The sequence below is a fragment of the Amborella trichopoda genome, chromosome 6 (genome assembly GCF_054954075.1).
Source record: "Amborella trichopoda isolate Santa Cruz 75 chromosome 6, AtrichopodaSantaCruz75HAP2 v2.0, whole genome shotgun sequence".
In the NCBI taxonomy this organism is placed as follows: Eukaryota; Viridiplantae; Streptophyta; class Magnoliopsida; order Amborellales; family Amborellaceae; genus Amborella; species Amborella trichopoda.
The window spans coordinates 41,988,843-42,056,094 of record NC_142341.1 but is presented as its reverse complement, the minus strand read 5'-3'; the positions used below and the strand labels follow the sequence as shown (position 1 = coordinate 42,056,094).

At 36.0% G+C, this 67,252-nt stretch overlaps 1 protein-coding gene across 7 annotated transcripts; it reads left to right on the top strand.

Moving 5' to 3' along the window:
• Positions 1-7,359: 7,359 nt before the first annotated feature.
• On the top strand, positions 7,360-49,098 carry LOC18429911 (NADH dehydrogenase ubiquinone complex I, assembly factor-like protein (DUF185)). 7 transcript variants are annotated; one of them, XR_016057810.1, is made up of 15 exons: positions 7,361-7,581; positions 7,677-7,741; positions 7,909-8,020; positions 11,667-11,749; positions 12,733-12,798; positions 16,591-16,691; positions 18,637-18,755; positions 28,454-28,494; positions 33,396-33,484; positions 35,974-36,154; positions 36,265-36,381; positions 40,947-41,106; positions 48,111-48,155; positions 48,324-48,449; positions 48,607-49,098. XR_016057810.1 is itself a non-coding variant. In XM_020664721.2 (14 exons), exons 1-14 carry the CDS (start codon positions 7,497-7,499, stop codon positions 48,745-48,747), a joined length of 1,371 nt encoding a protein of 456 aa, XP_020520380.1. In that variant the 5' UTR covers positions 7,360-7,496; the 3' UTR covers positions 48,748-49,098. The 7 variants fall into 7 exon arrangements, 3 of the variants coding, with proteins under 3 accessions (XP_020520380.1, XP_088725959.1, XP_088725958.1); XR_016057813.1 differs by having other exon boundaries at positions 32,422-33,484; XM_020664721.2 differs by lacking the exon at positions 40,947-41,106 and having other exon boundaries at positions 7,360-7,581.
• The last annotated feature ends 18,154 nt before the right edge of the window (positions 49,099-67,252 follow it).

The window sequence follows — 67,252 nt, the reverse complement described above, 5'->3', positions numbered from 1 at the left end:
CATTATTCCAAAACTTGGATCGTTGGGGTGGATCGCTTGCCCCATAGATCCATGTTGAAGTGCTGGATCAGCAATTAGGATTAGTAATATAATGGGTATTTGGGGGGACCTATAAAACATTAGATAATGTTAGGAAAAATTAACTTAAAAAATAATAATAAAATATAAAAGGGGTTTTTAGTGGGGAGCCGAATTAGGACCTATACCATCTTAAAACCAATTCAGTTTTTTACCGATTCCCCATCTAGATCAAGAATTGCCGCATTTTAAAACATTGGGTTTTTGTGTTTTCTCTCTCAAACTCCTCCTTCTAATGGAGTCCTATCTCTCCAAGTGTGCACTTTCTCTTTCATGGGAAAACCTTTTTCTCTCTAACTCTTTTCCCAATTTGTGCTATGTCTCTCTAACTATCTTTAATCATGTCATTTCTCTCTCTAGTCGTACCATTTCTCTTTCTGTAAACCCGCTCTCACTATAAATTTTTCTCTAACTTTTTCTGACTGCTTTCTCAATTTATCTTTTTAATAGTCTTTTCTCTCTATAGATGTGTCATTCTCCCCCTTTTTAAATCCTCTTTCTCTTTTAATGTGAACCTTTCTTCTTTCCAACTGCATTATTCTTTAAATGTGTCATTTATCTCTCTAAATGTCGCCTTTCTACGACTAAGCGCTCTCTCTAATCGTGCCCTTTGTCCCTCCAACTTCTTTTACTTTTTAACCTCATCTTTTCTCTCCCTAAGTCATCTATATCCATATGTGTCACTTCCCCTTCCTCTGTCTTTGCAATCTCTCCCCTAGTACAGGCTACTCTATGTAAAACTTTGTAAAATCTTTTTGAAACTTGTTTTCTATGTGTAACAACTTTCAAATAAATCATTAAACAAGTATTTTAAAACATTCACATATTAAGAATTTCAACTTTTATGGAACCATAGCTTAAGCACATACCTCTTTTGTCTTAGTTATAGAAGTCTTAATAAGGTACAATAGCGCATGTTGTTCCTATATGATATAATTTTGATTAATGAGACTCGAAACGACATCAACACAAAGTTAAAACTTTCGAAGGATGCTCTGGAACTTAATACTTTTAAAATTAACATGACTAAGACAAAGTATATAAAATGCAGGATTAATAATAATGGGAGTAGATATCAAGAAGTAGTTAAGATTGACAATAAGAAAATATCAAAATGAGCGCAATTTCGACATCTTGGGTTGATAATCCAGTAAAATGGAGAGATTGGGGTATGTCACATATAAAATTAACGTTGGGAGGGTGAAGTTGAGACATGCAACCGAAATTTATGTGATCATCGCATACCAATGAAGCTGAATAACAAATTGTATAGAACAACTGTGAGACCAGCTTTGCTCAATGGGGCAGAATGCTAGGCAGTCAATAAACAATATATCCATAAAATTAGTGTAGCGAAGAAGAAGATGTTGAGACGGATGAGTGGCAAGACAAAATGGGACAGAAAATGAGTGCATTTGAAAAAAAAATAGGTGTGGCACCACTAGACGATAAGATAAGAGAGAGTAGACTTAGGTGGGTTAAGCATGTGTAATACAGACCAGTACAATACATGTTAGGAGGTGCGAGTTAGTTCAAGTGAAAGGCTAAAAAAAGGCAAGGGGTAGACCCAACATGACGTGGTTAGAACTAGTGAGAAAAGACATGGGGACTTACAACCTCAATAAGAGTATAGTCCTTAATAGAGTAGATGGCAGATTATGATTTCTATAGCCAACTCCAATTAGTTGGGAAAAGGCTTTGACGATAATGATGGAACCATAACTTCTAAGTTATAGGGAAATCAAGATTCCTATTACTAAACGTGCCTTTAATCTTGGTGGAACATTCTCGGGGTTGGGATTCGGCTTGGCATTCATATGATATTATAACTAGATGAGAAAGAACTATTTGCCATTATCGAAAAAATTGGAGTAAATATTGGGGTATCTAATAAGAAAAATAGTATGCAATGGGTCAAAACCTTTTTACAAATTTGTTAAGGAGGTCAAAAGATCCTATGTAATATTAAATTGATTATATTTCAATTTTTATTTCACTCAAGTACTTTCGTGAAAAATTAAAAAATATCCACGTTATCCTTGTTTGGGGTTGAGAATCTTGAATAACCAGTGCCTAATTGAAAAAAAGCTTTGATGATGATGATGATGACGGGACCATAACTTTTAAGTTATAGAGAATCTGAGATTGTTATTACTAAATGTGCCTTTAATCTTGGTGGATATATTATAAGCTAATGGGAAAGTATTATTTGCCATGACATTTGGTTGGAAAAAATGGTGTAGACTGAGGTAAATAATGAGAAAAATATTATGCGATGGGTCCAAACCCTTTACAAATTCATCAAAGAGATCAAAATATCTTGATTAATATTAAATTGATTAATTTTCAATTTTCATTCCACTCAGGTACTTTCGTGAAAAATATCTTAAAAAATATCCAAATTATCCTTCGTTGGCCTTTTTAGTAATTTGACGCAAGCAAAGGTACTCCAGCCATTTGGTTCGGGTTCTTGGGTGAGCCCAATAACTAAAATATTCCTATTGTTGTAAGGTAATTTGGGTTTTTTCTTTTTTTTTAAATGGTTTTTGAGGGGGTATTTGAATGAAGTGAAAATAAACAAAATGAAGTATTTGATGTTAATTGTAACCCCTTGATTATGACCCCTCAAATGCTATTCTTGCATATATAATGTATATTTTCAACTACAAAAGATAGATAGTAAGGACTGCCTACCATCATTAACTACAATGCATCTCTACCGTCCATCATTGGTGACTTAGTAGTGTATCATCTACCGTTCTATTTTGATAGCTTGGTTGAAATCCTAGGGAGTGTTGAATCTCTTATTTCAGTGAACATGAGATTCTGGAGCCTTGGAAATCTTTAAATTAGTTAATTTTAACAGTTCATTGAAGTTTTTATTAAAAATGATATTTGCTTAATGAAGGAGAATTTAAATTCATTGGTCCTCTACAATATGTCTAACAAATTGAATAGTTAAAATTGCATAAACAAAAAAAATATAATTGTTACAGTTTTGCATTATAATGTACTGATATTATTGTTTAATTTCTCATACCTATCCATAAGTGGATATTGAGACATGCTTAAGCAATTCCTTTTGTACCTCACTAAATGCTATATATAAATCAAATGTAAACATTAATAAAGATGAAAAGAAAAATTAATCACCAATCTTTCATAGGATAATTAAACTACGATTATAGTTATAAAATACAATGATACAAACAAGTAGTCTGCTTCTTATAATTGGGACTAAAAGTTTGTTTTGATTCACATTCTTCTTGAACAATTATGAAGATGTTCCTCTGATTTTTAATGAGAATGAAAACAACATAGGATGCCCCCTTGAAGATCAAGAGAATGGTAAGATGTTCCATCATTCTCATGTGCTCATTGGCATTTTTCTCATGATATATATAACAAGCCAATTTTTCCAATAGCCCTTGTGTATCCTGAATATTTAGTAGTACATAAGGAAAGTTTATTACCATTAGTAATAATGTTTTAAAAATCAAGTAATGGTAATATTAATGCAAATTAATATAAAAGAATAGTAGAAAAATAAAGTTATTGTTGGTATTTTTGCTATTAGATAAATACTAGCTGTTATTTCAAAATAATATCTATTCATGACCATAATTTTTTGAAAGTTTGTTGTTGTGAAGATATAGGCTATTGTCCTGCGTTGAGGAACGTAGCTTATATTGTGTTGGTGGAAACAAGGGGAGAGAAAGCTTGTGGGGAGCATGTGAAACTTGCGATGTGAACACACACCAGGGGGTTTGAGATGCAATTTATATTTCATGCTCTTATAGGTGCCTTTAAATAGTTCCCTTGTTGCGAATCATGCACGTTGACCGACGTGAGTATCGCAACTTAGTATGTCGTGTCTCACGTCACTTATGTTTCAAGTGACGAGAGACCAACATCAAGAATCGATAATTCTTGATGGGCTATGTAGTCACACGTTGGGTGACACATTTGTGCGACGACCGACACACATGTGATGTTTGGTGTGCCATGAATCATTTTGAACCACTGCAACTATTAATTAAATATTTTACAAAGCAGATAGAATTAACAAAAGTTTAATGACTATTAAAGAATCAAGAAACATAACGTCTTAATGCACTTGAAATGAACAGCTACAAGGCATCGAATGATCAGACATGAAAAGTCACATTATCTATTATCCAAACTATAGCATTGTACATACTATCTTTTATTTTCTAACTCATTTTTCCTCTTTAAAAGAAAGGCAACTCTGCTCCTGTGAAGTCATGTTGTTTCCTTCCTACACTAAACCGTCAAGATAAATGTTTGATCTTCTGTTTCAAGTTTTTAAACACAAATTTACTTAGGCAACCTTATGCACAATGATTGTCATCAGTCGCGACTAAATATCATCTCCAAGTAACACGTTGATGTGCCTAATCGCGTAAAGATTTATCTTCAATTTGTTTTTATATACCACTTACAAAGGGATTTACTTGTAGCCCCCACTTCACCATCCAATATTTCCAACCTTACATCATGACACACAATATCTTAGTAGAATCACCTATAAAATTAGAGCCCTTTATCCTATATCTTCATTCATTTCATTAGATCTTACATCATGACACAATATCTCATTAGAATCACCTATATAATTAGAGCCCTTTATCCTATATCTTCATTCATTTCATTAGATCGCCTTATACATTAGTTAAAATGGCACACACCAAATTTTTTGATGAAAAGTAGTATGCAATAAAAAACAAAGTATAAGACAACTAGACAATTATAAGACATATATATACCAAATACACCACTTTAACCAAGGGCATAATCTATTAACTCCCTAATCTATTAAAAAAACGGGTAGGGGCCTGTCTTCCACACTGAACTACCCAAAAAATAATAATAAATATTTATATAATATATTAACTCCCTAATCTATTAAAAAAAGGGGCAAGGTCTGTCTTTCCCACTGAATTACCCAAAAAAAACGTAAAAAAAAGAAAGAAGAAGCCATTCACATAATCATGCCACATCTGGGTTACAATGTACTCTCCCAATTATACACTATTGTTAACCTAATTTAAGAACCCACAATATCAATATTATCATCTTTACTTATTTAATTCCATGTAAAGTCCAAACATCGATTTTTTTTCCTTGATTTAAGAGTGCTGCTTTGATCACCATTATAAAGTCATGCCAGATAATTGTGGTAGCACATTAATAAAATATAAAAAAAATAATTCGAATGATAAAAATTACGTAAAATACTTTTATAAAGTTTCAGGGGTAAGTTCATCATTTTATTTTATGACTATTATTTTTTTAATATTTTATTTTGATGCGACTTGGTCATACATATACACTCGTCACAAATTTTAGATAAATCCGAATAGTACAAAATTATAAAAATTAAAATACTATAAAAAACTGTGACCGTATGATGAACTTTGGATGGTGATGATGTATAGGTGAAGTACTGTAGAACTTCACCTATAGGCGTTTTGTAGATGCTTCTATAAATTATTATTTTGTGATGTGATGGTGGGTGGTGATGTGATGCAGTGACGGTAGCCATAGTGAAAATGTTAGTGGGGAGAGAGCCAAACTATTTCTTTTTTGCAAAATATGTTTTTTGAAATGAAATTTTTTGCAAAACAAATTGTACTTTTGCAAAAATTCAATTTGGAAGCCCAATTGTAATTAAGAATTAATTCACATATGCAGATCAAACTATATTTTTTGGGAAAATTTTGTATGGGCTCCTAATTCATATTTCACGGTAGACCCTCCTATTTTCTTTCAAGCGGTATAAAAAAACCCTTAAGCATTTCACCATACCCCCTCATCTTTTTTCTCCCACGTTTATTCACTTTTGGCCATAAAAACTAACCCCAACAAATTGTTTTATTTCATCTCAATTCAAATTTTTTTTAAAAAAGTACAAAATAGGATTAAAAAAGTTTTTGGATTGAGATAGAATAAAACAATTTGTTGGAGGTAGTTTTTCTGACTAAAAGTGAATAAACATGGGAGAAAGAGATGAGGGGTACCGTAAAATACTTGAGGGTTTTTTTATGCCGCTTGAAAGAAAAATAGAATGAGGGTCTAACGTGAAATAAGATGGGGAATTAAAGGTCTATACGATATTTTCCTTCTTTTCTTTTTTTGTCAAATTGCTGGCGAAAAATTTTTAAATAGGCTGAAATTACAATTTGGCTAGAAAATAAAATGGTGTTCAAGTCTTTAGAATTGGAAGTGTATTTTTTACATTATAAAGTACGTTTAATCATATTTCACAATGATGAATACCAACGGTTAAATAATTAATAGCGAGTTCATAAAAGGGAAAAGAAGTCCTCTCTCCCTTCTTCTAAAATTGTAAAATTATCTCTTTTTATAAAACACCTTATGGGCCTGTACAAAGATTAATGTCTAATTATTTCAAACTCTCTCATATAGAGTCAAATAAAAATGTCTCTATTGTTTAACACTCGAACCAAATTTCCTTCCGATATTCAGTGCATCATTCATCTCATTATAGAAACATGTATTATAAAACTTAGATCCGTAGATTGGATCATTCACCGACTAATTCAAATCGTTGGATATGTTGATGATATGGATTAATTTGCATCGGTCTAAATTGGTGATCCATAAACTATTAAGAAATAAAATAAAAATCAGAGGGTATGTTAAGGTGTTTTATAACTGTATTCAATAAATTTAGGCCTTAGCTTTGCGTATGAAACATTTCACAAGTGATGTCACGTTGTGAATGATGTCAGATCCCTCCTAATGACAAAAAATATCCTTATTAAAAAAATGTTATATTATCAAATAAGAGTATATAAGTATAAAAAATTTGTTGAGTATAATTATAAAATGTACTATAATGTGAGCAACCTAACATAACCCAAAATTAAAATAGACGTTTGTATGTTGGAGTTTATTAGATATCTAAAAAAATATTAAATAAGCATAAAAAAAGAAAAAAATTATGTAAAGAGGGATTTTAGAGGGAAATCAGGCTCAAGATTCATATTAGGAAAATTGTTTCATGTGGGTTGGACCTTATTTTTATAATACGCGGTCCAGAGGTATAAAGCATCCATCTTATAGATGGATGCACATAGGTGGTCCATCTAAAAACAATTGTAACTAGTAGTCTAAATGTCTTTTTAATATAAATATTATTTTTTCATATTCATCATTTCCATTTTAAAGATTATGCATTCTCTAAAAATTAGAATCAAATTACATTTTAAAATGTATTTATTGCCAAGCCCGTATTGCTACAACAAACCATATCTGAACCAGTTTGGTTCTGAACGATTCCCATCCAGATCGAAAATCCAGATTGAAAATCGCGGGGTTTCAGATGGAAATCGTCTTCCAGAATTAGTAGTCATAGTTCCATACTCCCTCCCATGGCCTGGCTAACTGGCGAGAGCTCCTCAATGGCCAACGCTCGCTCTCTAAATCATCTGATTTATTTATATCGCAAAGCCAAAGGCACAAGTTCTCGTCCCTTAACACACTTCACCCTTCATTATTTTCTCTCTCTTACTTGATCCCGCTCGCTCACTTACTTCTACTGGTTTTTGCAGTCCTTCCCTTCAAACATCAATGCCCTGCCCCCTTCTCTACTGAAACAGGAGAGAAACCCGTTTTAGTGAGCTTTTCTTCTCAACCCCATCTTTTAATATGATTTCTTCTTCTCATTCTCTCTCTCTCTCTCTCTCTCTGTCTCTCTCTCTCTCTCTCTCTTTTCTTTCACCGTCTTCTTATTCTTGCCCTTTCATAGACTGAGAATTGATGATTTTGAGGACGTTGGTTCAGGTCAGGGACTTCATTCGCTCTGCTTTATACGACCCAAACTATGGATATTTCTCTACAAGGTCTGGTTCTGTGGGGTTTCTCCCCAAAAGCATCAAGTTCAACCAGCTTGAAGGTATACACGAGATTGAATTTAAAATTTTCCTGCAAATTTGGGATTTTTTTGTTTCTGAAAGAACTACAAATTATTTCATAATGTTATTATTATTTTGTTTATTTCTCTGAGAATATATAACTTCCATTAGGATGGTTGCTTTGGAAATTACTGGTTTGCATTATTTTATAAAAGGCCAATGAATTAGCTTTGAAACTCTCTCTCTCTCTCTCTCGTTTGCTCTCCTTTGAACCGACATTCAGAAGAAACATGTCCTCCAAATAATGTTTCTTCGTGGTAGGTGGTGAAATTATGTATCAATGAATGGGCATGAGAATAGCCTCCATTTTGCGCACCCAGAGCTTGCCAGCTTCGAAGTCACTTTATTTACTTCTTTAGTGAGATGGGAGATTTGAACTAGCATGGGAAATGCATATTATCATCGTTATGATCGAGGGGGTTATAGGTTTACCGTTATCTGAAGAGGGGGTTATAGGTTTCTTCGTGGTAGGTGGTGAAATTATGTATCAATGAATGGGCATGAGAATAGCCTCCATTTTGCGCACCCAGAGCTTGCCAGCTTCGAAGTCACTTTATTTGCTTCTTTAGTGAGATGGGAGATTTGAACTAGCATGGGAAATGCATATTATCATCGTTATGATCGAGGGGGTTATAGGTTTACCGTTATCTGAAGTTGCTCTAATTAAGTGAATGACCTTCATGTATTGCCCTCAACATAAGTAAGGCTCTGATGAGATGGAACCTGTTTATTCCTTGGAGGCTCGACAATACATCAAATGAGATAAAACAAGGCATGACTAGAAGTCTAAGGGGCACTGATAGGTTCTCAGTCCATCAACTTTCCTTCCTTTTGGTCGACCCACTAGTAATGAAACATATTGGTGCCTGTGTACCATAGATAACTTCATTTTGGACATATATCGGGACGCCTCTCGTTCAATGCCTCATTAGATTAACTTTAAATGTTTGTTTTAACTGCATTCCTCATTTGCCTAAAAGTTTTTAATGGAGTGAGGCTTCAGACAACTAGGAAGATGTCAAAGTGAAGTGTTCTAAAGTCTTATTTGACTAAGGGGTCATTATGACCTTAAACCAATCAATGGCCAGGTCTTTGGGAAGAATACGGCACAAACCAAATATGAGCATGGTTGCACAAAAGCTTTGATTACAAAAGAAATGAAATAGAATACTAGGAAGATCTCTCATCCTACAGTATCCGGATGGTCCTTTATTGTTATTTTCATTGTTATGCTTGTCATTTCAGCATTTTGTTTTGATAAATAACTTTTTTCGTCTCACTGTTGAGACCTATTTATTCCATTCAAACCAAATCCTTTCATAAGGATAGAGTTTCTTATCATAGCTTCCTTTTTTCCTATTTTTGAGGATGAATATTAGCATGGAGCCTTTGAGCTTTGCCATGAGCTTATTAGAAGCATTTGTGTGCATCCACCTGTTTATAGAGACCTTTAAGTCACGAGGGTCCCAAAGGTGGAGCCTTCTCTCTGAGAAAGCTCGACTTAGTTCATTATGTGATTAGTTGATTTGTGCTTTCTCATAAAGATACTTGATTTTGCTTTCTCGTAAAAAGGAAGTGCATCCTCGGGAACTTGATTTCTCAATTTCTAGATGGCCGTAAGTCAAGAACACACATTTAAGCATAAAAAATGAATAAGTTGCTGCATTTTACAGGGTTTGCCTCCGTAATCTACTCATCTGAAAAGTGAGGAACTAGCGTGCTTGCATATGAAAGTACCTGATGTGTTAATTGATAAAATCTGTCAGTCCTTTCTGATTGTTTCGCTAAATGAAATGCAGCCACAAATACTCTTAGATATTTTACTGAAAAGGGCATGCACCAACACTGCTGAGTATATAGAGGGAAAATGAACAAGGAGGAAAGAAAAGATGGGATGGGACAATGCTATCAATTTTCATAGTTACAAGGAAACATAATCTTCATTCAATTAAACAATTGTGATCTTGGCTTGTGTACACGTCTAGAGGTTACAAAATTGAAATGCTTGCTTTTACAGGTGTTAAGTAATCCTGCCCTCCTATGTATAGAACTGCATAATATGTAGAATAAGACCATGCAATCACTCTTTAGTCATAATCTAACACATCCAAAATTGAAAGGTTAACCAATGTAAAAATGTTTCCCCTCTAGGAGAAGATCAGACATTTAAGTTTTGTAGTGACGCTTAAAAGAAAATGCTAGCGGATGGAAGGAAGGGATATCACTCCTCGATAAAATGTGTGCACGTGTGTGTTGGAGTGATATGCGTGTTGGGCACATTTTGGTGCGTCTTATGTGGTCATGTGTCTCAACACATCAGATATGCCATGAGACACAACTCATACATGTATATGGCGTGTCTTTAAAAGAATTGTTGTCAGACATGTCATTGTTCATCATCGACACATGTTTCAGACGCGTGCCTCTTGGTGTGTCTTCAGTAGACATACATGTCCATAACTCTAGATAGACCTGCTTGTCACTTAAACACGTATGTCGCTAACTCTAGATGCCATGTCTGCAATACTGGGGACACACGTCCTTTTTTAGTTAATTTTATTATTAGAAGTTAAAAAGTAATTGTGTGTGTGTGTGTGTGCGTGTGTTGTATACAAAGCTATATATGCACATGAAGGCATTTATACAAACTTGTGCGGCGCATCATGTCCTGCACTCTACTTTATGAGGACCAATGTCAGACACAAGATGCGCATGTTTGAAGCAGATAGGCACATTCGTGACCTAGCAACATATAGGGGTGTGTGTGCTGTGTGTACGTGCATGTGTGCGTGCATACTTCCCCACATGTGTGTGGTCCTGCATGCCTATGTGCGTGCACTTGTGTGTGCGTGTGTGTATGCATGTGTGTGTGCATGTTTGTGTGTGCTGCATTCATGCATGTGTGTGTGTGCATGCGCGTGCATGTGCATGTGTGTGTGCGTGTGCGTGTGCGTGTGCGTGTGCGTGTGCGTGTGCGTGTGCGTGCATGTGTGTGCGTGCATGCATGTGTGTTGTCTTACCCATAGTTAGCAAGACTCCATGTAAAATGCTACTTTTATAAAATGTACTCCAATTTTTTGGAAATTTTTTTAAGAGACATGATTTTTATAATAGTTTCAAAATCTCAATTCTTGAAAACAATGAAACTGTACCTTATTATATCATTTTATAAAAGAAATTCTGAAGAAAAATCTTAAATATTGTTTTAAATTTATTCTTTGTTGTTATATTTGTCAATTTGCAATTGGATATATCTCCCTTCAAGCACCAAGTAGGTGTTAAAGTGGTTTATTGCTAAACTGTTTACATTTCCAACTGAGGTTCTTTCTTTTTCCTGAAAGTTAGTACAATAATTGACCCTCCTATTACGTACTCACATACACTCCCATGTACACCCTTTTTTCACTCCCTTTTTTAGTCAAATTCTAACCAGTAACATTTTTCGCTCAATGATTATATGACATGCTGTTTTTCCTTTTAACCCATTTTTTTACTTTGGTTTTCTGGACAAAAACAGAGTTAATACTGACTTTTTGGTTCAATGATATATTGCCATGCACGTATTGCTAACCATGGTCCTGCTCAAGTTTCTGTTGATGTTCCTGTTCTGCTCTTTTGATATTTCAGGCAGGAGTGCTTACATGCAGTACCTGAGTGACATTTACAAGGAAAACGACATAGCATGGTTTACCCCAGTTGAGCTTTTTAAGGTATAGATATTACAGTATATCTGCTTGATTATGGCATCAACTTGATTAATCTATGTAACTCTTGGTTCAAACTTTTAAAAAAATAAAATAGAATTCTTGATTCAGATGGCATCTTGTGGCACAAACTCAAAAGGTACTTTTCAATTTTCAAGTTAGAACCAAGCATAGTTCTGTAAAATGTTTTTAGAGATGTTCTTAGTTCTAATGGGCAAACACATAGAAGTTCTATTGAATATAACAGATGACTTATGGACCTACTCTTGAGCTTAGAATGGTGGACTCTATACTACAGATCTGTCACATTACTTATGGAATGTGGAGTTCCTTCAGACTGACTTTTCACTACTCTGCTTAAACTATAAATGATGTTTTGAATTCTGAATACAACTGGATTGAAAGAAAGATACCACCAGGAAAATATGAAAAATTACAAAAGGAGAAAAAATGTCTGGTCTACTTCCATTGCACATGACCTTCTTTGACTTTGGTGAGAAGTCTTCATGCACTGGAGCAGCCCCACCATCCACTAGCACCATCTGTTTTCTGGATACACAAGGGTTACAAGCCTTCTAGAACTCTATTCCCATTTGGACCAACGGTTGATGGTAGTTATGCATCCTACATATTGCGTGAGTTATATTGCTTTCATGTAATTTATGTTCTAAAGAAGTATTGCGATCCTTTAGATCATTCTTTAAAGTTACTCTATTGGTTCTATATTTTGCTGCTTGACTTGGGATCAACAATAACTTTATATTATCCATGTACTAGAATAGTCCCCGTCTTTCAAGAGTTTCTTTGCTAGGGTTTATTTCTGTCAATCAATTTGAAGGCCTTACTCTAATCCCTGATGACCTTTTCTTCTTTAAGGTTTCCAGAAGTTGTGTGTTACCTTATCATCATGTTTGATGCCTATTTGCTGTGATGTTTTCTATTGTCCTAATTTTTTATTCAGGTCTGAGTAGATTTTACCTTACTTGCAGCCTTGGTATGCCCATGCTATTGCGGAAGCCATACTGCGTACTGCCAATCTTTCAGTTCCTCTAAAAGTGAGCAACCTTTCATTAACCTAGTTGTGCATTGGCATATTTAAGAATGTCTCTGTAATTATGCATTGACATATTTGAGAATATCTCTGTAATTATGCATTGTAGTCATTGGCATCCAATGTTTTGAAATTCCTTTTGAGAAAAGGTGAACTTTTATTTTTATTTTTTATTTTTTTGGTATTATAAAGATTGCAAGGTTATCCCAGGATATGCTCGTGGTTATGGATGACTGCCCAAAGAAATGCAAGAGAAAGAGTGAAACTAATAGGTGTCCAAGAACTGGGTGGGAGTTTGGAACAAGATAACATAGACTTATTTAGGGATAAATTGGTAAAAAAAAGAAAATGGAATTTAGAGCACGAAGTTAATTTTATGTGGAATGAGATGGTCAACTGTATTAAGAAAGTGGCCAGTGAATTTTTAGGAGAAATTAAAGGGAAAAAGAATTTCAGCAAAGAAACGTGGTGGTAGAGTGAGAAGGTTCAGAAGGCTATTAGTGAAATAGGATCATGTTATAAAGCTTGGCAATGTAATAAAAATGATCAAAACTTAGAAGAATATAAAGATGTTAAGAAAAATGCTAAGAATAGTAAGGCTAAACTTATAGCATATGATAACCTTTACAATAAACTGCGGACAAGAGAAGGTGAAAAGATGGCTTCAAGCTAGCAGAAATGAGAGCTAGGAAGTGTAGGGATCTAGATCACATTAGATGTATTAAAACCGAGGATTAGATGATTATTGTAAAAGATGACAAGTTCAATGAAAGGTGAAGAATTTATTTTAAAAATTAAATAACGAACACTATAGTGGTACACTATTAGAAGGACCATTTGACATATATAAGGGCAGAGGTGATAGTTACATTTGTAGGATTAAGACACTTGAATTGAAAGAAGCTTTGAGAAAGATGAATATAGGAAAGGCTTTAGGACCAAATGGTATCCTGATAGAGATTTGAAAGTGCTTGGGGGAGATTGGCATATGCTGGTTTACCAAGCTATTCAACAAAGTGTTGAGAGTAAAAAAAATGCAGACAAACGAAGAGAAAATACTCAGATAGTTATTTACAAGAACAAAAGATACATGCAAAAATTATATGAACTATCGAGAGATTAAACTTATGAGCCACACTATGAACTGTGGGAGAGGGTGGTTCAGCAACGACTAAGGCGTGAAATGAGTGTTTTAGAGAATCAGTTCAGTTTTATGCCAGGGAGGTCAACTATCAAAGTCATTTTTCTACTTAGGTACCTGATTGAGAAGTTTAGGGCGAAGGGAAAAGACGTCCACATGGTCTTTATTGATTTAGAGAAAGCATATGATAGAGTACATAGAGACTTAGTTTGATGAGTGTTGGCAAATAAAGGAGTTACCAGAGGCTATATTAACATAGTGATGGGTGTTGGAAAAGAAGGAAGTAACCAGAGGCTATATTGACATAGTGAGGGATATATATGAGGGAGCGTTAACTAGCGTGCAGGCAACTGGTAGACAGACAAGTGAGTTTTCAGTGACAATGGATCTACTTCAGGGATCAGCGCTGAGCCCATATCTCTTTGTTTTGGTTATGGATGAGTTAACCATGCACCTATAAGATGAGGCCTTGTGGTGCATGTTGTTTACGTATGATATAGTTTTGATTGATGAGACTAGAGGTAGCGTCAACACATAGATAGAATGTTGGAGGGATACTCTAGAATCTAAAGGTTTTTAGCCGGACTAAGACATAATACATGGATTGCAAGGTTAATAATAACAGGAGTAGAAATGAGGAAGTAGTTGAGATTGATAGTCAAGACATACCTTAAAAAGATTATTTTCGATATCTAAGGATGATAATCCAGGAGAATGGAGAGATTGATGAAGATGTCTTACATAGAATTAGAGCTGGATGGGCGAAGTGGATGTGTTTATTCGGAGCTTTATGTGATCATTGCATACCATTGAGATTGAAGGGGAAGTTTTATAGGATGGTTGTAAGACGAACTATACTTTATAAGACGGAATGTTGGGCTGTCAAGAAACAACATATAAATAAGATGAGCGTATGAGATCAGGATGTTGAGATGGATGAGTGGCAAGATAAGAAAGGGTAGAATTTGGAATGAATACATACGAGATAATTTAGGTGTGGCTCCAACAGGCAATAAGATGAAGGAAAATAGCCTTAGCTGGGCTGGCCATATGCAGTGTAGGCCTAATACAACACTTGCTAGGAGGTGCGATTTGGTTCAAATAGAAGTCTCTAAACGATCAAGGGAAAGGTACAAAAGGACATGGATAGAAGTAGTGAGAAAAGATCTGACGACTTTTGGTCTTACTGAGGGTATGACCCTTGATAGAGAAGAATGGAGGAATAGGATTCATGTAGCTGACCCCAAATAATTGGGATAAGGCTTGGATGATTATGATGATTTTTTTCGTATTGTATGTAGTGATTCAAAAAGCGGACTGCCCAGCACCTAGGCGGTATAGAAGGCCTGGGCGCATCGCCCTGGCTTAGGCGGCCAATTTGGGCGGCAGTCCCTGGGCAGCCACCTAGGCGGTAAGGAACCCGCCTAGGCGGGCACCAAGCGCCCAGCCCAAGGCGGCACCTAGGGCCTGTGCCCCGCCTAGGCGGGCGCCCTCGCCTAGAGGCGGAATTATTTTTTTTTGTAATGATTTTTTTTTTTAAATATAGAGGGTTAGAATGATGGTTTTAAGTTCATTTGAAACCTAAAACTTATTGGAGCCCATTTTAGAGAGAGAAAGCCTCCAAAAAACTAGTTTTTGGTGATTTCTTTAGGATCGAAGGGTTTCTCAAATTTGACAAAAATTGATCAAAACATCACCCATTGATATTACATTTAATTTTTGATGTTTTATAAATCTATTGGGGTTTTTTTTAGAAGATTTTGAGTCCTTCGAAGCATCTTTGAGGTGGAAGTTTGAAGATTGAGCAATCAAACTCAAAGTAAGTGCCCTAAATACCTAATTTTTATTTTTTATACTATATACCCTTTTTTTATTCAAATGGGCATCCTTTTTGGATTCGACGGGGCCGCCTAGGTTCTGGGCGCTCGTCTGGGCGCCCGCCTAGGCGTTGGGCAGCCTGGACCCCTCAGGCCGCCTAGGACCTGCCTCGCACTTTTTGAAACACTAATTGTATGCTGTTTCATTTTTCCTGTCATGTTTTGGCATGTGGGACTGAAAACATCTCTGTTGATTGGAAGTATGAATCTGAAAATGCTTGTAAATTTTTTTACATTAGCCTATAGGTTAAATAACTTCCTCGATATCAGTTACTGTGATCTTAGAATAGTGTTGGCATGTTCCTCTGGAACCATATACTATAGCAAATTTTATCATTTAGCAGATTTCCTTAGAGTGTCTGTCTTCTTAGCATATGGATGGATTTTGCATGAAGTCCCATTTCCTTACTAGCTCATCTGATATATTTATATTATTGCTATTTCAATTATCATAAAAAAAGTTAAGCTGCTGATCTGATATATTCTTTGTGTTGTTGCTTTTATTGAGTTACTGATCGTGAGTCGTGGCATATTCAACTCATCTGGAATCTGGATCTTCAAGAGTTTCCTGTTTGATGTTTGTTGTGATCTTAGATCCTTGCAAGGACTAGAATCTAAAATATTTCTTGCTTCCTTATCTGAATGCGGCAATCTTTTATCTTATTATTACTGTGAAGTCTACTGGCTGATTTGTTGACTATTTATTCTTTATTAAACTTCATCCTGTAACGGGTAAAGTTTAAGACTAATTGACAAGATGCTACAATTTGTGGGTCAGATATATGAAATTGGTGGCGGGTCAGGAACATGTGCCAAGTGTATAATGGATTACATGATGTTGAATGCCCCAGCAAAAGTTTACAGTAATATGTCTTACATGTACGTATACCATTTATTCTTTTGTATGTTTTTAGTAACTTTTTATGCCCTATGCTATTGTCATATGATTGCTATACTCTGGTTGAAAATGGAAAAGGCGATGGTAAATGGCATTGGGCAATAAATATTTGATGGGGTTACATAAAATGAATACAATTAGACAATACTCGTCGAGGTCAGAATACATACTTAATGGAAAGAAAAGGAAATAATTGCTCTTTTGAAACTTGACCAGAATTTGCTGGAAGACTGCGATAGAGGTTGGTATGACCTAACATGAAATATATCTAGTTTGTGGATGCTCCAATCCAGAGCTTCTATATTAGAACTCATATCAGAAAATTTTTCATACCAAACTGATCCTATTGCATTTTTAAATTTTGCTTGAAATATTGCTGTAACCTTCTGGTACCAGTAATGTTGATCAAATTTCAACTGTTTTAAAACACCAGTAGGTCTTTAAAAATGGTACCCACTGGAATGTGAATCATTCTTCTTTATGTGATATTTTCATTAACATATCTTCTCACTTCTGGTATTAGTTTAGTGTTTTTGGTGATATTTTACTTTCTGATAGGGTTTTTACCTGATTTAATACTTAATTGTCACCTGGAGGGCATTGGTGAGTAGAGGAGCATCTAGCCTCCGCACTAAAAAGATTCCATGTTTGGGTTGGATGTGAGGGACTGGATTCTGGAGAGTTATGGATGAAAGGGAGAGATAGATGGGGCAGTCCTTGTATGTGAGCTGGTCGAAATGAGGTTGACTTAGTTGACAAAGGAAGGTGGGGAGGGATCGAAGGGGTGAGGAGAGTGCTCCTAGACTGATATGTGTTTAGACTATTAGTACATTCATGTGGTTGAATTACTCATGGCAATATCTGTTCTTATATTTATGGGGAGAAGAAACTCCACCATGGCCGGTCCCGAATTCGGATGAGAACGGAGTAGGGTTGTGTTAGGTTGGCAGCCAGTATAAAACTTTTGCCACATCTCTATATGAATTATATGACGCCAACTAGTTGGGATAAGGTTTAGATGATGAAGATGATTATTTGTGGGGAGAAGACTCTAGTAACATGATAAAGTGGTTGGAGCTATCTTGGGTTTTGTTTCGAGCCCCTCACTTTATTGAGGAGGAAAGGAGAGATAAACTGGATAGATTACAAGGGATTGAAGTGGTGAGGCAGTGTTCCTTGTTTGAAATGTTTTGAGAGCATTGGTGTACTATGTATTTATTCTAGCGTTTGTAGTGGGAGGAGCTTAAATGACTTGATGATGGTTTGGAGTGCTTATCCAGGAAAATTTAGATGGTCCATGACTGTGTCAATGCATCACATATAGAAGGTAGGGATGGGTTCACTGACATTTTTGTCTTGGACTAGGAGGATTCTGGTGGTTGATGGGAGAGTTACGTTTTCTGTGGTGGATCTGTTGATCATGGAGTGTGTCTGATTTTCAAGACAGATAGGATTGAATCTCTTAATTTCTTTTTGTTCGAGTTTCTGGTGAGATGTTTGAGGCTGCTTCCAATCTAGAGCTTTACCATCATGTATTTCTGAAGTTCTTAGTGTCGATTTGGAAGATAGCTGAGGGGCATGTTTCTAGAATTTTGCAAGAAATGGGGGATGTACTATTGTTAGATTTTTGAAGTGCCTTCTTAGTGGTTATTGCTCTCTGTAGACGTCAATGTGTTTAGGCCCCATCAAGTGCATGCATATGCTTTGAAGAATTCTGTATACATGGATAGAGTGCATCTTTGCAGCATTGTAAGTCGTAGTCAACCTGTGTACATGATTTCTTAGATGAAATCTGTGGGTGTTCTTGCTTGGGTCATGGTTAATTTTTTCATGCTTGTAATTATAGTCTTCTTGCTTCTCTTCCACCCCCCAAGGTCTCTGTAAGTTTAAATATCTTGTTGAATTGTACCTGTCCGTGTTTTGTAGATCAGTGGAAATCAGTCCAGCACTCGCAAGAAAACAGCTTGAAACCATTAGTGAAGTTAGTAGTCAATCACAACGTTTCGGAGTTGAATGCCGTGATGCAGCTGATAAGATTGGATGGGGTAAGCCAATCTTTTAACTTCTTTATGCTTTGGTGTTATGTTTGGCCTTGAGTTTTTTTTTTTTTCTGATCAGTTTTACTTTGTACAATCTTTGATATACTAAACAGAATTACTTGTGTGCACTTTATTACATAAAATGTCTAGATTTTTTAATTTGCATGGATAGTATGCAAAGATCCATTAAGGAATAGTTCAGATAAAATTGTGACTGATATGTTGCCATTAACTTTTGTTTTCCTTTTTGTATTTTTATTGGATGACAATGAACGAGTTCAATCTTTTTACAGGACCCTAAAACCTGTGAAAAATGAAATTTGAAGGGAAAGAGAGGGGAGAGATGGACTGCAAGTCCTTCCACACCTTTTCAGATTGGTGGGACGATATATTCATTTCATTTGATATATTACAACTTTAGGTTGCTGTATTGCATTAATAATCCTTACAAATATAATATATAACATCTGGTACTCCCTTGCAGTTATAAAATTATAGCAATGCCCCTACACTGCTCCTGTACTTCAAAATTTCAATTCTGCTCCTACACTCCCCTACGTATCACTTCCTAAAAGCCCTCCCCATGCTGTACATAGGTTTGAACCGTGAAGAGCTCGACCTTAAGAAACTGATGCCTGATCTTTGTCAAAGCCTAAGTAAAGATATTAATAATCTGATTTTCGTTCTTAACAACCCTAAAACTCTCTCTCTCTCTCTCACGCCCTATTTTCCTCCTTTATTCAATCTTTATCCCTTATCCAGTTATCCTTTGCCATATCTAGATCTCCTTAAATCTCTCATTCTTCCCACGTGATGCCTCCTAAATTTCTAACTAAATCTAATTAAATCTCCTAAGTCCATGAAAAATAGGACTTTCCAAGATCACCCCTACCTATCCCATGACTTTATGTGGTTTAAAGATAAGGCTTCCTAAAACAACTCGCACACCAAAAACTCACGCCCTACCTATCTTATCTTTTTGCATTTTTCTTCTGCGCCATTCTCCTCGGGTTTGGAGAAGCTTGACTTCGAGCTTATCGAACTCAAATGCCTTCTAAAAAAGTTGGTGATGTAATCCCGTCATTTGTCGCGGTTCTTTTTCTTCTTCAATAAACTCATAAATCAAATACTTGATGTGCTGCTTATAAGGGAACTCAAAGAAACCAATCATAGTCTTGATTTCTTTTATAAGCTCCTCATATAACCCTGGAAGATCGATCTTGATGCTAAGATTTTTTGGATGTTCACAATCTGCTGGTTACATATAAGATCGGCATTTGGAATCGATTATGGAGGTATTATTGTCTCTAAGGTAGAAGTTGACACTAGATCTATGTGATTGCGAGCACCATATTCTCGAAGAATAGTATTCTCTACAGTGTTTTAAAATGCGGGATGCGGCCCTGATGTGGTGGGGGGCCGATGCGGCCCGGATGCGGGTGCATCGCGATGATGCGGTCAATAAATGTAAAAAAATTCTAATTTTTTTTTAAAAAATAAGTTAATGCATAGAAAAAAATATGAAGGTGATATATGTGATAGTAGGTATTTTAGTTTAATGATTAACTTCAAAACTATTAGCTGTCGGGGATTCTGTATCCAGTTATTCACCCATACAAGTATTTTCACAGAGCAAGCATATCACACAATTTCTATCTTTGGGATTTTTTAGTTTAGCATATTTCCAAGCCGGATCGTTATTACTAAAAGATTGGGATGAAGACATTGCCCCAAAAATATGTATAATAGTAATATTGTACAAGAAGGAAAAAAAAATTACCGACTCTGTGAAGTACTGCTCGATTTCTTTATGACATCTGAAACCCTCGATTTCTTATTACAAATTCACCCTAACATCTCCAAATCAACAATCAAAGGCATCCAATGAACATCCAAGTATCAAACAACCACCAAATCGAAGATTTCGATGAAAAACAAATTCTGCCTAAATTTTTTTTTACCTTGATTTGATGCAAAAAAAGCCACAAAAATGGCTGAAAATCTTCGTTTAGGGCCCCTAATACCCCTCCAAACAGTTTCCCTAATATTTGGATGGTCAAAAAGACCATTTTGCCCTTAAAATAGAAAAAAAATTTGGCAGATACTGTAGCAGTGGGATGCGGCCTATGCGGGATGCGGCCTGATGCGGCACATATGCGACCGCATCTGTCAAAAGCGCATATGTGCCTGTTTCTGATGCGGATGCGAGAGCATTCCGCATGATGCGGCCGCATATGCGGCGATGCAGCCGCATTTTAAAACACTGATTCTCTAATCGTCGCATTCTCTGATTCATTTCACGAACTGCGCTTCGAACATCCTCTATTACTTTGGTCAAATTTTCTAAACTTTGTCCCAAGCTATCATCCATAGTTGGATCTTACTTGATGGATCTTACTTGCTCTGATACCAACGGATGTAGGGAGAAATAATAAACTAGAAAAATAAAAACATATAATAAAAAGGGTTGAGAGAATATACCCTCTCAAGGTCTGCAAGGGAATCCACCCCAAAAAGATCTGTTCACAAGATCAACTTTACTCAATTCCAATGTCTGCTCTCTTTACAATGAGGGACTTCTTCCCTTTAAATAAACTTTAGAAAAAAATAAACAAAAAAAAAGGAAACAAAAAAATAAAACTCTCTTTCTCTCTTTAAAACCCTCTCTCTCTTTCTCACGACCTATTTTCCTCCTCCTTTCCTCAAGCTTTATCTCTTATCTTTTCCTATATCTAGATCTTCTTAAATCTTTCATTCTTCCCACATGATGCCCTTTAAATCTTTAACTAAATCTCCTAAGTCCATGAAAATAGGACTTTTCAAGATTACCCCTACCTATCCCATTATTTTCTATGGTTTAAAGATAAGGCTTCCCAAAACAACTCATACACCAAAAACTCACGCCCCACCAAACTTATCTCTTCCTATCCTTAAGAAAAAAAAAAAAAACCTTTTTTTTTTTTGAATTTTTCTTCTGCATCAAAAAGCTTCAATGGCCTCCCTTTCATTGTGCTCCAACTGTCGATGGTGCTCTTGCAACTTTTGATTATACTGAACAAAGACTAGGTCGTTCAGTCGTTTTTGCTCTAGTCTGTTCCTTTACTTTGTATGCACCTAATACAAATAAACTCACTTAGTTACTGACTTACTAAGTACTAACTACTAAATATGTATGAAATTAACTATTAAGTAAGTATTACTATTAACTATTAATCTTATGAAGTGAATAACTAAATAAATAATATTACCATTTCAAAGGTGCTGAAGTTGCGCTCACATCCAAAAGAGCTGCAAGTCAGATTTAGTATGTTCATGGCCATTTGCCGCAAATTAGGGGTGCTTCGACCATAGCCCATCCACCATGCACCTATTTCATGTAAATGTAAAATTGTAAATGTAGTAAATTAGGTAGTTGGGTAATTGAAATTAAATACTCAAATTATAAAATCAAATTTAGGAACTTCTAAACTTACTCGGAGGCATCTTGGACCTCTGCTTGACTACCACCTCCTTACCTAGAGATCCAGTGGCGAGCCTCTACCAATCTAACTTCATCATTGCCTTATCCTGCACTTCAGGATCAGGGTTGAGCTTTACATTGCATTGGTTGAAAGCATCCATGAACTCAGGTCCGCTATGTACCTCATCAGTGTAAAAGTGACCAGGGTTAAGGTAGTATCTTGCTAATGTTGGGGTCTCTCAAGCTGTTAGTTCCATTTGTCTTCAATAATCTTCAAAAACTCCTCATACGTCTTTTTATCCCCCAATGATCTCTTGATTTCTTCCTTTGCGTCCTCCATGGCTTTGTAGATATGCCCCATAGCAACTTTCTTCTTGGTGTCAACCACCTTGAGAACCTTTGCCTAAGGACAAAAGACTAACAAGGCATACTGGACCTTGTTCTAAAATCTCGAGTCCATGATAATGTCCTTAACAACTTTTCCATCAACTTTTTTGGATCACTTTGACTTGGTCCTATCCTCAGACACAAACATGGACCTCAATTTTTCCTTCTGCTCAAATAAAGATTGCAAGGACAAGTACGAGGTGGCAAATCTAGTCATGCCAGGCCTCACCAAGTCTCTATTCTCAGTAAACTTCCTCATCATGGCTAGGACCTGACCAACATAGAATTCCCTAAGTTAAGTATATTACCCTCAATAAATCAATGGATTCAATGCAATAAAAATACTCAAAATAAGTAGCAAAATAACTAGAGAAGCATAATAACAATATATTATAATACTAAAATATATACCTGAATGTGATTGTACAAATAAATTGTGACTTTCTTTGCCTTTTGGATGGTTGTCATGAACGTCTTTCTCTTACCAATGGCCTCAAGCATGAGGTCTATACAGTGTTCTACACAAGGGGATTATAAAATATGTCGCCTCTTATCCGTCAATAACCTAGCGGCCGCATATTAGCTGGATACATGTCGGTCACAACTTGGACCACTTTATCCTCCCCTATCTCCTCTATACACTGATCAACCAAATTAAAAATGAACTCTGCATCATGGGACTTGTTTGAAGCATCGATAAAGTGCTTGAACATTGTCCTTAATGGACAATTCACCATGAAATTCATGATGCTTTTGTGCCTCTTATCAGTCCAGCCATCAGCCATCACTGTGCAACCATATACACCCCAAGCATAAATGTGGGTCTTCAAATAGTTATTCGTTAGTTCCACTTCTTTTCTGAGTATTGGCCCTTTAAGCTCATAAGCAGTTGGAACCCCTAGCCCAAACTGGCCCATTGCTTCCAACATAGTCTAGAAGCTACTCAAGTTAGCGGCATTAAAAGAAATGCCTGCTTGGAACAACCACCTCCTCACATATTGGATGACCTTATCTCTATCTTCCTTCTTGAAATGGGTCTCTAAGCTTGTTTGACCCCTTTCTCGTGATAGTACCTCAGGATCAGGGCGGGGGAAGAAAGCATCCATAGGCCCTCGTGTTCTTGGCCTATTAGAAGAACCGACCTCAGTATAGAAATCTTCTTCCTCTCTTTCAAAAACATCTACAGTCTTTACAAGTTCATCTTGTGTTATTCTCACCTCCTGTTTCTTGGTTTTCACCGCCTTCAAGTTCTCTAGCATCTCTCTCCTGACCTTAGCAGGCACTAGAGTACATGCAGCCAAATCCGCTTTCATGCCAGCTAAATGCTGCTTCAATTTGCTGATGCCGGCATTATAACTTTTGCAAAACTTGTACTCTACCCTATTCTTTTCAAGGGGATTTGGACAAGTTCCATAGTTCCAACCTAGATCAGTTGGCTTACTTCATGCACTAGAAGTCATTATCCTCAATGAGTAATAATTGACCGAGTATCAATCAATGTGAATCAAAATCACCTAATCAACAAACCTGTAAAACATATGAGATTAAAGAATTAAAGCTATTAAGAAAAACATAAGAAACTCGATTTAAGTTTTAAATGAAAATATAAAAAGCATAAGAAACTTGATATAAGTTTTAAATGAATGTATAAGATTAAGATGTTACTATGTTAGTTTTACAATAAGACTTTACTCATTAAGATATCATATAATTAAGACTTTAAGAATTAACTAATTAAGATATATCATATATGATAGGATATTAGTAAGATGTTAGTTTCAAAACAGTATGAGGTATGACTTAATATTACTTTACAATAGGACTTAAAATATATAATATCTTAGTTTCACTTTCACATAAGACGTAACTCATTAAGATATCACATAAATATATAATCAATTATTTATCAAATAAAGTAAAAAATAACAGATTATTAAAATATGACACATTATACCAAAAATGAATCAACTATTCATAAAAGAGTACGATATGTGCTCAATTCATCGACCAAATAAGGAAAAATTCAATTAATCACAAAAAAATCGATCTTTTACCTACAAACATGTAAATATATTGTTAAAGAAAAAAAAAGTAAAAGAAAAAACACATAATTCACAACATAATATATTGTAGCAAAATAAAATCAAAACCCTCTTTCAAATATGATAATATTTTAAAAATATCCAAATCAAATCGTTGTTGGAGCAAACCTCATCTATTCGGTCGCCAAAAGTCCTCAAAATCAACTGCTACAAACTCCAAATCCACCCACAAACTATTGCCTTTGTTTTGAGAAGAAATCGATAAAATAAAAATTTATTTATATTTCGATAAATCTCAAAATAGTGGTTTTAGGGGAGTTTTTCTCACCCTAAACGCCACGGTTTTTGTTTTGGAGCTTTAGAATACCCCCTAAAATCCCTTTTCACAATTTTTAATGGTGGAAACTCGCTGAGACCCATTTTCCTCCCTTTCGCAACTTGTCCCAAGGCGACGCCTAGATGCAGAATGCCTTATGACCACACCTTGATATAGGCAGTCGGGCGGGCGAATTTTCAAACATTGCCATGAGCCTATGTTGCGTGGTCACACTCTCTCTTTGGATAATCTTACAGTCTTTACATGATGGTCGATCTACCTTCTTAACTAGGATGAAGTCTATTTGGCTTCTATATGATCCACTTTTATAAGTTATTAAATGTTCATTTCACTTTTTAGAGTAGGTATTTGCTATTGCTAGGTTGTAGGCCATAGTACAGTCTAGAATAGCCTCACCCATCTCATTTATTTCCCTAAAAGCATGTCCTCCATGTACCCCTTTATATCCTCTGCTACCTTCTCTACATGACCATTTAAGTCCCCTCCTAAAAAGGACTTCTCTCCATTCGGTATGTCTTAGACTAGTCCATCTATGTCCATTCAGAATAGTCTCTTATTTTTGTCCTTTAGTCTTATATGTGGCGCATAAGTACTAATTACATTAATTAACTCCTCTCCTGTTACAAGCTTAATTAATAGGAACCTATCACCAACTTTCTTGACATTAACTACTTTATCCTTTAAATCTTTTGTCTATTGTTTTCCTATCCCATTTCTATTGTCTTTTCCCATATATGAAAGTTTATACCTATCAATTTCCTTAGTTTTTATTCCTTTACACTATGTTTACTCTTTTTTATCTCATTGTATCCACTAACTCCATACTCTTACTTGTTAGTATTCCTACATTTCACGTGGCTAGACGAATCCTATTATCTTGGACTAGCTTGTTGACCTGTACTCGTCCAAAATATTGTAGGAGCCCTTGCCTATTTTTCATTGCAACCGGGCGGTGTACGGCGCGTCGTTTTGGGGGATTGCACTAGTTAACCATTGATCATTTCTCACTATAACCAGGTTCCGGTACAATACTTCACTTATAGGGAACACCCTAGCATGAGCGGATAACGTATATTCAGGATTCATGGAAAGTTGTGGCAAAATTTTCCATTGGCTGCCCACCTAACACAATCCTCCTCTTTTACTTAGGCTTGGGACTGGCATTGACTGGTAGGGGGCCGGCCAAGGCAGAGTTATTCCCAGATATCCATACATGACACAAGTATATATGGATGTTTGGATCAATGTTTTGAAGCTTGCCTCGGCCTTAGAATTCAGCCTCGCACCGAATAAGTTGGACGATATTGCCCGAGTCCTGCTCGAGTTCACAAAGGAGTTGGGAGAAATTAAAAAGTTAGGGAAAAATCCCAAGAAATAGAAAATATGGATAAGTGAAAATCAATAGGATTGAGAAAAAAATATAAATAATAGCAAAATTATGCAAAAAATTGAATATTTTGACAAAAGGGCCCATTGATTTTGCTTTGAAGATAAGGAACACATAGTAAATCGCTCTTAGAGTAGATAATGTCTTTGGAAGATAAGCTTATCCTCTCCAATATAAAAACATATAAGAAGTGCAATTTAAAACCAAAAGGAAGGAGATATGAGCATCCTAGGTCTCACTATACGGAGGGGGTTCCTACTACCAAATATTTGCAAGATAGAGGGAGCAGTCCCTATCCAAGCGGCCCTCCTTGCCAAATAGACAGCTTTAATCAAATTATTCACCTTAATCTAATTATTTCCTAAGTCATAGTCGACAAGATTTGTCCAACTCTCATCCTCAACCGTATCAACGCTCTATGCCTCTCCACCTGGGGTCTCTTGCTCACCACCTTGGCTCTGCTGCTCAACACCCTGGCTGTGTCGCTTCTCAATCAATGTACGCTGCTCACCGTTTGGGCTCTGCTGCCCAGTTGCTTGGCTTTGTCTATGGCTATGTGGCCACACCACGTAGGGCCTCCTCGTCAGTGGAGCTCCTACCATCTTGCCCCTCAGCTGCCTCTACTTGTGGCTTCTGCAGATCCTCTTTGTTGGTCCCTTCCGCTTCTAGATTATCTGGCTTGTTGCAACCTCTTCTTGCAGGATCCTTCTCCTACTCCATTAGCTATTCATTTGCTAGCTCCTCATTGGAAATATAGTTGAGTTTAATTAGATTGTAATCGCTGTCCTATGTCTTAGCTTGTGCATCTTCCAATGTGCCCCCTTAGAGCATGGATCCATTGGAATGTACTCTAGTTTTCTCAATTCCTATGGAGGAAAGAGTTTGACTCAGGATTTTGATTGTGATTGTTACTGGGTGGGGAATAGTAAGTCCATATAATTCCCACTATTGTCACGGAAAGGAAATAAGATAAATTACTCAATTAGAATCTAGTAGTAGAATTACACATACTTATGTTATGGCTTGTGAAGTTTGAAAGCTAACCTGAATCTAATTTTCCTTGAGTTTTTCTAGCCATATTGTTTCCAAAATCACCATGAGCCTATAGAGAGCAAGCTAAAAAAATGAATTCCATATGCTAGAACAAACTAAAGAACAATACTATTTCACAACTTAAAGTTCTTAACAAAATAAAGGCTACAGTCATCTGATGGGCTGGTTCCAGGAAAGCATTTTAGGGATACTCCAGTGGCAGACTTTGGAACTCAGTGGAAGTAGTAGTTAAACGAAGATATAGAGGGACTCCAGGTCCAGAAAGTGGAATCCACATCTGGAGGGCACTGTAACTTTGAACTTTGATGGAAGTTCCAATGGAAACCAGGGAACTGCAGGTGTAGCTACAGTTTTGGGAGATCACAGAGGAGTAGTTCTCAGGGCCTCTACAACTATAGGAGCTTGGTGAGGCTTAGGCTTGGTCTCTACTCATTGGAGTTAGGAATCTTTACCTGAGGTGGAAATAAACATCATAGAGGCTGGAAGACATAGGAATCTTTACCTGAGATGGAAATAAGCATCATAGAGGGTGGCACTAACAACATGATTGTGGGTGAGCAAATGGGTCTTGGCATCTTCACAATGCTTTCTACGAAATTTTGGAGTATGCCATTGTGTTGCAGTGGTCCCTTCACCATTCTTGGATGGTGTCCAATGAATTGGCAGATGCACTTGCTAGAGGAGTCTCCATAAACTCTTTGGTGATTACTTCGTTCAGTGATTTTGGAGTCTGACTGTTGTACATAGACTCAATGTTGTAACACAAGAGATCACATACTTGTATACCAATTCTTTTATTAATGAAATATTATGTCTCTTTTATTAGTGAAATGCAGTTAAACTTTATACATGTACATAATGCAATTAAGTATGGTCTTATGTATTGATACATATCTATTAGTAGTATTTTATGTGCACTTTCATGTATGTTTAAGCATTTAACATAGTTTTCTTGAGACAAACTAGTATACTTGTGTTTCTGTTTATCAATTGGTTACATCTTTAATTCATTTCTTGCCTGTACTTGCACTCTTGCAGGCAAGGTGGATCATCAACCATGTTGGGTTATAATGCTTGAGGTATGTTCATTCATATAAAGAATTGTCTTATAATATAGGTCACTGTGGTTGTTTATCCTTCACATTCATTCCATGGAAACTTGGAAACTAAATGAAATAAAACTTTCCAAAATTACAAATGAATAAATAAGTGACATGCAAAAATGCGAATCAAAACAAACACAGAAGGGATCACTAAGATTCAAAATTGGTGTGCTTTATGGTTCTTATGAGTGCTTTTAAGGAGGCATATATCTCACAAAGAGAAGTAGATAGGAGACTTTGGTTAAGAGAGTCAGGTTATATTCTCTCCATGGTCATCCATTCAGCATCCAGGAATTATATGGGAGATGATGGCAGTTTGTCTCCTCGCTGGTGTGTTGGGATGTACCAACACTGATATGACTATTGGCTTTCAGTTTGTTCATTTGCTGAGATAGCATGTTTATGTGGATCACCACCTCCTGAATCGGGGTATTCTAATGCCCAACAAGGCCATCGTGTATCAAGAAAAGGTGGAATCAAATGATTAATCGTTACTAGTTATTTTGATTTTGTAGATAACTGATAATAGAGGCAATGCCTACCTCTATATCAACTGTAGATCTGTGTGGACTTTATGGTCCTTTGTATTGGATATTGTTGAGATGCTGTGTATCACACCAACATCTATCTTTACTTTGCTGGGATTGTTCTTCTTGAGGCTCGGAATAGGGATTGAAAGTTGTGCGCTATGCCCCTTAGCTATTCTGTTAAGTACTAAAGAAAATTTGGGACCAAATCATAATGTGGGTCCTTTCTATCTCAGAGATTTGTGGTACGCTTCCTATAGAATTAAAGTTTGGTGGGTTTCTCTTTGGAGAATCCTACCTGCTTGAGCTCGAGAGGTCAATGTCTCAACTGGTCCTTTAAAGGTAACTTGGATGTTAGCTCCCATTTTAGTTCTGATCCAGGAGGGGTACGTGGTCTACTTTGGGATGCCGATTGGGATATTAATATCATTATTGGTTTTATGGACCAATGCGATTGCTCTCCAGTAGACATAATGGGCCTACGTTTGACTTTGAAGCTCTGCTCCCAGGTGGGTGGTATCCCTATCATTAATGTGGGTGATTCCTTTAAAGTCATTTTGATGGGAGTGTGACAATATCCAGCCATTCGGCATTTAGCAATGAACTTTCTGAGAGTTGATGTTGGGTCAACAATGTCTAAGCTGCATATTATCTAATATGGATTCTTTCGTTTGGGTGCCATACTGGTGTCTGACACATATCGACTATTGACACACATCTCAACCTGATTCTTCCGGATTCTTCTTGTTCAATGACGATTGACTAAATCATTAATTTCTGTGAATTCAGCCAGCTTAGGCATAATTAATTTTCCTTTTTGGCTACTTATCGTGAAATGGAGTATTAGTAAACAATGTTGAATTTTGTCATATCTTTAAAATAGAGCATTGCTGCATGATCTTGTTCATCATGGCATGAGGAATCCCACACCTAGTACCTGTGTCTAACACTTGCACAAGTACCAGACTCCATGCAACATAGGTTGCACTTGTTAATGAGGGATGCTACTATGGTTGCAACTGCAGGATAGGAGTTGTATCTGTTGAGTTGGGTTGAGATGCCACCTTTCCGCTTCGTTGAATTTCCAATCTTTTTTTTTTCTTCTTTTTGTATTTGTATTCCACTAGTATTTTTCATAAAAGTATCATTTCTAACCAAAAGAACCAAGGATATGTGCTCCTAGTTTTGTAAAAGAACATCAAATATGGGACCTTGTATCTGTAGATATCTAATTTAGTAGGCATGTGTAATTACTGATATTTTGTTGCTGATAGTTGGGTTTCATGGAAGAAACTGTACCACTTTTGTTTGCCTTTTTTCTTCTTTTATTCCTAATTTAAGCAAATAAAGCAAAAACGAAATTAAGTGTCACAAAAACCTTGTAAAATGCGCTATTCCTCCTTAGTAAATGTCATAAAGAAGGATATATGCATATGCCCTTAAACGCGACAGAGAGGAGGCAGGCTGTAACTCCCTTGATCCATGATCAAGCATGTTGTCTCCCTTTATTTATTCACGTATCATCATCATCATCATCATCTTTATTATCATTATTATTATTGTTTTTGGGAATTTACTAGCATATACCCCAAGCATGTCCACTCCCCAACTTTAAAAACACTAAAGTCAAATTTATGCCAAATTCATCTGATCACTCCGTCCAGGGCACATGGGGCAGAAGGGACGGAAAGAGACTCTTTACTATTCTTGCTATTTATTTTCAAGACTTCTATTATACCTAAAACTTGGCATCTCTGACCCCTACTTACCTCTGGATTTCTGAGTTCCTGGTATTGTTTTGTTTTTAGCATTCTTCCACAATGGAATCTGAAAAGTGACCCCTACTTACCTCTGGATTTCTGAGTTCCTGGTATTGTTTTGTTTTAGCTCAACAGGTGCATAAAAATTAAAATCAAAACAAAGTGACACCCTCGGGCAATTGAGAAATAAGTTTTGAAAATATATAGTGGGAAAGGCTGAGAAGTCATTCTGCCCTCCTCGTCTCCTGTTTGTCTTGTGTGGACATGGTCAAAGAAATTTTTATGTAAAAATTCAGACTTTATGTTTTTAAAGTTGGGGATTTTGATTTAAGATGCTTAATGCATATGCTGGTGAATTTCCATTAATTTTTTGTTGAGGATGGTCCCTAGGTCCATCTGTGACCTTCGTGATCTCTACAGAAAGCTCTAGCAGAAGCTCTGAGAAGGGGCCATGAATTATTTCCATGAGAAAACACAATGGGGGTTCATGGACCTCTCACGATTGCAGTTTATATTTTTATATGTACTCTCTTTCTCTCTCTATTTTATGTGAAATGGAAGAAACCAGTCCTCGATCTGTACTATTAGCCTAGGTTGACTTTCTTTCTTATTTGAACAGACATAACAATGAAGAGGCATAGTGAAGAGGTAAGATAGATCCTTTTTGGATTACTAAGATGATTTTCCAGTGAATACCCAAAGGAAAGCCTCTAGGATCACATAATCTAACTCCTCTTCCTCTTCAGTTCAACATCTCTAATTCATACAAAGATTTTTAAGTGGTTGTGACCTATGATTCGCATATATAAAAACTTTCAGTTGTCCTTTAGGAGGACCAAAATGATGTCCTCCTATCTCATTTTGCAGCAATTTTTGGTTGGAAATTGTGGAGATCTCTGGTTAGCCAGGTGGGCAATCGATGGAAACATTTTTGTCGTGATCCAGGCAGTTTGAGCACTTCCCTGCCATTTTAATCTCTGTTTTAGAGTCTCCTTCTCAATTTCCTCCAACTAAATGAATGGATGGTGGAGATGGGATAGGAGAAACTATGCTAGTCCTCCTTTTAGGAGGACCAAAAGTTTTGCCTTCATATATGATGAGTGTAAAACCTGATTTTGGATAAAGGTGTCCTTATCATAATGGGGAGTGTTGGTACATCTTATTCCAGAGTAAAACTTAAGCCTCATTGCAATCATGAGTAGCCATGATTCTAAGTATTGACTGCAATACGCTGCCCCTATCTTGATGAGGACCCATTTCCAAACATCATCCATCTATATGTATGCAAGGGGCTTCTTGGTACATTATTCTACCATAAATATCATATGAAAGAAGAAAAATGGACATCCTTTTTTTTAGTGGATATTTTGGGCCAGGGGGCTATCCGAACTGAATGGGCCATAGAAGGGACCCTATTTGGATATGTACTAGAACCCATCTAGGTGTTCTGATGGAGCCCATTGCTGAGGTGGAAAAGGGTCATGGTCAATGGCAAAAATTTTCCGGGGGGGGGGTTGGAGGGCATTTTTAGCACCCCAAAATCCTTTTGTGCTCATTTAATGCTTGACAAACAATCTCAAAAGTAATAATAATTTGAGATTTTTCTAATGATTCAGGTGCATATGGTGGTGGTGGTCGTAGAGATGGACATGCTGCTGCTAGTGATGATGAAACTAAACCTCAAATGAGTTCATCAGATTAGTTTTCTTGTTTTGAGTTTTGCTTTTTTAAGCCTTTGAGTTTTGACGCTTTGGTGAGTTGTGATTTGTTTTGGCATATTGACATGTAATGGTCCTTGAGACTTTCTATTGTGGCATAATGGATGAATTTTGGGTGACTTTGAATCATGCAAAGTTTTAGTCATTCAATTTCAAGTTTCAAAGTCGTGTGTCTGAGTTTGAACAACAAAACATAATAACGCACACAAAAAAAGATGAAACTATGATAAAAATAAACATTCTACACATTTAATCAGGGGGTGACCAACAAAACCCCTCAAAATCATCTTCAAGGGCGTGGATCCTCCCTCCCCCGGCGCCTCTCTTTGTCTTTTTCCCTCCTTTATGTACAGGTTACCCAAGTATGTGAGCTCCTGCCTAGGCAGCTAAATCTGCCCTTCTTGAACGCTGTCAAACATAAGTCTTAGAGTTACAATTTGTGCTTGTGGCAAGTAGTCAGTATATGCATATGCCAATCTTCTACTTAATTATTTTATGTTATTTATTTTTTGGCTTGTTCAGGATATGTTATTCACATAACCATGTATTTTTATGATGATGTGTTCTTCACACAATTCATTTAAATTTTGTTTCTTCTGTATTTCCTTGTCAAGAAACTTTTAGAGTTCACATGATCTTGGTTAAAACCCTTGTTAAGATACTTCTAGACTTCACACAGTCTTGATTAAATATGAGACTAGGTTCTGGACGCACTAAATGATTTTGTTTTGCAGTCTTTAAAAATATAATGACTCTCTACTATCTTTCACTTGCGATATGGACTTCAATGGTTTGCTTGCTTATAGCTCCCCACTCTTGGTTATTGGTCCATGGCCATCCAACTGACAAGCTTTGCCTTCTTTGCTTTATAGGTTCTTGACAATCTTCCCCATGACCTAATTTATGCTGAGAATCAAACTAGTCACTGGCTGGAAGTTTGGCTTGAAAAACAGCACGAAAAGTATACATTTCCTTATATATCTGTCTAATTCATTACATTCTGTTTAGGACCTTTGCATTAAGTTTCTCTTGCTGGTCTTACTTCGTTGCTGTTATTACTAATATTATGATCGAGTCTATTGAAAAACGTTTATTGAGGATACACAAATTCACTTGCATGATTTCTATTTACCCAATGGGAGCTTTATTGCATTGAAACTCCATGTAATATTTTGACAATTGCACATGACTAGAATTTTTGAGATGGGAAATTCACATATAATCTTTCATCATTTGTGTATTATGCAACAAAAGATCACTTTAATGACTTGTGGACAGTTGTTATTTTGTATTTACAGTATTTGTTGTGCATTTTTATTCTACGTGTATGTAGTTACCATGGTTTTGTTAACTATATATGAATGTGTTTAACATCATCTCTTACATTTTAAGCTCTCTCTGGTTGTATGTGGTTATCATTCTTTCATTGATTATGAGTTGATTGTGGCGTATGTTTCAATAAACAAACTCTTTATTAAATGAAGTATAGGACTCCTTATGTATTTTTCTCTTCCCAGTGACAGTAGGCATACTATGTCAGTTTTTGATACAAGCATTCCAATATAATTGGCATAAGTGCTCCACTTTGTTTATAACCTTTACATTATACAATTTATTGATTAATTTTCTATTCTAGCATTTCTTCTCTTTGCTACTATTTGTAATGCTTTTGCATTCATTATTTCATGCTTCTGATCATGCTAATGGAACACAATTCCACTTTAAGTACTTCTTCTGGTCAAGGCCAAGATTTATTTATAGTTTTAAGCAATGAGTTTTCATGTTACTCAGGGCTTGAGGTTTTAACGGTCATTACTTTCTCCTGTTTTGGGTTTTTAGGTTCCTAAAATAAAAAACCTGGTGGGCCTTGGTTTTTATGTTGTTCGTGTGCATGCATATGGCAACTATCCTTCCAGGAGAGTTAACAAGTGGAAGTAGAATATGTTGTGGATCCATGGTTGCATTTGAGGCCAGGGTCCCTCTTTTCTTCTTGTTATTACAATTTATTCATGCTGCCCTTCAATGCTCTAAAAAATGCTAGGCGGTGCCTAGGTGGCCGGGGGGCTCTAGGCTGCCCAACTCCCAGGTGGGCGGAAGCGGGCAAAGGGTGTCCACTAATCTTGTTTTAAGTACAGATTTTGTATAAAAAATGCATATTTATGCATTTTTTTATTATCCAAACAAAAAAAAAACTCCAAGACGAGCCTCATAGAAAAGGCAAGGGCTCATTGATTCAAAAGCAGTCCGCCCAGCGTCTAAGCGGCTGCCCATGTGGGCTAGGGGGGCCAGCGCCCTGTTGCCCAGGGACAGCCCGCCTAGTTGGTCCGCCCGGGCCTGGGCGCATAGCCCAGGCCCCCCTAACCCACCTAGGCAGCCGCCTAGGTGCTGGGCGGAGCACTTTTTGAATCAATACACCATTGCGTCTTCCATGGGGCTTGTCTTGACGGTGTTGTGGTTACTCCCTTGTCCTGTGGCAATTCAAAGTGGCCACTCATCCCCATAAGCCATCCCACTTATCCAGTGATCACACCATGAAGCTCTTGTACATCATCCTACCTCCAGTCACCATCCCCAAACCACCCACGCCTTTTTATCCATCTATGTCCATGGCTACCCCATTTCATCCCTCTCCTTCACCCCCCATTATCCAGATACAAATTGGGATATTTTCCATTGCATGGTTGTTACCTTTTACTATGTACATGAGAAAACGAAGTATGACTGGTTGTTTTACAGTTGTGTCCCTTGTTCTATGTTGAATTTACTTAGATTTGTATGCTTTATAATCCTATGCATTACCTTCATTTATAAAAAAAATGACAATGAAAATAGACGAACGCATTGAAAGTCATGTGGTAGCGAACCGAGGTTGTCAGTGGAGATAGCTCTGCGCCCTTTGGAATCTACCTATAGAAGACAAACAAACTGACTGGTTCTCAACTTCCTCGATCTTTGTGGGAAAATTCATTAATAGTGTTTCATGAGCAGGGCAACCTCCTAGGAGCCATGGAGTATCTTGCAAGTACCTCCAGTCAATCACTTGGGCAACATGTCATGTGGATGTTTTATCGATTTCCATCTTAGATGCAACTGCATAATTGATTTAATTGAAGTGTACTCTGCTATTTGATTCTTTTTGTTGATCTTAGTTTAGACTGGGGCTGTGTTCTCTCTATATGTATCTCAAATGTAATTTGAAGTTCTTAATGAGTGCACTACCTTGATATAAAAGTTAAGGCATTAGAGCCTCCTAATGTATGTGAGGAAGCAGAATATACTGTTAAGTGGCATTCGATGTCATGTGTGTTGTTTGCTATTTCTAGGATTTCTACAGTTAAATGTCTTGTACATGCACTAGTTATCTATTTCTTGTCATATCCGTAGTGGACAACATGTGCAAGGTACAGCTGGACATCAGTTTTGCTCATTCTGAGTTTCTTTCCATGCTAGTTCATCTATGGTGGAGTCATACAGGCCATTACAAGATCCCCTGATTGCACGATGCGTTGATATCATTAACATGGATATAAAAGACCGAAGTTTGGGTGCTAAAGCCATATCAGCAGCAAAAAGCGTTTGGTCAAAAATTCTGCCCAGACCTAGAAGAGCCTGGATACCAACTGGCTGCTTGGTATGTCAAGAAAGATTTGTTCCTCTGCTAACCTGTGAAATGTTTCATTACTTACTGAAAGCAGAAACTTATGGAATGTTTCATGTAAAATTTCATGTTTGGAAAAACAGAAACTGTTCGATGTTTTGCACTGGGCATTGCCAAATATGTCATTGATTGCTTCTGACTTCAGCTATCTCCCTGATGTGAAGATAACCGGTGATAGAGCTCCTTTGGTATCAACCAAGGTGATTACTCGTATTCCCTTTCAGAAATATATTTGAAATATCTTTGCTTCACAAGTTTATCAAAAGAACATACATTTTCGATGAGAACATATTCTCTAAAGTTATTTGAATGGCAGTTGTCTTGTCTTCATATAATAACCGCTTTTTTTTATTCATGTAGTTGAATGCAACTTATTCATTAGTTTAATGCAACTTCTGCACAACATCTTATCTAAGAAAGAAATTAGCATGATTTTTAATGTGGTGGGATTGGATACTTGGTAGCCAATTGCAATTTGGACCAATTTAAATTTTTTTTCAAATAAAATTTGACCTCTTGTATTGAAAATTGGAGGCGAGTTACTCAGGCAAGTTCGAGTAACTCGCTTGGTCCAGCTAAGTTTTTTTTTTAAAGGACGAAAGATATATATATATATATATATATATATATATATATATAAGAAAAAACTAACAATAGCTGACCAGCTATAATGAATAGTGCTATAGGTGGAATGGAAACCGTCAGATCTTTATCATACGGTTCAGAAAGCATATCACTGTTTTAATTTTAATTATTTTTCTATAAATTGGATCATGATGAAATTTTGGACATGTGTACTAAAAAATAGGGCACACAAGTAAAAAAAATATAAAAAATATTTCTCAGAATATCAAATGACCGAAATACCCCTGAAAAATGATGGGGAGATTTTGGTCATTTTAAATTATTGAAAATAATGTTTTTATATTTTTATATGGTGCGTAATAGTGTTAGGTATATACACCCAAAATTTCATATTAATTAGATTTATATAAAAAAACTTAAAGTTAAAATAGTGATGTGCATTCTAAATCACATGATGAAGATCTGACGGCTCCCATTCTACCTATATACTATTTCTTATAGCTGGCCAGTTGTTGTAAGGTTTACCCATATATATATATATATATATATAGGTAAATGCTGAGATTAGCCCACTAGCTCATATGAACATATGAGCCAATGGCCCAGATTGAATCTGAGCCGATCTGACGGTCATGACCTCATTTCGTATTTGAATTTTATTATTTTTTCTACTAATCAAAATAACTTGAAATTTTACGCATGTGTTCTTCAAAATAAGATAATCTGATAAAAATATCAAAAAAATAATTTTCAAAAAATAAATTGACCAAAATACCCTTAAAAAGTTTCTGGGATTTTGGTCAATTTATTTTTGCAAATTATTTTTAAAATATTTTTATTAGGTGTGCCTTGATGAGAAGAATCGACGTCTAAAATTTCAAATTATTTGGATTTATAGAAAAAAATTAAAATTAAAACATGAAATGAGGTCGTGACCGTCAGATCAGCCCAGATTCAATCTGGGACGTTGGGTTCATATGTTCATATGAGCTAGTGGGCTAATCTCAGCATTTTCCATATATATATATGGGAAACACTCGTGTAGAGCTCCTAGGTGCGCCAACGGCGGTGGTGGTTTGTTGGGGAAAATTGGACGGTCGATATCGATTTCACGGTGTTTTCAATTAGAAAACGTATTTAATAGATACACTAAAAAATCTATTTCTCTAGTGGGAGTATGGGATGCTCTTTTCCACTTGTGAATTTCAACAAAGTTGCAACTCTAACGATACAATAAAAAATCCAGTTCTCTGATGAGAGGATGGGATACTCTTTCCCACTTGTGAATTTGAACAAAATTGCAACTCTATAAATACAATAAAAAATCCAGTTCTGTTAATGTGGAATATCAAGCTGTGTTTGTCAAACTGTATTTTTTCCTGCAAAAATATCCCTCCTCTGTGTATGTTGCGTTCTTCAAACTGTAGCAAGAGATACAATCATAAACAATAGCAAAAGTTTGGAAGCAAATGTAACAAGGAATGGAGAGAGAGACCTAACAAAGAGAGATGTACCTGTAAATGGTGAAGGCGGTGGTGTTGATGTGGCTCAGATGGTGGCCTTGCTCAAGTAGAGTTGGGGCAGAGAGATGGAGAGGCAGAGTGAGGGAAAGAGCGAAAGTGGTTTTCCTTGGTTTACTGAGGTGGGTGAGGGAGAGAGGACTTGATGGGGGGAGAGAAAATGAGAGTGGATGGGCAATGGCCTTGCTCGAGGGAGAGTGAGCACGAGGGTTTTTCCCTAGTTCAGATATGAGAGAGAGATAGAGAGGAGGTCAATGGTGCGAGAGAGGAACAAGGAGAGGACCCGATGTAGAGAGATAGGACCCCAATGTAGAGAGAGATGGCATGCGTTGTTAGGCAGCACCAGGTGTCAGTCATTAAATGCGTTTTTTATTTGAAAACGGGGAGCTCTGTGAAATTGATATGGACCGTCCAATTTCTCCAACTCCCAACAAACCACCACTGCCATTGGCGTACCGAAGAGCTCTACGCGAGTGTGCGTATGGGAGTGTTTCCCTATATATATATATATATATATATATATATATATATATATATATATGGGAAAGCTTTCTATGTTCCCCCTACAACATAGAAGTTCTATCCTCCCCCTACCATCCAGCCGTCCATTTTTTATCAAGAGAGCCACTCACTGTTTGATCTTAGATCCGATGTTTCAAAGTATTTAATTTTTAACCTTTTTAATACAAATTTTCTTAATATACGTGCAATCTTCTCATTGGGGCTCACCTATAAAAATATTAACAATAATTTTTAGATAAAAAATAATAACCAAAATTCCTCTTGAAACTTTCAGGGGTATTTTGGTCATTGTATTTTATTGAAAATATTTTTTTTATATTTTTCGTTAGTGCAAGTTTAATAGAGGAATGGACGTCCAAAATTTGGTGTCAAAACAGTTTATAGAAAAAAAAATTAAAAATAAAACAATGTAGAGATGTGACATTGTGATTGGGGCAATCTTAGCCCTCCATTAAAAAATGGACGGTTGGATAAGGGAGAGGATCGAACTTCTATGTTGTAGGGGGAACATAGAATATATATATATATATATATATATATATATATATATATATATATATATATATATATATATATATATATATATATATATATATATATATATATATATGTGGAAAAGTCTTAAAAACACTTATAGGCGAATTGCTACAATGTTTCACCCCCGTCACGGACATGTCCGTGACGGTTTTTTCTAAAAACCGCCACGGACCTATGGGGGCCGTGGCGGTTCCCGTATATGTTTTGCGTCAAATTTGCGTGAAAAAATCCCGTCATAGGCATGCTATATTCGGGACAGTCCGCCACGGGCATACTATGTCCGTGGCGGTCTTTAATCCATGCTGTCCAAAAAAATCAGACGGTGCCAAGCCCATGGGCGAAAATAGTGTTCATTTTTGCCCATGGGTGTTTTATAGTCTCTTCCATATATATAATGAAAATTTGGCTGCCTTGCTTCCTAAGCAGCCTGGCTGACGCTTAAGCGGTGGGTCTTGGCGGGCATGCTAAGACAGGCGTCTAGACGGTCAAGTGGGTGCCTAGGCGGTTTGGGCACCACGTAGTGCCATCCCTTAAAAAAAATAAAAATAAATTCAAATCCACCCAAACAAAAATAAGACCTGGTATTGCCCTTCTCTCTCACTCTCTCTCACTCAGGTCCATGTGCTCTCTTTGCCTATGAGAAGAAGAAGAAGATAGACTCTTAAAGTGTTCGATGCATGACCTCTTTCTCTGTCTCTTGACATATCCTCCAAGTGTTCGAGACCTCTCTCACAAATACAGATCCAAAAGAAAAAAAAGAGAAAAAGAAGATGATCTTTAAGAATTTCATGCTAGACCTTCGCATGAACATACGTGTACATGCACATACACACACTAAACACACATACAAAACAACATATGGCCCCCACCTCAACCCCTTTCCTTAAGGCTGCCCAGGTATCTGGGAGCTCCGTACCTTATATGCCTTTGTTTTGTGTGTGTGTGTGTGTGTGTGAATGTGTATAAGGTTGTATTAGGGTGCTCACATTATAGAGCATTTTATAATTATACTCAACAAATTTTCGACACTTATATACCCTTGTTTTGTACATATAATTTTTTTAGTAAATGTATTTTTAGTCATTAGGAGGAGTGTGCCATCATCCACGCGGAGTGTGACGTTACCCAAATGGAGCACACTAGTGACATTTAGTGGGTGATGTCATATCCCATGTGGATGATGTCACACCCTCCTAATGATAAAAAATACCCTTATTAAGAAAAATATTGTATTACAAACAAGGGTATATAAGTACCCAAATTTTGTTGAGTATAATTATAAGATGCTTTATAGAGCACCCTAATATAACCCATATATATATATATATATATATATATATATATATATATAGAGAGAGAGAGAGAGAGAGAGAGAGAGAGAGAGAGAGAGAGAGAGAGATAAGCTGAGGTTAGCCTATTAGTTAATAGCTACAATGTTAGCCCAACGACCTAGATTGAATTTGGGTGGATCTGACGGTCACGACTTCATTTCGTAATGATATTTTTTTTACATATCCAAATCATATGAAATTTAGGTGTCCACTCTTCTCATCAAGGTACACTTAATAAAAATATTAAAAAAATTTCCTCTGGCTGGTCAGGAAAGCAATATAGGTCAAATTAAAGCAGATGTATAAGGAGCGACAGCGAAGGCAGGATCGGGGAGAGTGGCGAGCAAGAGCGGTCACAACTCGATCTGAAAGCTGGAAAGAAAGCTGTCAGCCTGTAAGGCTTGATAAGAAAACTATTCTAACTGAGGAGGTAAGAGCGCATTCTCCTCTATAGCTCTACTTAAATAGAGGAATTCGAGCTCTTACCGCTTAATTTGTAAAATATAAATTTATCAAAATACCCCTAAAAAGTTTTGCGAGTAACAATTTAGTTTTTGTGAATTATGTTTTTGATATTTTTATTAGATTTTACTATTTTTAATGAATAGACGTTCAAAATTTGAAGTGATTTGGATTTGTAGAAAAAAAATAAAATTAAAATACGAAATGCAATCATTACCATTGGATCGGTCTTGATTCAATTTGGGCCGTTGGGTTAACATTGTAGCGTTAGTTAGTGGGCTACCCTCAGCGTTTCCCATATATATATATATATATTGGTTTGGCATGTCGCTCATAGGATGCTGTTTTGTATTGCGTTTTGGGTTCGAGGCCCGCATACCTCATTTTTTTGGGCTCCACTCATCTAGGCCCCATGGATAAAATAATATGAGTGCGTGTTGGGGGGATTGGAACCCTCACCATGACAGAAAAGAGTCTGACATGCTAACCAAAATGCCATTTGAACTTTGGTCTATTAAAAGAGAACATATTATATATAAATGATACAAACGTAGGCGTACAAGTAAACTCGCCTCGCCCATAGGGCGAGGCATAGTAACTCGGCCAAGTCGTAGTACACTAATTTGTCCTCAAGGGGTTGTTTGATTTTCAAATTTGAATTTCTTCCCAATTGCATTTGCGCCCCAAAGTTGAATATTTTTGCAAAACTACTCCGAGTCTTTTTGCAAAAATTTAAGCTCTCTCTGACCGTCACCACCCCGTCACCATTATCAGCTCCAACATTGCCACCTCTCTCTCTCTCTCTACCACCACCACCTCTATCATTGCCACCGCCACTACCACCGCAACACCACCACCACTACACTACCCGCCCCATGATGCAAATCAAAGTTGGGCAACACTTGAATAATTTTATTTACTTAAACTCAAGGACTTGTTTGCAGTGTTTCAAAAAGCGGTAGGCGACACCTAGGCGGCCATGGGGGTCCAAGCCGCCTAGCTCCTAGAACTTGGCCGGTCCAGTTGAAAAAAAGAAGATAGAAGTCGGAAAGAGAATTTTGATACTCCATATTTTCATACAATGCTAAAATAGTAAAACCATACAAGCATACACTGATAGTCTGATACACTGTACATTGTATGCACAAAAGTTAGATAGTAGAAACTAAAAATAAGAAAAAGAAAATATACAGAAATTCAGAAAATATACATTCTAGGACACAATAGTTAATACTCAACACTAAGAGTCAAGCACTCAAGCGTCTTCAACTCTTCATTCTTCAGTCGTCATCATCGTCATAAGACGGAATAAGGTAAGCCTCATCATATGCATCAGATTCGAGGCCATCATCATCAGAGTCATCTCCCTCTTCAATTCAACGCTCGACCTCCTCTGTTTCTTCTGAATCTGCATCTTCCTCTTCTTTTTCTTCTACCTCCCTGTTACTAGCATGTGCAAATGAGGCCCTAGGAGTCTTGGTTGTTCTACCATTTTCTATCTTTTTGTGCTTCTCTGAACTCAAATATTGTATAATCTCCTCCCTAGTAGCCTTGGGAATATTTTTACACTGGGCAACATCCCCCTTAATACCGGCAAGGTGTTTTTAAAATCGGTAAATGCCCCCATTGGTATCCTTTCCACAATAATTACATTTAATACGATTTTTGTCATTCAGATTCGTGTTATAACCATACTTCCAACCCGGATCACCACTTCTAGAAGAACCTGGAGAAGATATTTCCATAGAACAAGGCTCTTTTTCATCCTTTTTTGGTTCTTTTAAATTCAGAAATTGTCTAATCTTATCGCGAATAGCTTCAAGAACTTTTTTACAAGAAGCAACATTCCCTTTAATGTCGGCAAGGTGTTTCTTGAATCGGTTAATACCCCCATTGGTATCTTTTTTACAAAAATTACACCTTATACAATTTCTATCGTTTGGTTTTAAGTTATAACCATACTTCCAACCCGGATCACTTCTTCTAGAAGAACCAGAAATAGATCTATTCAAATGACGAGGATTTTGTTCCTGTTTTTGTTTTACAAAACTCATATATTACTTAATCTCCTCTCTGATAGCTTCAGGAACATTTTTACAAGGGGCAACATCCCCCTTAATACCGGCAAGATGTTTCTTAAACCAGTTTATCCCCCTATTTGTATCTTTTTCACAATAATTGCATCTAATGCAATTTTTGTCATTTGGATTCGGGTTATATCCATATTTCCAACTCGGATCTCCACTTCGACTAGATCCTGAATAGACATCTCAAAATAAAACAAGCAATCTAAAAAATAAAGTTTTGCATTTACTTTGATTGTTCGAACTCCAAACTCCCATATGAGGTGTTTTCTCGTCCTAAAATAGTAAAAAACACCCTCTAATAGGATTAAAAAAACTCCAAAACTAAATCTAATCTATCTGGGTGATGCTTGGATCCATTTTTCGTAAAATTTGAGAAACACTTCGATCCAATGAAAATCACAAAATTTAGTTTTTTTGAGATTTATTTCTCTTTAAAATGGGTTCTTGTGGGTTTAGGTTTCAAATGAACATAAAACCAATCCTTAAAAGCCTTTATGTTTAAACAAAACTCAATAGAACAAAAAAAGAAAACTCATTTCCGCCCCTAGGAGGGGCGCAGGCTCTGGGCAGCCGCCTGGGGACTGCCGCCTAGTTTGACCGCCTAGGCCTGGGCGGTTTGGACCGCCTAGGCATTGGGCGGTTCGCTTTTTTGAACAATGCTTGTTTGACATTGTCTTTTTGTTTAATTGTAAAATTGGAACTAGTGTGTAACTACCCGGCGTACTCCATTCTGATTTGGCCGAGTTACTTGGACTCAGCGCTTTGCCGAGTTGAGTATCCGAGGACAACTTAGGTATATTAAAAAAATTAAAAATAAAAATTTTAGAAACTTGGAGGATCAATGTGTAGAAATCATAGATGCAATTTGGATGAGTTTTACTACAATGATTTGTGACTTTTTATTGTCAAATGCCATATTTTTTTATTTTTTCCCTTTTTTTTGGGATTTTTTTGAAATGTCTCTAACCATAAATCTATTTTATCTAAATCCATTTTTTTTTTATATTTTTTAGCTTATTTGGATTCTTATGTTGGTTTTTAGTTTTGTTTCACTTTCAAACCTTTTAGTTTATTTCTTAGTATTTTTTTTTTTTTTTTTTTGTTTTTTAGGGCTTTTTGGGCCTTGTACATTACTCTACCGAGTCCGATCGGAGTCGGAGGCGTTACCCGGCTTGGGTTTAGGCCGAGTTTGAGGCTCGAGCCGAGTCGAGAAATATTAATTGGCACTAGTGGCATGGAGGGTCCCAATTGGGGCTTTATTTAAAGATTTGGGTAGGACTAGTAAATTTGAGAAGCTTTATTTTTTTAGGATGGCGTGATTTGCTCCTTTTCATCTTGGACTTCTTTTAGGATATTTTAAAGAGATCCCAATTGAGTTCTTCTTTGTATTTGGACGTGATTGAAAAGAAAAGGAAAAGTAGCTTTCTTCCTTGGCATGAAAGATAGAGAATGAGCTTATTCTTGATGTTGCCTGAAGATCCTTATTTCCTTATCTATGGTTGGCTGATTTATGCACGTTCTAAGATTGAAAGAATGCTTGATGTAAATGTAAACTCCTGGGTTTCTATCACATCAAGCGGTATTCAGTAGGGTTCAAATACGGTTAGCAAATGCTATGAATGGTCATATGCCCATAGGAATGGCAAGTTCGATCAGATGAACGAGCGACTCGACAACTTGATGAAATTGGTTGCACCAATAACATGCCCTAAATGAAGAGGTTCCCATGGTCTTTGATCGAATCGTGAATGTTTTGATGTAGATTGGCACGGATTGGAGTCCAAATTTGGGTTGGAGCAGGTTGATGATGTGTCCACTCATCCAATTTTGTTTGTTGAGCTATGACATCGACAAGATTGTGAATTTGATGGATAGTTTTGGGCAGTCGACCACCTTCTGGCCGATGTGACTAGCATAGGGGCACAAATTGCTGGGATTGCATGATAGGCATCAAGTACATGAAAATAAGAGCACGGAGTGTCCGGTTGAGGTATTAAAGTTGATATCCTTGAGTTTTATGGAAATCTTTCTCTTGAAGAGTTTTTGGACTGGTTGAGCACTGTGAAGCTCTTCCTTGGTTGGAAAGACGTTTCCGATTCAAAGAAGGTCAACTCGCAGCTCTTAAACTAAGGGCGCTTGCATTAGCTTGGTGGGGTCAAGTTTAAGAAGCACGGCTTTGAAAGGGCAAAGGTAAAATCTCTTCATGGCCCTTGATAATGGTAAGATTGCACATGCAATTTCTCCGTCGAGCTATATGCGAACATTTTACCCACAATTTCACTAGTTGCATCAAGGTACAAAATCAGTTTAGGAGTATATGGATGAGTACTACCGCTTATCCTTGCATAATGAGTTAATGGAAACCAAGGACCAAAAGGTGCATCACGTTTCCAGGTTGGGGGAATGCGATTCAAGATGAGTTCGCCCTACATCATATGCCACGGTTGGAGGTAGCCTATTAAGCTGCCGTTGAGGTGGAGGAACGACAGAGAAATGGGGCAGCCACACATCGATCCACTCTTCGAACAAGATTTCTCTTGTTTGGGATGCTCCTAAGCTCTAGTTTTCCTGTGATTCCCACTTGCATTGGTGTTTTTGCTATATGTTGCCAGAGAAGGGTGCTCAACTGCAATTGATGCGTGGTGCATAACTTCCATTCCTCCTCTTTTCATTGAAGAAGATTATAAGTCTCATGAGGGAAAGCAAGTTTTTCTTGAAGTAAGATGTGATAATAGCTTCAAGTCTGAATTAAGACCTGTAAGTAGCTCATAAACCTGATGTTCATCTACTTTCATTCTATACTTTTCAAGCCCAGCTGCACGGTCACATGGTTCATAGTAACTCAGTTCATCCTACATTCCTTTTAGCTTGCCAAAATACGCCGAAGGAGACTTATCTCCTTGTTGATAGCATGCTATGGTACAACGAAGTTGGACAACTGAGAGAATTTCTATCGAAGGGCATCAAAAAAACATGATACTGTCATGTACATCAGGTCCCATTAAGTAATCATGAAATAACTATTGCGTCATTAGCTCTCGATTCATCAAAATTTGGATATGTAGAACTAGAAGTCTTTTGAAGTCCCATCTACATGACCCATTTTATATCGCCATAAACCAATTTTTACACGCTGTGCCCAGGATAGGTAATTTCTTCCATTAAATTTGATAGTTGTAATTTTCATACTTGAGCTATAAAGAAGCAGAGTTAACTGACCATTATCATTATCATCATTAAAGCTTTTTCCCTATTAATTGCGGTCGGCTACACGAATCTTGGTTCGTCAGTTTACTCTATTAAAGGCTATATCCTCAGTGAGGCCATAAGTCCCCATATTTTTTTGAACTATTTTCAACCACGTCCTTTTGGGCCTACCCCTTGTCTTTTTAAGTCCTACTTGAACTAACTCGCACCTCCTAACAGGTGCTGAACTTGGCGGTGCCACACATGGCCGGCCCACCTAAATCTATTTTCTTTCATCTTAGCGTCTATTTGTGCCACACCTAGATTCTCCCGAATGGATTCATTTCGAATTCTATCCATTCTTGTCTTGCCATTCATCCATCTCAACATCCTTATCTCTGCTACACTCATTCTATGGGTATGTTGTTTTTTGTCTGCCCAACTTTCAGCCCCATAGAGCAAAGCTGGTCTCACAACTGTCCTATAGAACTTGCCTTCAACTTCATTGGTATGCGGTGATCACATAAAATTCAAGTTGCACATCTCCATTGTGCCCACCCCGCCCTAATTCTGTGTGCGACATCTTCTTCAATCTCTCCATTTTCTTGGATTATCAACCCAAGATATTAAAACTAAACATATTACCAAACGACGGTTTAAGATCAAGAAAGCTTCACCCCAAAAGAAGGTTTGCATACAGCTTATGCAAAATTGTTGGTATTTGTCTCGAGTCAATTTTGATTCTATACATGTTCAATGTCTAAAACATATGTTGGGCAATCTGGGTAGCAATAAAAAATTAAGAGAGAACACAAACCTGATTCTCTTTTGATCCTAAACTTCTAGAGGGTACTGATGCTTGAAATGAACCAGATCCGTTACTGGTTTTACTTGATGGAGCTTAAGACAAGTGATATTTTTGAGAAAACCTAAAAACAAGGTGAAAACCCTTGTTCCCTTATAAAAACTTTTTATTAGATATAATAGTATCATCAGAGCCTTTTCCCAACTAATTGGGGTCGGCTATTTGATTAGATATCAACCCTGTCAATATACATGTCAAAAAACTCAGCTCGATGTACCAATGCAAAGGCCTCAATAAATTAGGGATCAGTATGTATATATGTTTTTTTAAAAAAAGTGATGAAAGTGTTCACTTGTTCTCCACCAAGTGACAATAGAGCTAGCAGAACAAATATTTAGGGTAAAAACTGATTTATACTGAATTCTAATGCCGTCTCCCTGATTTTTATTGGTGACTAACACCTTGTCCTCATCAATTTATATGCTTAGGATTTTTGAAAGCTCAAAGTGTTGTTATGAAGCCCAACATCATTTTGACTTGGTGAAGCAATACACAGAGGGATGTGGTATTTATGAAATTACAGGGCAATTTTGGGGCATATGCATATATACCAGTCCATGATTGCAACTCATGCATTCCTGATTGTCTCTCTTTTTGGGTATTTCAGCATGGGAATTGAACTTGGGATGTAGTGTTGCATGCATCAACCAATAGCCAATCAAGCCTAAGGCGTATTCTTCATTGGTGCAAGCACTACTTAGCTGCGAATGCACACACTACTAATATTTTAGAATGCAGAATCATGTCATCTTTTGTTTATGATTTTACCAAGGTATAGGATACCATTGTGACAACGTGTTTTGTTTTATCTTTTACCTGTCTTGAATGCTTCAGAGAGATGGTCGGAGTACAGACTACAACAATTACACAGATGCCAGGGTATGGTGCTTTTCCTTGCTGTGAGTCAAGTAGATCTAGTTTCATCTAGGAAGAAAGGAAAAGAAAATGATAATTTTGGTGTAGGTTTTTGCTATTGTTTCTGTTATCCAGCAAAGGGCCAACAATCCCATTATTGTTTAATACCTCATTTTCCATGAGCCATGGCAGGGAGATGCAGATATTTTCTTCCCTACAGATTTTTGGCTCTTGGAGCGCATTGATCACGACTGTGCTGATGGACCGAACCATCATACTACACCATCTAGGAAAATGAAGAAACGGCGAACAATTATAGTAAGTTCTTTTATCTCAAGGAAAACTTGTTTCCTTTCCAACCATTTTTAGCTTTCTGCGTGTCATATAGCTTGATGCGGGACTTGAATAATTAAGATTTTTATTTATCTGAATTTTCCGTTTCTTATTTCACTCAAATTTGTTCCTTTGCGTGTAGCTTGATACTGCTGCTTTCATGGAAGAATTTGGGCTTCCTTCAAAGACAAGAACTAAGGATGGGTATAACCCACTTCTAGAAGATTTCAGAAACACAAAATTCTATTTGAGTGTTCCCACTCATAACAGGCCTAAGCCATAGTACATGATCCATGATTAGGAAACGCATGGTTCGGCTTCATTGGTGACCATTTACTGCAACTGTGAGCTCATGGAAAGCTGATGCTCCGATAGCATTTTTTACCCCAAAATGAAGTTTTCCAATGTGTTGTTTTAAATAAAATTGTATGGAGTTTTAATCCAGCTGTGCTTATGTCCACTCTTGTCTTGGTTTCGAAAGCTAAATTGCATGTAACCACTAAAAAAATCCCTGTCCCAGGTGATAGTCACAGATTTTGTTTTGGTAAATATTCGAAATATCATTGGCTTCAACAATTTTTTGTTTTGGATCATGTATTAAGCTTAATATGTAGAAAATTTAATTTTTTTGGCATTCTATGTTTTTGAGTGCTGCCTTGACTGATATGTCTTTGCCTTGCCGTCCTTGCTTTGTTTCCCCACTTGAAAGTTCAGTTGCTACTCCTGAGGACCTTTTTAGTTACAATGCCTCTTTTATCTGCATTTGCTAGGCAGTTACCTATAAAAGGAACCGCAAGGTATTATTTGTCTGTAGCAGTTTTTTAAACCTGGAGATTTCTGATCTAGGTCGCTGATCGGGATGGGAATCTGTTGGGACCAATGCAGTCCCACGAGATGGCATAGGTCTGGCCCAGTTTGCCCTTAAAATGCCTCGTATATATATTCTATATTATGTCAAGATTATTCAATACTTTCTTTGGTCCCTTCTAAATCCGAATCCTATGAACTCCTATTTTAATTTGTATTGTATTTTGTTTATTTATTAATATTTTATGGATCGTCGATTTAGACTGATCCAGATCTGATCCAGATTAACTATCTAATGATCGGACATGGATCTGCGGGTGAATTGATCCGCTCCATCGATTTTCATTTCAGAACATTGGTTTCTGGTTCGGCTAGATATGGTTACATGCATGTTTCTTCAATGGCAGTTTGGTGCCTGCACGTATAAAAAGTTACATAGTTTTGACGAGCTTCAGCTGAAATGTGGGGGATTATCCTGGATAGAGGCAAACATGATGGTAGGTCAACTTCTATCCTGAATAAGGGCTGTTCCCTAAGATGCTCACCTGTTGTGCACTAAATAGGGAATTTGGGGTAAGATTGTGATCTTTTATGGCGTGTTTGATTTGTGGAAGCTGCGGTTTCTACAATTGTGCACTTCTATTTGTGTGTGGGAAGTGTCATCGTCGTTTTGGATCAACAGCTTCCAAAACGATGTCAGTTTAACATATGGGGATGAGGTCCCCTTCTTATAATAAAAATAAAACTCAAGATGTCATATTGTCATCCTAACTACTTAGTTTGAGCTCATTTTTAAAATAGATTTCTTGACACATCAATAAAAAAAAGAGAAAAAAGATCGTACTTGTTCAATCATGAGATCTTGCCTTCCAAAAATTGGATCGTACTTGTTCTATTATGTTATGGTATTTTTCCAATCACGTAGGTTCAATTTGAAAATTTATTATTTAAGGTCATTGGGCCAAATTTTACATCCACAGAATTTGGATTGTACTCAAGAGAGCTAATGGACAATTTGCTCCCACAAAAGCAGCTAATCTTTTCGTTCAAACAATGGAAGATTCAACTTAAATAGGGGGTTTTCCTTTCAGTTGTGTTCTAGAAAGAAAAACAGAAAGAAAAAAGAAAATGTTTTCTTTATTTAGGTTGGAAATCTTGGAGAAATGTGCCCAACAAATTCACTTGTATGCTCTCCATGCAATTTTAACTCCCAAACTTTATTCCGTAACAAAATAGAAAAGCACCACCTTTAGTTGAAGGGATTGTTTATAAAGAGACTATTTATTTTTAATACATGGAGATCACAATCATTCTCGTCTCTTAAATTTCAAAATGAGTGGTTGTAAGAGTGTCATTGAATAGACACAAAGCTTTAAAAAAAGAAATTCTCGGACTTCGTGACTCACTTCAAGTCATCCAATTTACATTTAGTAAGGAAGAATCATTGTGACTTCTATGAACAAAATATAAATCGTCTTTTTGTATACAATCTCTTATTTTATTCTATCTCAAAACCATTTTTGATATGAGAAACTTGGTCATAGATTTAATGAGGATTTTGAGACGAATTTGGAAAAAGTGAGAGGGAGGCAGAAAACAGATGAAATTTTACCTCTTGAACGAGCCTTAAAAGTAAGGATGGCAATGGCTTGGTCCTAAAAAAAAGGGGCCTGAGCTGCAGGCCCGGTTTGGTCCCGCCCGTTATTTCTTTAACTTTATGTTTTGTTTTTTAATTTGATTTAGGCCGGCGTGGGTGATGGCTGGTCCGGCCCTGGCTCGGTTCTTTGCCAGCTCTATCTAAAAGTTGTGTCCATGTAAAGAAATCTATTGTACATCTAACGGAGAGCTAGAAAAGGAAAGTCTTGAGAAAAATTTGATAAATGAGCATCGGTTTTGTTGAAAAAAGCTTTAGACAAAAAAAGGGCTTGAATATGAATCGATGATTGCCTTCCTGTCCGACATCATCAAGCGTTCATATGGATATGGGATTGAGTCCAACTCCCTTAAGAGAACCAGGATGTCCTCTACCGATCTCAATCCAGATTGTCATTTTTAATGATGATATTTAATATGAGAGAGAGATGCCAGCACATGCTTGCTTCATGAAATCATGCTTTAAAAAAGCCCAATGAAAATTAGAAAAAATATACGAAGAGACTATTAACTTTTCATGCAAGGAGGTCACCGTTGTTCTTGCATTGTCAGATTTCAAATCAGAAAGTTGTAAGAGTGCTATTGACTAGACTCAAGCTATCCAATTTGATATTGATTTACCACTACTTTCATTCTTCTTCTTAAATTAGTCAGTTGTAAATAGTTAATTTTTTGGATTAATAATCATTTATAAAAAATTCAAAGTTTCCAGGAAAAACATATTCTAAGCAATTCAAAAAGTGGTCTCTATCGGATGCTATCCAAACAACATACACCCATATTTCATCAAAAAAAAAAAAAAAAACAACATATACCCATATTCCAGGAAATATCAATTCGAGGATACACAATTCCACAGAAATCACAGATCCAGCGAACAACTGGCCGTTGGAGTTCTCTATTCTCAACTTGTCAAATGTAAGATGTATGCTTGTTACCTTATAAAAAAGGCGCATCTAAAAAATTCATTGAAAAAAAGTTCTTTTATAGACGATTTAATGTCCAGAAACTCTCAAATTGATCATTTTGATCTCACTTTTTGTAGATATCAAAAAGAGAAGAATTTTTAAGTACTAAAACAGTTCAACTCACCTTGAACGTCCATGGAGTTTATATATGTGCTCATGTGCATAATTGTTAAAGCTTTTAAATCTCATAAATTGGGGTGGAAATAGAATTTTTAAACTCTCTTAGGGGTTTTCGATATTTGATCTACATCTTCCGCCAGAGTTTGAAGATGAGTCGTACTATAATTATTCAAAGTGTTAAACTTTAACAAATTGCACCAAAAAAAAAAAAAAAAAAAAAGAAGAAGAAAATAAACGAATACCCTTAAGTATTCCCTTTAATTTCCTATATATATATATATATAGAGAAAGATTCCTTTAATTTTATCTCAGAAAAGCTTATGCTGAAAAATATAAATTGTGTGAGAGAGACTATTTCACACTAGTGTAGGAAAGGACGGAACTTGGCCATGAGCCGGGCCTGTAGTTCCGAGTTATTCAGCCCAAGTTTGGCACGGTCTAGCCAGGCTAAAAAAGTGTTAAAAAAGACAAGAAATAATACTAAGTATTCATGACACTTTTCAATCTTTGCCAAAATGTTAAAAAATAAAAATTTATTACAAATAAATTTCTTGTTTTTTTAAAATTTTTTAATATCCCCAATCTTTTTTTTGTTTTGACAATATTAAAAAATTTCATACAATACAAAAACATAATTTGGCAAATGTTAAAAAATAAAAATTTATTACAAATAAATTTCTTGATTTTTTAAAATTTTTTAATATCCCCAATCTTTTTTTTGTTTTGACAATATTAAAAAATTTCATACAATACAAAAACATAATTACATCAAAGAATTAACATCTTCCAAGACCAAAAGCGAAGAAGAAATAGCACCCCTTTTAGCACAACCATCGGCTATCTCATTACCATCCCCAAACTTGACCACCAAGCAAGCATTGAGTCATTTATCAGACTCAAAATATGGGATGTTCACTCAATTTTTCCAAAAAGTATTGAAAAATAATGGGTACTACTCACTACTCAGCCTGTGTTTTGGCCCAAAACAAGAATAACATTATGGTTGAAGTTCACAAGTCCCATGAGATTTGGATTTTGAAATCATGGTCTAAAATTCATGGTTCAGGAGAAAAAATTATAGAGGTGTGTTATATAATGTTTCTTAGGATGTTATTTACTTGAAGGGTTTTGTAAAAAAAAATTTTAAATGACAAAATGACTGGATTTTCCACTGGAATTTTTTTGACAAGATTTGTTTTTGTTTAGAATATTAGACCAACCTTCAATTTTCCACTGGAATTTTTGAAAAGCAAAAACACAAAAAAAGTCCAAAATTTCTCATGTTTATCATTTTTTTTGCTTTATCTATTTCTCCGTATCAGATTAGCAAGTGCCATTTTCATTTTTTTTTTTTTTTGTGACAATGAGCAACTGCGATTTCCATTACATAGCACGTATTTTTATAGTGGAAAAAGATTATATAGATGTCGATCTTGTAATGTAAAAACAATGTGCTTCTGAAAAAACCTACCAAAAAAATGTTGTTTTGACATTGAAAAGCTATATAACTCATCATGTGAACATCGATTTGAATGTATATGAAAAACAAAAAGAAGGATTTCAAGTTATAAAATTTGGATTGTTGACAAAGATACTATTTAGCTTTTGTACAAGGAGTTCACAATTATTCCTATTCATTAGATGTCAAATTGTATGTTTTGGAGTGAGTCAGGAAGTCTGATAAATTTTTTAGTTTTTTCGAACTTTGTGTCTAATCATTGACACTTTTACAACTACCCGTTTTGAAATCTAAAGGACAAGAAATATTGTGACCTCATTGTACAAAAGGTAAACAACCTATTTGTAGACAATCCCTATAAAATTATTGCATCTTGTAACATATCATTTAAACCATCCGTTTTCAGTAAGGCGCTTTTCAAAATGTTTTCGGCACTCAAACTACATCTTTTAGAAAATTTTTGAGATGCCCCTTACTTTGATTGTTTAAGGTTGACACCTATACCAACCACACTGTTCAATAAATAGGAAAAGTTTATATAAGGTTGGGGCCCTAAACATTCAAACTAAGGTGCATCTCAAAAATTCATTAGAAGAAGTTGTTTCGATGCCAGAAAAACCTTAAATCTGATCATCTCGGTCTTGAGATACATGGATGTAAAAAAAAAAGGACTTAAACTTTTGAAAATAATACATTTTGGAATGCATTATCTAGACCGTCAATTTTTAATATTTTCAAATGTTTATGGACCTGTTTGATCTACACTATTTTTCAAACTTTAAATTTATAATTAAAGATAAAAATAAATTTTCAGGACATCATAAGGATTTTCGGAACTGAAATGACATCTTCCAATGCTATTTGAAGGTGCGCCTTATATTTAGGACCTCAACCTTATAGAAACCATAACCTTTATAAATTTGTTACTTTTCACTTTTGTCGATTCACCCAACAAGGGTCATTTTTGCCGCAGAATGGCAATGGACCTAGCCACTAAAATGCAACAACACCGTTTTTAAACCTTGTCCATAATTTCTCTAACATATGCGGAAAAAAAACTTGAAAGCCCTCAAATCGATCATCTTTACCTCAATATTTATTAATCTATAAAAAAATAGAATTCAAGCCCTAAAAATAATAAATCATTTAACAAATTATCTAGACCGTTCATTTTTAAGTGTTAAAAAATACACCATATCTACATAATTTTTGGAACTTCAAATTTCATAATCAGGGCCAAAAAATAGATTTAAGTCATTAACAGCAGAACTACATTTACCGGTGTGGTTTTGATACATGGCTTTACTTTTTAAGGTAAACTTGGGCCTTATGCTAACCTAAAGGTGGCAATGGACCATACTAGACCAGGGACCCAATGGGTTGACCCGACCTTGGGTCCAGGTATAGGTCCAATTTTTGGACTTAATAGGTCGGTTCGGGTGCAGCTAGATCCTGTTAAACTTCTTAATCCTCCAGAAAATTGATTAATTATCAAGAATATACAGAGTCCTCTATATATAAAGGGCTAAGCAGTTACTGATAATAATGAACTAATCTAGTCTTATCAAGAGAGATATTTATATCAAATACAAGAAAAACTCAAAATTAAAAACTATCCTCAACTATCTATATCTCATCGACTATCTTTATCTTTACACTCCCCCTCAAACTGAGGTTGGGTGAACATCATCAGTTTGTCAACGAGATAGTCATGACGAGCACGAGTCATTGTCTTGGTGACGATATCTGCAAGTTGTTGTTGGGAGGTAATATATGGGAGTGTAACTTCTTCGGTCAGAAATTTATCATGAATGAAATGACAAACAACTCCTATATGCTTTGTACGGTCATGAAACACTGGATTTGACGCAATACGTATGACGCTGATATTATCAGCATACAATGGTGTAGGAGTTCGATGAAGAATATTGAGGTCCTGTAAAAGGCCTCTCAACCAAGTAATTTTACTGCAAGCTGAGGACATTGCTCGGTATTCAGCTTCTGCAGAAGATTTAGACACAATTTGTTATTTCTTACATTTCCATGAGATGAGAGAATCTCTAAGAAAATTATACCACCCAGTGTTTGAGCGTCTAATATCGGGGCATCCTGCCCAATTCGCATCAGCATAGACTCGTAATTGGAGAGAAGAGTTAGAAGAGAATAATAGAACTCTATGATATGTACCCTGTAGATAACGAATAATACGATGGACAACAGAAAGGTGAATGTGACGAGGATCAGCAACAAATTGGCTAACGACCTGAACTACATGAGAAATATCTGGACGAGTCATAGTGAGACAAAGTAGACTCCCAACCAGTTGTCTATAAAGAGTAAGATCCAGAAGTTTGTCACCATCATCCTTTCTATATTTTACATTCACCTCCATTGGTGTATCAACTCGTTTCTCATCAGATAAGTTGGTCAGTTTGATCAAGTCTTTGGTATACTTTTTCTGGTTAACTATGTATCCATTAGAGGAATAATGAATCTCCAGCCCAAAAAATAAGTTAACGGACCCAATCTTTCATTTTGAATGATTGATTGAGAAGCTCTTTCAAGTGTCTGATATTATCCAGGTTGTCTCCTATGATGAGAATATCATCAACATATAGGAGAAAAATTGTTATTCCTGTAGAACAATGATGAGTAAATAGCAAATAATCATGAGTACTTTGTTTTGACCCAGCATGCAGAACGACCTGTCGAAATCGTCCAAACCAAGCTTTCGGAGCTTCTTTTAAACCATACAAGGACTTTTTCAAATGACATACCATAGATTTATCATTATAATAACCAGGAAGATGTCACATATATACTGTCTCTTTCAAATGTCTATGGAGAAATGCATTTTTCACATCCATTTGAGATGTAGTCCACTGACGAATAGCAGAGAGGGCAATTATGGTTCGTACAGTAGTCATTTTAGCAACAAGAGCAAACGTTTCCTCGTAGTCTATGCCATACGCCTGTTTGTAGCATTGAGTAACTAATCATGCTTTATATCGCTTGATCTTTCCATCAAATTTAAGCTTTACAAAAATGATCTATTTACTACCAATAATAGATGTGTGAGGAGGACACGAAACAAAATCCCAAGTATCGTTTTCCAACGGGGCATTGATTTCTATATCCATTGCCTCTTTCCAACAAGGCATAGTCAAGGCTTGTTAGTAGAAGGGAGGAATATCCACCAAATCTAATGGGGCAAATAATGATTTAGAGAGTAAACAGAGATATAGGTCTTTAAAATGAACCTCAATCGTATCAAGAGAAGTAAACAAAACTCTAGGCTATAGTGAAAAGTCAGAATTATAAAGAGAGAAGCCATATCGATCAGGTGCGTGAGGTACACGTGAAGAATGTCGTAACTGAGTAGAGCTATCAATAGGCGTAAGAAAAGAATCACTTACAGGTAGGGTGGAGTTTTGACCTTGCTCTAGTTGGTGAGATGGAGTATGCATGGATTGGTGTTATTGGCCTTGTTGTTGAGGCACTCAAAGGTGTGATGGTTTATCAATAGAGAAATCTGGAAAGAAAAGAGCAGATGACCCTGATGATTTTGCAATTGAAGAATAATAAAATATGCTTTCCAAAAAGACAATATTGCGAGAAATACGTATACGACGAGCTGTTGGATCATAACATAAAAACCCCATTTGGTCGGGACAATAATCCACAAAAACACAGGTGACTGCTTGAATCGAAAATTTTGTTCGTTTATGCGGAGGAAGATAAACGAAACATACACACCAAAAAACATGCCAGAGAGAATAATCAGGATGAACATGAAATAATCAATAATATGGAGATTGTTTATTCAAAACCAAGGATGAGAGGTGATTTATGAGATAAACAACTGTTGATGTAGCTTCAACCCAAAATTTATGAGGAATACGAGAGTCATGCATAAGGGTCCTCATACCTTTTAAGATATGACAGTTTTTTCTTTCAGTTATGCCATTATGTTGTGGAGTATATGGACAAGTTTTCTGTAATTGAATACCCTGTGTTTTCAAAAAATTTTGAAAATCATTTGATAAATATTCCCCCTCGGAGTCTGACCGTAAGATTTTACTTTGGTGTTAAACTGAGTTGCAATCATGGATAAAAATGTTTTAAAATGGAAGAGAACTTCTGATTTATGGCGCATAAAGTATATCCAGGTATAACGTGTACAATCATTAATGAAAAAACCAAAATACTTATATCTCATTCTGAATAAAGTTGGAGCAGGACCCCACACATCACTATGAATGAGATGGAAATGTGCAGTTGTTTTATCTACTCAAGTCGGAAAAGGCAACCTGGTACTTTTATTTAAAGAACAACTAATACAAGATTTATTGATAGAATTCAAATCAAGTACTTTATTTAGCAATGAACTAGAACGAAACAAAATATCTAATTTATTTGCATTCGGATGATTAAGTCTCCGATGCCACATATGCCATTGTTTATTGGAAACAGAAAAATCAGAATTTGATGGAGAAAAGAAATAAGTATCATAGTTGGGTTTCTCAAACTCCAAAGTAAACAAACGACCAATTCTACGCCCCTTCCCTGTCACTCTCCTAGTGCGTTGGTCCTGTATTAGACAACCATCACGAGAAAATTGAACATTGTAACCATCGTCAACTAGTTGGCCCGTAGATATTAGATTAGCAGTTAATTTAGAAATGAATATGACATTACGTAAATGAAAAGGTGTACCACGGGAGATAGAAAGTGAAAGATTATCAGTACTAATAATATAAAGTTTCTCCCCATTAGCGATGAGAATCTGACTATTACCTTGGTATGGTTTAGTAGATGCTGGACTTGTGTGCACTCCAGTCATATGATTAGAGGCACATGAGTCAATAAACCAAAAGGGATTTACACTAGGGGATAGGTGAGATTTCATACCAGACAAGCTCGTAGAGGAGAAAGCAGAAGAGATAGCTGTAGATACAGAGTTTTGTACCAATTGTCGAATATCATCTGATGTTTGGGACATTATCATATTTGGGTCATAAATAGTGTCGGATGGAGGGGTCTCTACTTTTAGTTCCTTGGAAGCATCATTAGCAGCTTGGTATGCCTTGTACAAAAGTCTTCGTGTATTGAATGCCCAGTTGCCTTGTCGAAAAGGCTTTCGACATTATGTGATAATATGCCCAGCACGTTTACAATAAGTACAAAATTTTTTCTTCTTACATTGGGATGCTATATGACCATATTCTTTACACTCATAACATTGCAGCAAATATGGATCTTTTTGTGATGGTGTTCCTCTAACCCATTGAGCTACAAGTACAAACTCTATATCATTCTTTCCCTCAATGGTGGCTTAGGTCCTGTCACCATTTATCCCATTAAGCTCTAAATGCAATAAGCACTAGTGATAGCCTTCAAATTTACATAGTCATATTCTGTCAACAAGTTCATGAAACCAGTATAACATTTCTGAATGGTTTTCTCCCCTTGACTATAGAAAAACATATCATACTCGATTTGGAAGCGTGTTGCAAGATTTGATTGCTGATAAACTTTTTCCAAATATTCCCACATTCCTTTCGCAGTAAGGAAGCCTCTCATTGGCCTTCCAATAACCAAATCTACAGAGCCGAGGATCCATAGGATAATTTTTGTATTGTTGATCTTCTATTGTTGGGTATCTTTAATATTGGGTGTAATCGGTTTAGGTTCAGTGCCATCAACATACCTCCACAAACCTTTTCCTTCAACAAAAAATTGAAAATGGAACCGCCAATCGGGATAATTTTTCCCATCAAGTTTTATAGGTAATACATCTCCTATTTCAAAAGCCATGTGTAAGTTGTATCAGAACTCCCAGATGTGATCAAGAATTTGGATCTAGTAAATAATTCATGAACATAAAAAAGAGTTTTGATATAATATGGTTCCTATGGACCACCTCTTTTATTCGAAAAAAATCGTAAAGAGATGAACAAGGAAGAGAGAGATTCACAAGTAAAGAGATCCACCGAACAGAGCTTAACATAAATGAAGAGAGAGAAAGTACAGATCAGATTCCAGTGAAGATATAGTAAGGTATGTGTACGAAAACGCCGAAAAACTTCAACAGTTTAGGGGTGCTTTGAGGGTGAGTTACAGAGTGGAAAGGGAAGAGAGGCCACCGAGACTTGAGAGAGGTATAGATAGGATTGTAGGGAGTGCGTAAAACCCACTGAGGTAATAAACTCAAAAGTTTGTTGAATAGAAGTGAGCCATGGGTCAATTTCTCTATTGTTGTATTCAAGTGGATTAGTCAATTGTGGCTATTAAAGAGAGGTATGGGCGATTTGATGATGTGCTTGAGCCAGGTTGCCATTGCATGCCATGGTTTCTTGGTAGCGAGCTTGCTGGTCATCTCACGTTACGTTTGCAACAACTTGATGTTAGATGCGAAACAAAGACCAAGGATAATGTCTTTGTTAACGTAGTTGCTTCTATTTAGTATAGTGTGCTTGTTGATAAGGCAAGCGATGCTTTATACAAGTTAAGCAATACAAGGACACAAATCCAAACATATGTTTTCGATGTGATCAGGCAAGCGTTCCAAAGCTCAACTTGGATTATGTCTTTTAACAAAAGAATGATATTGCCAAGGCTATGGAAGATGAACTTGAGAAGGCAATGTCTGCTTATGGATACCAGATAGTACAGGTTCTGATACCATGTTAAACTTCTGAATCCTCTAAGAAAATCATTGTGTATTGATTAATTATCAAGAATATACATAGTCCCCTTTATTTATAGGGCTAAACAGTTATTCATAATAGTGAACTAATCCAGTTTTATTAAGAGAGATATCTACATCAAATACAACATACTCAAATTAAAAACTATCATCAACTATCTATATCTCATCGACTATCTCTATCTCTACAGATCCGATCCATACCCGTGCCTGTAAACCGTTGGAGATAAAACATTTTACTTTAAGCCCTATTCGTTTGGGTGTATTAATAATCATATACCATAAGAAGTCGTAGTCATCTTTAGCTATTAAAAGACAAATCAAACAGCTTGAAATCTAATGTTGGGCTATTGTTATCTTGTTGCCACTAAAATGGGTATATGATGGCAAGAAAAAAAGAAAAAAAAAGTAGAAAAAGCTCATAGTCATAAGGTGGCAATAGATCCGTCTAGACTCGGGACACGATGGGTATGGGTATGGATCCAATTTTTGAACCCAACAGGTCGAGTTCTGGTCTAAAACTTGGACCTGAATACTATTCAGGTCTGGGTCCGGGTCCAACTACCCCCCTATGCTAACCAAACGCAAATTCTTTAGGGAAGTTATGAAATATAAACCATGCTCTATGGTACACTAGAGATCATCCACCAATCTTCAAAGGGACCTACCATGATTCCTGCATAGAAACCATGCTCTATTGGTATGTAGAATGTACTCTCTTACTACTAAATCATACTATAGGTGCCCCATAGTGTACCATATTCTATACACCAGTGTAGCATTTTCTCATTAATCAATCAACAATGCTTCCCTAAACATATAAACAAAGATGTTTTCCAAACAATTAGCATTTCCCTATCGAGAAAAAACTTTAAATATAAAAAAATTATTTTAGAAAAAATAACCCCAATTAAAAATAAGTCAAATAAATAAACTTTATGAGAACTGTTGGTCTCAATATGAGAAGAGTTGGTGTTGAAAGCTTGTTAAATGTTGGGTTTATGTGGCCTTTAAAGGCTTTATGAGTGCTTGTAAAATAAAATAATATAGTGGAACATGAACTCAGTGAGAGTGTGGTCCCTCGTAGACCATACTAAGCAAACGATGTTTGCTGATACCGGATTGTGCTTGAAGATCTAGGTCAGTCGGTTGGAAAACCCATGGTATCTGGGCGTAGAGAACAAATTGAAAAGGGTTCTAGGTTATCCCTTGATGAGGTCGGAGCTTATGCTTGGATGAATGAGTCGAGAGACTGTGTGACTCTTGTGTGTGATGGTGGGCCTACAGAGACAGGAGCCAAAACCTCATGCATGATCCATTACACGGCATGCATATCGATAGATCGTCCAGGAAAGCAAGATATCAAACTTTTAGGGTGAAGCGTATGCATGTGCGAGAGATACCCCTATGCGCCATAGAGTTGTGGTTGCATAAGGTCTTGGTGACTTTGACTCGTCTTTAGGGGAGGACATGAAATCCATAGACTGGGATTGTAACCCATTGGCTCATCGGCCAGACGTTGGTGACCTGCTAATGAGCCCCTGCTTGGACTGTGGGTCATGAGAAATACTGGGTCGGTATGATAAAGCAAGTGTAGTCTGTAGTCCACAGTTGAAGGTAGAGTGTCCCATGATTGTTAATTTAATTCCTAAACCATATGGATTCATTTCCCATCATATTAATTTAATTATGTTTGTTTTATGTTAGAAATTGTTTTAGAATTGTTATCTAAATTTTTATGAGTTTTTTTATATTTTATTTATAATTTTTGGACTTATAAAAATAAAGTTATTAATTTTAAAAAGTATAAAATTTAAATAATATTTTAGAAATTAATTTGTTAAATATCATGGGGGGCCCATAGTGCACATGGGCCACACATGGGTGGCACGCCCCGCCTCTTGGTTGTTTGCTTTGTTGTCAAGTTATTCAAATTTAGGAAATGTATGTTGTGGCATGTGATTTAATATTAGATATGGAAAAGATTTACCACATCTTGTCATAAATATTGAAAGCATATCTTAACTTGACATATCTTTGAAGAGTATGAGAAAGAATATGCTATTTTATGGAATGAATAATATTTAAATAAGATTGAATTTACTTAAATATATTGATGAAAAAAATGGTTTAAGGAAAGTGAGATAATAGTCCAAGCACATTTCATAATGTTGATAGCCCATCTATGGAATTGATGACTCAGATCTCTCACCCCACAAGTTACCTTGATCAACGGTCCATATTCACTCTCAAGAAAGAGGCAAACTATGAAAAACCCTAAAAACCCTAAACCAAATTATTCTCTATAAATAGGGGTGCACCCTCTCTCTATTCTCTATACTTTTCTCTCTCCCACAACTCTCTCAACTCTCTCTCCCATAGGGGCACGTCCCACTCTCTTTCCTTTGGGTCTCTCTCTCCAACTTTCTCTGTTTAACCCTCTCTCTCCTAAGCCACACTTTCTCTCTTTAACCCTCTCTCTCCTAAGCCTATAGAGGGGCACGCCCCAACCCTAAGCTCCTACTTTCTGCCTCACGCTTTAAAAATATTAAAAATTTTGGGGGTTAGAGTTTGTAGAGATTTAATGGTTAATACTTAGTTTGACCGAAATTTGTTTTTTCAGTTCGAGATTGAAGCTAAACTGCTAATCCCACGCCATTGGATATTGGTGACTCGTTGTGGGGTGTAATAAGCTTGGTTGAAGTAATCTCCGACACTTTTTTTTTTATTTCTTGCTATATTTAATTATGTTGGTTTTATATTCTCAAGCATAATAATTGTGGATATTTTTTTTGTTTAAAGAAAATTGGTTTAATTTAATGGTATCAAGTTTTTTAAGATTTTGGATTTGTTAGTTTTATTTTCTTTGAAGCACGAATTATTATAATAAGACTACTTGTAAGTGATCTTTGCCAAAAGAAAAGAAAAAAAAAGGGGTGAAAATAAAAAAAGTAAAAAAAAATATTCCCCGACAATATCGCATTAGTCTTTTTTTTCATTAAAGGCTCCTCTCTAAATTAGGGCACCATTAGCAAATCATTGACCATGTTCACAAAGCAGCAAATTGTTCAAAAATGGTCCTCCTTTTTTTAAAATTTTAGAATACACTTTTCATCTTATGGATTTGTGGTTTTTGGTTTGGTATCTATTTTAAATTTGAAATTGGCATTCTTTGTTAAATGACAGGCGACAGGATTTGTTAGTTTGTGGAGAAACAGGCCTCGCTGATTTATGCCAAACGATTTCCTACTGCTGCAGGAGTATACTATCCCCTTACTACTTTGGATAAAATACATGCTAGGCATAATTTTTAGATCTCACATTTTGGTTCTACAACCTCTAGAGTAATCTCAGCCAAAAAAACATTCAGAAGTAAACTCCCTATGTACTAGAAAAAACTAATTCCTTCAGTAGAAATTGTCCAATTTTTGAAGGGCTAGATCTAAGTGTCCCAAAACTTAAAATTAAAATTTTTCTTTTAAAAATAATCATCCAGTAATTTTTATATGCTCCCCAAATATTTAGACTTAAAAATCAATGGCTTTTGCCGATAGAGTTGATGTACAATATGCTCCCACAACAACATAGTATATGCGCTCTTTGATTTGTTTGCTATTTATTTTCTTTTTCAATTTTATTTTTTAAAATATTTGAATGGTATTTATTTTCTTATCTTGGTAGGAGGCTCTTCAAAAGCCTAGCCAAGACATGTAGTGACATCTATCTTATTTTTCTAGCATCATTCTCAAATTCGTTATGAGAGCCTTGCAAAAACGTGTCCAAAAGTGACTATTAAATGTAAATATACATTAACAAGAAATAATGTGTTGTAGAATTTGTTAAAATATAAAATTCAATTTCAAAATATAAGATTGTCCATCTTTTTGTATTTTTGCTTAACTTTTAGCTTTCTCCTCTTTTATTCCCTTCCGTTTCATTCATATAATCACCCCAAAGGTTATTTTTCTTCTTTCTTTTTAATTATAACAGTGTAGTTGATTTGTCACTACAAGCAATAATTTAGTCTTTATTTTGGTGTTAAATTTCTTTAAAAAGAATAAGAAATACCCCACAAGAAAAAAAATTGAACAGGCAAAGGATAGAGAGCTGAGCACCGAATTTAACTAGGCAGAAAACAGTGTGATACATACGAACTATATATTAGGAAAACCTGGAAAAGGCTAAAATAAAGCTTAGATTTTATGGAAAAAGGTAAAGCCTAAGAACTTGGCAAAAATTGTAGTTCTGCCATCGGTAACTCTTCAAATCGATCATTTCAACCTTGAATGTTATGGTTGTGGAAAAAATAATAATTAGAATTCCCGGATCTAAAAACGATGTATATTGCAAAATATCATTTGTACCTTTCATTTTCAAATATTCATAGATTCACAAGATCTATACCATTTTTTGAGTTGCAAACTTCATAATCGGTGGTGGACATTGATTTTAGAGCTATCATAGATTTTCCATCCCCAAAGTGTTTTTAGTATGAGGATTTCGATGTGAGGCTTTTCAATTTTTTTATAAAGCCTACGCCTTATAGAAATTGCATCCATATTAAAGTTACCCTAAAGCTATGGTATATTACAAATATAAAAAAAGTTTATATAAGGTTGCAACTTTAAAATATAGAATTAAAGTGAAACTCAGTTGTTTTCATGTTGAAAAACCATCTAATCGATCATCTTGACATCGAGATGTATAGAGATGTATAAATATGAAAAGAGAAAAAGATTTCGGATCCTAAAAATAATGTATCTTGCAACATATTATCTGGACCAAAGATTTTCAAGTGTTTATAGATCTACTTGAATTGAACCATTTTTGAAGTTTAGGATTTTATAATTAGAGATGAGAATACATTCTTAAGCCATCTTAAAATTTTTTTACACCAATGTTATATTCATAATAAAATTTAGAGTAGCTCCTTAATTTGATTGTTTAATGTTGCAACCTTATCAAACCACAACCTACAAATATTTAAAGCTCTTTCTACTGTGTTGCTATTTGCTGTTCCTCAAGTTTATATTTAATATTTTGTTTTTTTAATAGAACCTTGCCTTTTATAAGCCTCTCTTGTTGGTCCATTCCCAATACCTCAACACTCAATACTCATTTGAGCCTCTCTCACCCCCTCTCTATCTCTCCCCATGGCACCAACTCTTTCTCTCTCTCTCGTCCAAATTGCACCAAATAAATAATTTGCTAAATCCTAATAAATAAATAAATAAATAAATAAATAAATAAATAAATGGTATGAGAAGATAGAAAGAGATGTGAAAATAAGAAGAACGAAAGAAGGCTGAACCTGAGTGGTGGAGTAACCTTTAACGATGGTAAGGTCTCACTTTTAAATTTGCACTCTATCGATTGTGTTTTAGGGATCGATACAATATGATGCGAACAAGAAGCAATAGCTCTGATACGATAAAGAAATTTAGAGAGGGAAGGGAACTTTATGAAAAGATAATTGTGCCCCACACTTTTTGTAGTGGTTCTTTCATTGTATATATAAATATAGTGATTTCATGCAATGGTTGTATAGTAATAAAATGAAACAATTTTCAAAAACCATGTTAGGGCCATTTGTTTGACCCAAAATTTAAAATATACACTCTTTTAATCCTAACGAACAATCACAAAAAAAAGAAAAATTTGAAAACACTATCTAGAAAGTATGTTTTAGGCCAATTAACGTATGCCGTCCATTTTAGTGGGATACAGAGATCTAGGCTTTAGAAGGATATTTATTCTTTCCGAATTTTTTAGATAAATTTATTATCATTAGATTAACAATGTTAAAAAATAAAAAATTACATTTGGAATTCATAACGGCCTAGATCATGAACTTCACCAAATGAACGGTCTAGATTCATTGTAAGAGAGACTCATTTTGACTATATATAGGGTGAAAATTGATTTTTTTTTTTGTTTAGATTGATTATTGAGATGAAGAGAGTATGTGTGTAAGATTGTGGGTCATACAAATACCATAAATATGGCTTTCTAAGAGTCTGGATTCATTATATTATAATGACATGGTGACATGATATCGTTTCCCATATATGTGTGTGTGCGTGTGTGTGGGGATGTGGCCAAAACAATTAAAATAAGGGGCACTTTCAAGAAGTTAAAAGATATTGTTTCAGTACTATAAATCTTTGTGATGACATACAAATTTCTTTTTATACCTAATTATGAAATTTAAAGCTTTAAAAATAGTGTAGATCAACATATCTATAAACACTTGAAGATCTTGAAAATTGACAGTCTAAAAAATACATCACAGAATACATTATTTGCAAGACTTGAAATCCGCTTTTTCCCATGTCCAAATATATTGAGGTCGAGATGGTCGATTTGAAGATTTTTGGCTATCGAAACAACCTCTTCCAGTAATTTTTGGATATGCGGCTTAATTGGATTGTTTAGAGCCTTATCCTTATATAACAAAATTTATATAGAAAATGTATACAATGAGATCATTTATGTTTGATACCAAGAAGTCATAATCATCGTGGACCATTAGATTTGAAATCTTGTGTATAAAGATGTGTCATTATTTAGGACCAACATAAAAAATAAAACTTCTCTAATAATGTGATACACTTTCATTTATTGGATTTCTCATTGAATGGCAAAAAGTGATTGTGGTCTCTTTGTACTAAAAATAAACGGTTTCATAGTATCATAGTAGACAATTCCATATACACTTACATGCCTGCACCCGCACACACACACATATGTGATGGTTTTGTTTAACAACCATTCAAAATAAAAAAAGTTATTATTAGAATGTGTTAAGATGAGTGTATGTATAAAAAAAAAAAAATTTAGAAAGTATTTTAATAGGTAAACTAATGTTAAGTAAGGTTAAATTTGAAATTTTGTCAAAGAACACGGGTAGTTTAGAAGTTATTGTCCATAACCTTATTTGCAAAATACCCTTTTTATTAGTAAAAGTTTAACTTTATCCCCTGTGAAGATGACAAAAGTGCCTATTGAATGTTAGTAATATTTATAGATACGACCCTACTTGATGGACACGATACCACAAAAACTAACTTAA

Coding starts and splice junctions, on each gene's coding strand:
- LOC18429911 (XM_020664721.2), top strand. CDS start 7,497: ATGGCCTGGCTAACTGGCGAGAGCTCCTCAATGGCCAACGCTCGCTCT. Junction 36,155..36,264: donor GGATACCAACTGGCTGCTTG/GTATGTCAAGAA, acceptor TTGGAAAAACAG/AAACTGTTCGATGTTTTGCA. Junction 36,382..48,110: donor CTCCTTTGGTATCAACCAAG/GTGATTACTCGT, acceptor TGAATGCTTCAG/AGAGATGGTCGGAGTACAGA.